Genomic DNA, 72,089 nt, shown 5'->3' with positions numbered 1-72,089 from the left:
ACACGAACACAAACGAATAGTTGATATCATGAACAACGTATGATTCTGTCCGGTAAGATCAACCAAGACAGAGCCTGGGTAACAAATTTGTTCGGCAAACCGCTCACAAAATATGGGTCAGTTGGGTAACCTAGTGGCCCAGTGGTGTCATCGTCCGAGATATTGCTGTAATATTGATGTAAGCGGCGTAAAACTAAATCCACTCATTCATTCACTTTACAACAGTTATGTCTAATTACAACTCTGACATGAAAACCCACGGCTACACGCAGCTGTAAATAACTGGAGCGGTAGGTTAGTGGTTAAAGCGTCCACTCGTCATGCCGAAGACCCAGGCATGATTCCCACATGGGTACGATGTGTGAAGCTCATTGCTGGTTAACCCCTACCGTGATATTGCTGGAATATTGCTAAAGCAGTGTAAAATCCAACTCACTCACTCAAGCACTGTAACTAACTGGATCCTTTGAACCCCAACACCGACCTTGAAGCTGTGCACGCAGCCAGAGCTCCTCGAGCACGTTTTCAATATGAAGTAGATGTGTCCCTCCATCGTCACAGGCTGTTGTGGCGGAATCCAACGTCATGGCGTCGTTAAGGGCGTAGTAGCAACGCCTGCCGGCAAGGTCGAGGATTGCCGTCGAGATGCCGTGATGACGGGTACACAGAGATTGTTCAACGTAGGCTGGAGAAGACCAAAACGTCAGGGAAAGGATCAGGCATCATAAGGTGAAAACATCGCCCCCATGACATCAATTGAGATTTACGTTATTGATTACCACGACACCAATCAAATGACATCCGTTGTATCTCTGCCGCTGAAGTTGGCTCTTTATAGTTCTTACATCCAATACCTGTGTTTACAACATATGTTTGAAAAACGATTTAAACGTAACTATAATGTACTGTTGGAAACAAAACAAACAAAATACTATTAAAACAATAAATTAGAAAAAAACAACATAAAAAACCCAACTGTTTTCAGGCTGCTACTCTGTATCACTAAAATGTAGACAACTGAAAATAGCATCGATCGAAATAACCAACATCGGCCAAACTGGGCGTTCAGTGGGATAGACTGGACTACAGGCGGACCGTCGATTCACCTGGCATGAAAAGTATGTGCTGCCTATAGACACAAGGGGTGGGGGGCATATCAAAGATATTTCATGCTTTTTCATGTGTGTTGAATATGTCTCATCTATTGATTACGTTTATGTTGAGATACGTAAAAGAGTATGATACCCGTAGAAAAGATTAATGAGCTATCGTATTAACTGTTTTAAATATACAGGTGGCATAACCACCCAATGATCAACAGGACTGAATATTATTTGTAAATTGTCGTAAAGTGACATGCCGTTTACTTTCCAAATTTAATTCTAATAAAGGGTTATCTTATCTTGTGATAATCTCAATCCCCTGCCCGACCCAACCACCGTCTACGACACCCCTCCTGATTTTGCTCTTGAGACGACCCTTTCTACCCGTTTCTTTCATAGTGATAGATGCTCCATAGTTTCAGTATTAATGTTATTATTTTTACGCCAGCTATAGTTTGTAATGAAGCTAAGTCTAATTTCAAAAAAGGTATTTTAAAACCTGTCCTTTTAAATACTATGTCACTGCACATTAGTTTGCATAAAGACATAGTCTGTTCCAAATAAGTCGCTTTGGGAAAGAAACGCCGTGCTCATTTCAGAACTTCTCCTAAGTAATGTAAACAGTTTGTTTCTATTACCGGAAGCCCTTTAGGATGTCAGGATTTTTGGGTTAATTTTCTCACCTAAAACTGTGTTCCACAGGAGATATCGCTAGTCTGAGATCAGACGATATCTCCTAGGATATATCATTTTGACAGAAAATTTTGTACAATGCCCTGACAATGCTATGAACTTGATGACGTCACAATGCTATGACATCGCTGCACTGCAAGTCTAATGTCAGTGCTGTGTTCAGAGATGAAATTTTCTATTGAAAACTAATGAAGAATTGTTTTGGATGATAAATAGAATCTCACCCTCGTGTCTACTGATATTACTTATATCAACGTTCCTTGATAAAGTTACACATAACCTCAGCATGCCTCAGATATTTGTTACTTTATCAACGTGTGTTGATATACATGATATCAGTAGACACTTAGGTGAGATTCTCTGTATCCCCGGTATGGTGTGATACAACTATTCACAGACTAGAAGTTTAATCTTCAGGTGACAATATAAATAAAAAGACATATTTTCGGACAGTTCGTTCATTACGTTGCAGTCTTTCCTGCAAGACTCTGTATCGATCTTTGTCAATATTGTACTTCCCAGATTATTAAAATGCCACTAAAACAAATACTGTATATTCCTGTACATTTAGAAAAAGGCAGTGAACATACTGTAAGTGTCATCACCAGAGGACGTTTCTGATCTAAAATATTGGCGAATAGGCAGTGATCATATATACCGGCTTAAAGTGAGATTTTACGCCGTTTCTAAAATCTCCGGCAGCGTGAGGAGACGAGAAACTTTGATCCAAGTTACTCAATTTGTTTGGCAGAGGCCATGTGCACGTATATAATGTTGACAATCGAAGGGTCACTGTGGCCCCTCCTCCTCCACTCTCCGAACATCCCTTAAAATTATCATCACACCGCACCCCATATCGCACACGACCCCAATCAAGAATTATGTACGGACTCTCAAAGGCTATGAAGAACACAATCTGAAGGTCTGTGAGGGAAAAGATACCAGCAGAAAGTCCTGTATTTGCCTCCGACGAAAGACTTCCGGTGAAACAACATATTTCGAAAAAGAATTTTGACAAGTATTATTTGAACTTTTCCATAGTTCCGACTTGCTTGTTTGGTGTACATATATCCATCCAAGACTAGCTTAAAACCACTCCATAACTTCCATGGAGGACTTATTACCGGTGTTGTATTAGGATACATATTTATACCTAACGCTACAAACTGAAACCAATCTAATTAGTCTTCTCATTCTAATCAATTAGAAGAATATCTGTCATCTATAATCACAAAATGTAAGTACCTCACGGAATGTGAGACACGTTGACTCTAACAACTCATGCATTTGAAAGCATTGTTTCACAGATCAAAGTTCAATTTGGATATCTAATCTAATCTTATTAATTAATCACAAAGTGTAATATCAAAGACCCGACTAGACATGTTAAATACGTCCTCTTAGTCATCCTTGGCATGTGAGTACTTCATATTTTTATAAGTGTCATTAAAAGATAAAAGATCAGATTATCTATTTAGTAACCCATGTGTAAGTTATCAAAGTTTTTTCGAACATCTTTGACCTTAATGTTGAATAGGCTTTTATTACAACAGGACTCCAGGGTTCTCTTTTCCGGTACTTTTTACCGAGGACTTTCTTACCGACGATCAATCTGAAGGAATTGGTTCTAATCTCAATTTGAGTACTATAAACTGTACTCCTCTTAGAATGTGTAACGTGTGTTATAATAAAAGACATGGTAGAAGCAACCGGGGACTTTCTTTCCGACTATCGATCTGAAGGAGTTGGTTCGAATATCAATAGAAGTACTATACTCATCTTATATTAGAAAGTGCAATCCCATATATAACATGTGTTATGATAAACGACTTGGTATAAGCGTTCGTTAACAACATGTATTATATGACATGGTGCCGTACCCTCGGATAGCTCCTCTTCACAGAGTGTCTGGCTCTGGTGTGTGCTGTCTGTCTCGACCCATTGTGCTCCGTCCTGCAGGGCATAAGCCAAACTTTTCTCCGGACATAATGCAATTTCACAGAAGTCACTTATTTCTGAAGAACTCCCAGCGGGAATGGGAGCTTTATTACTGACCCAGTTCCAAGATCCGTCTGCTTCTCTTTTCAGGCCTAACCAGACGTTGCTGCTGCCACTGACCACTGTTTCAAGAAAGGACAAAAGTGTTCCTGACAAAACGGCAAAATGTGTTGTTTGATGAGTTGGGTTTGGACAATTTTACATTTTGTTTAACGTGGCATCGTTTCTTTTACATTACATTTTTGATGCATAATTAACGTGGACTTGTTTCTTTCACATTATATTTCATTAATAAGGCTGCATAAAAAATTAAATGTTTCTCGGACACATTTTTTTTAAAAGTGACGAGATACTTTACTTTTAATTTTTGATAGTAACAAAAGTGACGAGGGAGGAACACATTTTTATTTTTTCACTCAGAAATACAGCCTGGGAAGTTAATGATTCCGTCACACATGTTCTTACAAACACTCATTCTTATAGTGGACAAATGGATTATCTTTTTGAATTTCAGTAAAACAAATGTCACCCACACAAATAGTGACGCACGAAAATGACGCATCGATGCCCGAGACAAATTTCACTTTGTTTTAGTTAGCCTAAACAATTATGGTGTCGTTGTTTCTTTTACATAACAGTTCATCGATAAACAATCAGCGCCATTGCTACTTTCATATTACATTTCATCAATCAGCATGACATTGTCTCATTCACGTCACCTTTTCAACATTCCACAATTAGCATGCCATTATTTCTTTCATATTACAGTTTTAATACACAGTTAACCTGGAACTGTTTCTTTCATATTACATTTCATCAATCCACATAATTCAATAAATCCAATACATAAACAATAAGCTTTGGCGACACCCTCTGGCTACGTGATATAATTGGATCCAAATCCATTTACTATCACACAAGGTTGAATTCCGTTGTAAAAGGTCTTAATCCTGTTTTTGATGGAATTTCCAACACCGAAAAAGGGGATGCATATGGTTTGCTGTATAAAAAGAAATCGACGGTATCAGAGGCTTTTGTCAAAAATAAATCTGTAATACCAAACCTGGTATTTGATAGTTTTCTGTGTATTCTATATGATCATAAATTGGACGAGTTTTACCCCGATACATGTTCCAGACAAAAACCCTTTTCGTCTTCATTTACATGCATAAGTTTATCTAATACAGTGATAACTGATGAACATGGATGCATTTTTTAAAAGATTGATATATGCGAGATGGAGCGTCAGTGTTGAAGAAATTGATATGGTTTATTACCTTTTGTAATAGGGGTTATGAATTCTCATTGCTGTGAAAGTGAATAGGAAACTCTCTTCGTAAGAGTAATTAACAGATCTGAGGAGCCTTTATCTAAATCAGACAGAAAGAATTTACATATTCATCTGTCAACCCATCTGAGCCTGAACTTTTTCACTGGTATTGTTTTCACTGCAGCAGGAACTTCTCCACCGGTAAATCAACTCTAGTTTATTTCACATATCATCTGTTGATCTTGGCACAGTGTATTGTCCTAAAAGTTTTACCAGGTCAGTTTCACTAATTTCTTGTTTAGCGTACAACTTTTCGCAGTATGATTTTACTTCATTTAGTATAAGGTCATGTTCTTCTGACATCTTTCCTTTACTATTCGTTATACATTTATTTAAGGCATTTCTCATTCCTTTCCAAGAACATATTTTGTTATATTTGTCTGCAATTTCAGAGCATTTTGCATTTGAATGCACGAATATACCCTTAATATTTTCCTCTTCAGATAATATTTTAGTTTTTCTGTCTTAATTCAGTAGATAACAGTGTATAAAATGAACTCGAGTAATAACTGTATAATTTTCGAGAACAGGTACTGATTTCATTGTTATTTTCTTCCAGAATAAAGGGATACAAAAGGAGTACAGAAACCGCATCAATGCGATTTTCACTGAATTCTGGTCCAGACTTCAGTATTTTCAGACGAGATGGATTATTGTTGAGTGCGGAGTAAAACAACAAACCAACCAACCGATCACGGGCGACTGCATTCGTGATACTGTGTGACATTGTGCACCGAGGTACGAACTGGTGCTCGTGATATCAACCACTGGCTTCTCGGCCATTCATTGGTCAGATTTAGAATGACCAACCTTGCAGCTTATCGAAGAGGAGCTGAAGTTCCTCGTCAGTGTCAACATGAATGAGGTGTGTTCCTGACACCTCACATCGGGATCTGGCAGAGGTGAATGTCTCCACGCTGTCAAACGGGTAGTAGCAGCTTCTCGTTGTGGACCTGTACACCGGGACTGGACCCCCGGGGAAGCTTCTACAGAGGAACGGGCCAAGTCTTTCTGAGAAATACAAGTCAAAACGTGTCACAAGAGTCATTCCTCCATTAGCAGGAGGTGGGAGGTGGGAGGTGGGAGGTGGGAGGTGATGTGTTGGTATGCTCATCGAACTACAATACAACATCAAAAGGGACCGGCACTATGATTCTGGCACATGAAACCACATACGCAAATGCATACGTACACGCGAATTAATGTGAACAAAGGGACATAATCATGTGGATGATGTAAAATGCCAAACGCTTCACTTCCTATTCTGTCCCCCTGATATATTGTTGGGTTGCCAACCACTTTCATCACTCTCACAAACAAACACAAACAACTTCGCACGAAAACCAACACACATCCACAGTTTGACCCTTCACTTACCAATGATTTAATGTCATAGCAAATCGCAGATGTGATACAATAGCCGTTATGAGCAATGTTTAGTTTGACTATAAACAAATAACGTTTTATGACCTCTTTAGCTTCATCTGGCACCCCGAATCATCAAACGAATTATTTTTGGGAAATATTGACTGAGTATGGTTTTAGTAACATTCCAACAACACCAGGAAGCGGACACACCCTGAGCGAACGGTTTAACCAAGAGAGTGTCCCTACTGTCCCATGCATCCAAATAAATTCCAGGTGGGGACCTAAGGCACAGGACTCTCCATCGCCATGCTCCCCATGAATTGGTTGAACTGACGTCGTGTAATGCAAAAAGTCAGTCTTGTCCGAACACCTTGTTGTCACTAGATAATGCGATTCTGACATGAAGTAACACATGATATGAAAGAAGGTGATAAGAAGGGTTAATTTTAGGCTTCTGAGTGTATAGCAGGTGATTAAGGGTTGTCTGAAAGAACAATGTGAATAACTACAACGAGAGTTCAGACGCAGTTATCGACCATGAAGCCTAGCTTTCAAACACTTTTCGATAATGTTATTTCATAAAATATTTTATGAGTGTGAAGCTTTCATTGACCGCATTACTGAAATTTGGTTCTATTCCAATATTGCATTAAACATTTGACCCCAAAAGAATTATTTGGTCATAATATTAGTACAAATTTGGTCCTTTATTGAAAAACGCCAATGGCGGCCATTTTGAATTTTTGGTAATGTGAAAAAATCCTAACAACATGCTGTCACTTTAGAAGTAAAGAGGAAACAAAACCAACTTTTTAGTAAATAAAAATGTTTAATTTCAATACTCAAATCACCACCATAAAAATCATACGAACACTAAAATAAGCTGCAAAAACATTATATTATCACTATATGACCATACACAACGACATTTTTTGAGCCCAGGCATCGCTCTAGTAGAGACACGCGTCAAAGAAACCGTATCAATTTTGGTTGTGAATGGAAACTTTCGGTGTGCATTTCAAATTCAAGCGCTAAGAGGGCAAAATAAAACTGCTATTTTGATTCTTCCAAAACAAAACTACGTCAGATTCTACACCATTTAGCAGTATACAGACGTCAAAATGACTGAGAGTAGTAAAACTATCACCGATTAAGTTTGAGGTGTTGTTAGGCAGCAAACCAAATGTAGCGAAAATGCCGACAGACCCCCTCCACAGATAATGCCCCGTAAACAAAAACGATACCCAGATCTGAGAGTATTACAGGCCATTTTGTTTAGCACAAGGCTATGTATACTAACTGAAAATAGTGTCAAAAGAAATCAGTACTGGGGAGGCTACGATTTCAAATCTTAAATTTGCCTCCTACTGAACTATCTGAAACATGCATACAGTATCCGAGGCCAAACCCCATGATATTTCTGGAATATGGCTAAAGACCTCTTACACCTAACTCACTGTGGTAAGACAGACATGGAGTTGTCTGAAGTGGACCGTACCTTCAAAAGCGTCAATCTCACAAAACAGTCGATGACGGGATGTCGGAAGTGCCCGTATGAAAGTACCGTTCGGGCTGAAAATGGCGTTCTGGCCTACCGTTGAACTGTACCCAAGCCAGGGGTATTCGTCCATCGTAACAGGCTCTGTCAGGTGCTTGTCGACCCAGTACCACTGGTCGGCGTTGTATTCATCTTCTTCCATTCCCAGCCATGAAGTTGTTTCGAACGATCTTGCTGGACAAAACAAATCTCATGATTTAGGAGACTGCATATTCTGTCTGTAAATGTTTATTTATAAATATATAAGTTACAATGAATAAATGACATAAAAAGCTTCATGCACTGTAATATCATCCATTGATTACGTATCGTGTACTGTTTTTCGCCGCAGGAAGAATTAAATATGTCAGTTAAATGATGACGAATTAAGAAATTAAAGGAAACGCCACCCGGTCTTTAATATTCAGCTTATGTGACAAACACACTGACATCTGCTTCTATTCTGCCTAAGATACACTATCCGACCTTTATAATTCTTCCTTGATGACAAACACATAAGTAGTTGCATGTGTTCTGTCTATAAAACGCCATCCGGTCTTCAGTCTACTGGAAAAGGTAAATCAAACCAATGGAAATATTTCACAAAAGCAACTGAGCAAGCTATTTAGTGTCGGTTTACATCCGGTTGGAGGTAGGTCTTAGAGTGTACTGCTCCGGTGAAAGCTACGCCTGCGGGTGTGGCACTGTGTAACATGGAAAAATAAGCTCGGGTTGGAACCCAGGAATTTCGGTTTCTATCAGACCAGCTACCTTAGATAGCTGGCGTTCCCCCTTTTACCCTGCACGACACCCCATGTGCCCTTAGAAGAACTACGAACAAAATGTAGTGTTCGTGCTGTGTTTTTTTTTTTTTTTTTTATGTTGCTGATGTGCTATCCCACATTCAGCAGTGTGCTTGCCATAGACAGTGGCATTGAAAAGTCAGCCTTTTATTGACCTTTCTAAATAAAAATCTCGACCTTTCATTGGTAGGAGCATTCACGCCCTCGGGGTTACTCAAGCCACTCGGTCTCTCGTGCAACCACACGTTTCCAGGGACGTCATTTAACGCGGAATCCCAAAAAGTTTTGAACATAAATATTCTATTCATTAATAGTAGCCACTGTTGTTTTTTCTCATGACTATCTGCTCAAAACGGATGGAGATGGACATCCTAAGTGTATATCACGCGATGAAGAGTTCCCCATCAAGGATGTTCTGCTTGAATGTGTGGACTTTTCAACTGCGGGGGACTCCCAGTATGAAGTAATTATTCTGAAATCTGTTTTCCCTCGTGAGCAGGTATTTCTTTGTGAACTACTGAGAGAACGAGCTAAATTATAAATTGTAACTGTAGTGTGTGAGACAAAGTGCTTGTTTTAAAATTCGGAGCAGTGGTATACGCTTTCTGTTGATAATTATAGTGTAATGAAAAAAGCATGCAATATAAGAAACGCATTTAAACTGTGTGCAGAATTTGTTCCATCGCTGTATGGATAAAACAGTACCGATGCGATGTAAAACTTAATCTCATTAAATCATTCATATTTATTCATTTACAGACGTTACCACTCATCTCGTTCACAAAGGTTTCAATCTTCGCTTGCGTCTCAAGGTGAAGGACGTGTCGTCCCCTCAGATGACATAAGTCACGGGCCCTTGTGTAGTTGAACATGGAGGTGTAGAAATAATAACACTGCATCAGAGTCGGGTGGTACAGCACCAGGCTAGCTGACGAGTCGTCCGCGCATCCGACTGAGTAGAGGTCTGAATGATAGAGTGATAGAGTGGGTAATTAGTTGTCGTAGTCAATGGGTACCCGGTAGGTTTAGATGGCACGCTATAATTGACGTCGTCACCATGATTATTGTCATCATTGTAAATGTGTTTAGCAGAAGCAGCTGTAGTAGTAGATAGTTGGACTGGGTTGTTGTTTAACGTCGCACGCAGAGTTTGGACCAGATCGTCCAGTGATCTTCAGCATGAACATCGATCTACGCTACTGGGACACGATGGCATGTGTCAACCAAGGCAGCGAGCCTAATTACCCGATCCCGTTAGTCACCTGCTTCTTTCGACAAGCGCAGTAGTAGTAATATTATTATTATTATTAGTAGTAGTAGTGACAGCAGCAGCAGTAGTAGTAGTACTACTACTAGTAGTAGTAGTAGTGGTAGTAATATCAGAGTTAGTTACATACAAAGTACCTGCTAATTTTACAAAAGTTCACTGCTACTATGTCAATCTAGATCTATTCACGTCTTTATATAAATCTTTCGGTAGATTCTGGAATGATGGCCAGAAGCTTTTCAACAAAATATACTGAATTTCTGACAGACATCCACTTTAATGTATGTCAGCAACCTCGAACATTTTCCTACCGAGAGGCGTCCGGTCTTGGCAGACGAAGCTGCAGTTGTCGCTGACGTTGGCCCTTGTCCAGGTGGCGTTGACTGAAGTGGTAGCTCCCTCCAGCGACGCACTCACAGGGCTTCCCGGCTCCCATCTGACGCCGACCAGAGGATAGAAGTCCTCTTTATACTTCCAGGCCCATTTTGTTGGGGTACTTTGCTTCAGGCCAAGCCATATTTTGGATATATTTTCCGCTGTGATATAAAAACACAAACATACATTGACCATCAAGATTACACATCACTTCACCTTGCTTTGTGTCTGCTCAATTATTTACAGACCGCTCCCATATGGAATATGGGATATTACTGAATAAAACTAAAGACATTCCTTCACTCATATAATTTCGAGTGTTTGTAGCATTCGCGTTAATTGCGGAAGCGACGTTCCTACAGTCTTTCACGACAGTTAAGTTTCAATGTCATTCTTTTACATTTATGGGTTGATTCAAAACGGTTTTCACTTTGACTCCAACGAGTTAACACTGTTTTTCTTTTTCACTTTGTAACATCAACGCAAAGTTTAAGTGAGATATTGCCTGGTTTCTACATACACGTTTCACAGTGACGTCATAATGAATGACAAGCGTCAGTAGAAGAACGACCCTGTTTTCGAATGACCACACCACTGAAAGATTTATTGTGATCCTGGTTCTTTGTCCAGAAGTTGGCCATACCAAACACACTTGGTACATCAGGGACGGGCAGTGCAAGCGGGGATCACGCTGAACAGCAACAAAGTGGTTCATGCAGTGGTGTAATACTCACTCATTCACTCCTAGCGGTAATGAATCAAACTCGATCGTAGTTATCGTAACTGGTAGATCGAACATTCATATCTCGATTAAAATAAGAAATGCATGTAAACAGTCTTATCAGGAAGGAATAAGACGAATGTAGATTTTTTCCATACTCAGAACTGTAAGCATGTATGCACACATCTTGCAAGTTCAAAATATTGCAAACTGTCACATACACAGGTTGTACATAAACAATTGGGTGGCCAACACCTGAAATACCTATAGAATCCCACATTGGACAGTGTCGCGTTATACTCTTCCGGAAACAGGCAAAAAGTGTATAAAACGCGAGAATGCGACAGTGCCTTAAAAACAGTGTCGATGTCGCACTCTGGCCCTTTAAAGCAATTACCATAATGACATTACTGAAAGCATGACAAATTGCCTAAATGTCTTGTGTTGGGCGACAGCGTCCCTTCCAGGATTAGACATATATCAGTAACAATATCGATGCTCATTAGAATGCTGTGTTTGTGTGTTTTTTCTTTGACGTCGAACTCAGCAATATTCCAAATGAAGCTGGACTAGTTGGGACAGTCCATTAATCAAAGCATGAACAGCCATTTTCTCACGACATCAACACCCACTCCACTTGAGAATATGTGGTCGTACCTTTCAAAATGTTCATTATCTGCAGCTGGGGGACTACCTTCGGGAAGAAGACGAGGTTGGTATGGGCGCCCTCACACACGGCGAAGGCCTCGGAGTTGTTCCGTGGGGTGGCATACACATAGTAACAAGCATTGCTGTACAGAAACGCGAAGTCAGACGAAGGGTGCTTCCTGCATAGGGGATGGTGTGTGCTCTGAACTGCAAATACATCAAAATTATCAGCAGCATCATCATCATCGTCGTCGTCGTCGTCGTCGTTATCGTCATCGCTGTTATCATTGTTGTAGTAAGCGTCATCATCATGATCATAATCATCTACACCGAATGCGGTATCATTTCTGTGATCAACAGGATAAGAAATGAATTTGAATCTGAACGTGTTTCACCGACATACTAGTAATATAACGCTAACTACATCTCTTAACAGCTAGACCTTCACACTTCATGAGAATTATAAATATACAGTTTCGCAGTTATTCTTACGTTTCAGGACATAAATTTCGAAGCACGCAAGAAGTAGGCCAAGGTATAGAACCACGATGAATAACGATTGATATTTATTACATATGCTATAATTGCCTGAAGTCGAAAAGTACAATACATTATGGTACAGAATGGTAACATGCATTTTATTCGCCATGTTAACTCAAGCGTCCAGCAACAAATCCCTATCAGTGCTAACACTACTGGAATAATGGAAACATAGCAGACGACAATCTCAGAACCAATATCTTCTTACAGAATGCGACTTTCGATCAGAAACAAAACTAAGGAGACCAAAACTTAGCTATCTTGTGAAGACAGATCCCAGCCAGGAATATTTTCCTTAAGAAATACTCACAAAAGCTGTCATAAAATCTCAGTCTAAAAGTCCATGTAAAGTACGGACGATACTTCAAAACCAAGAATTGTGTAAATTCACTGTTCAAGGTTGTTTCCAGAACGGATGAGTTTGAATTCCATTGAACTTCCAGTAAACGTATATTGAAAAAGAAATGTCCCCTCTTCAGTATAACAACAACAACTGTAATGTAAAACTTACCCTGGTAAAGTTGAGTTACGAGCGTTGTAAGTGAAACGATAAGTGAGAGTTTAGCCATTATCTCTTGGAAGATACAAAATTCGTCAATGAACCAGACCACTACTGACGTGCGGGCGAAATACACGGCTACATCAACCAAGCTATATCAGGTGCTACATCAGTGAAATAATACGCCATTAAGCACCAGCGCAATTAACAGGTGATGTGTTGTATACGCAGCGGAACATTTGTTAAAGCGTGATAGCCTTGACTAAACGCAGCCATAGACCATAAGCATTAAATCATACTCAATAATCAGGAACACTAGCCTTGTTTGTTTTGTTAAATTGCTTCTTTTGTAGTGGTTTCAATTGCAGTTTATGCAGTGGGTAATTCCTTTCGATTCCTGTGACAGAGGAGTTAATGAACTCGGAGTAAAACAGAAATAACTGACCACGAACAAAGGTTGAAACTGTATTGTAAAGGATTAAACACGGTCATTTAATGCAACCTGGTTTTATGCCTTGATGTGTGTATTCTTCACAACAATGTTCCCATTAACAGATGTTCATGTGTATGGATAATACATCAGCTAAGGCACTTTTGATGGTAAGTGCTTGTTTCTTTAAACAAAATAGATTAACATTATCACGAGCAAATGTATTTGGTGTTTTAGTATGGGTTGATAGTCACTTTACATTGCAAAGATGCGAAGTAATGGCAACATTGTCGATTTTTTCTTTGGAATTTTGGGTTATACGGGGCCAATGTCATTGGGGTTCTTTTCCTATACCATCATGCATCCTGGCCTTTACGCTGAAATGAAACACGGCTCTCAAGTGGCGTGCATAATGTATCATGAATACATTAATGGTGTCATGAAATTTAAGTGGATCCAAGAATCATTTGAAAACAACAAAAGAAATCTGCCTGAAATAGTACAGCATTGTGTGCAGACTCTTTCCGTATCGTCACAACCCCTAGTGTACAGAAGACGAGAATCCTTTGGTTTATGACCAGATGATGGTCACATGAATACGGGCAAACACCTAGTTGTGGTACAGCACAGTAATCTTGGACATGTACTGTGACTGTGTGTCCTAACTGCGAATGGGTACCTCGTTAGGGTGAGAATGCTACAATGAACTCGGTGCGTCTAAAGGCAGCACTACTCCCTAGAAAGTTTGTCACATCGGCAATATTTCAGCCATATCGCAACGAGAACATTTAGCACTGAAATATATGTGTATTATGAAAAAAACCACGTCGACAAGGGACAGTAAAACAACTAGAATAACACAATTTGCATGAAAACTAGCGTGTTGAAACTAATATCATCATATCGACAATACAGTATAAGAAGCAGGCTATAGATCGCCAACAACTGAAGGTAGAACACCATAATTGGGACAATGGGGACTTTCAGTACCTTTGCTACTTGCATGGACCCTAGCTGAATTTACACCCTCCCCTCTCCCATCTGTATATATAGCTGCTTATTGCTTATGATGGAGAATTCAACACAGGATATGCTTGGCCGTGACTCTCTCATCACAAAGGATACACCTTTTAACAGGTATGCATGAGTATATCTAGAATGACCAATACGACATCGCCGTAAAATGACCTCTTCACATCTGGACTGACAGCCCAAGTAGGTGTAGCCAATATAGGGTTTTATTTCATGTAATTTATTTATACCTATTTGGGTGTGCCACTTCAGGTGTAACAAACTGAACTTCATTTGTTTTTCATCCATGTTAACTCTGTTTGGCAATGTATCGACGATGTTACTTTTGAGATGTTTTCAGAATGAGTTCTGACGACTGAGGCATATGATTCAGTTGGCGCTTTAGATTCAGTAATTTTCTTTGGCATCACCAAAGTTAAAGTTCTTGGTAAATTTAACTTCAGAGGTTTCCATTTGGTTTTTCCAGATTGAACAGTCTTTGGAGAAGGAAGAATGATTTCCCGATCAATTTGTACACTTTTTTAAGGTCACCGATACAGTACAAGTATTAACACCATGCCCAAACACCTGACATCTAAAACATCTCAAGGGATTTGGGATGTAGGTGCCAACTGAAACATTATAGTAACCAGCTTTGACAGACTTTGACAGAGATGCGAAGGAGAATAGATAAGTATTTGTTGGGATTGTTTCATTGTTTCTGCGGGTTGTGAATCTTTTAATGTTTGTCACTCTCTGATCTTTCATCTCAGAAATATTATCTAGTTCTGACATATCAGCAAACAGTCGATCTCTGTCTCTGATTATGTCTATACTAGTGTGAAGAGTAATGTGGGGAGTGACAGAAACTGGAATTCCAACAAATAATTCTGTGGATATCAGGTTGGTGAGTTGCTGCTTGCTACTGCATTCAGCCAACAGAGAGCCTGAACGCAAGCGCAGTGTTTGTAACCTCTCTTGAAATGCCATGCATGCCTTTGGAAATTGCAAAAGTGTTCAGCTTCAGTGGTGTTTTGTCTATAGTCTCGCTAACTAAAAATCGTGGTCAATATTCGATTGAGTTGGTCGTCATCATCATTATCAAGCTGACGTTTGTTCCGTTTTGCAGGGTTTGGTATTCCATAGTTGAAACATAACATGTTTCGTAGTCCATGTTAAGTGTATAGTCGTTCATCATCCGAGCTCCCCACCCACCACGGAGTATCGCGAGGACAATGCTAAAAACAAGTGGGTCTCCAACTTGCAGCACCAAGGATACTTAGATGATAAACTTCAGCGGAAGAATTATACATACCGAATCCACTAGATTGGCCCATGAGCCATCGCCTTCTGGGCATGAGGTTCTAGGCCAAGTTCATAAAATATTTCAAAATCCAAAACGTTTTAGATTAACAATAGTACCAATACCGAATTTCAAACAATTCCAAATCAAATTTGTGCAATGACATATATACAGTCCATGCACATGGCTTGGCATGAGCAGCCGATTGGCCGAGCCAATTCACCCACCCGCCTAGGTGAATTCAGGGCCAAAATGGTGTATTGAGCAGCAGGAACTTGGTTGCAGGCTCCTATTGCCCTCATCCACCAGGATCCCTTCCTCCACCGACACAGGGCCGCAAACTCACGGGAAACGGGTTGGTGGACCAAACATCCACTACATTTTCCACTAGGCTTGACAACGGAACAAGAATCTGTGAGTGAGTGAGTTTAGTTTAGTTTTACGCCAAAATCAGCAATATATCCACCATATTTTACACTAGGCTTGACAACGGAACATGAATCTGTGAGTGAGTGAGTGAGTTTAGTTTAGTTTTACGCCAACATCAGCAATATTCCGCCTATATGGCAGAGGTTTGTAAATAGTCGAGTCTGTATCAGACAAACCAGTGACCAATAGCATGAGCATCGATCTGTGCAGTTGAGATATGTGAATGAAGTCAACCTAGTCCCGTTAGTCGTCTCTTACCACAAACATAGTCGCCTTTTATGGCAAGCATAATGAATTGAAAAGATGAATGAAGTAGTTCCGGCACATTGGTTTTAACCATTGAAATTTAACAGATTTGGGAGCATCAATGAGAGTTCCTACATTACCTAAGGAAGTACAGGGAAGTACTACACATCGCGTCATACACATCCAGGGTATAGATAGTTGAGTTTGTGAGCTGATCAGGTGACCTTTTAACACCCCTACATGCCCACTCTCTCCTATTCCACCCTCCATCCACCCATCTCTCTCTCTCTCTCTCTCTCACACACACGCACACATGCTCGCAAGCACGCACACACATATACATGTACACACTAACATACATATCACTGTATATTTGTTGCATAGGGGCAAGTTTGTTACGGTTGAAAATGGCATCACAAAGTTTATTTTTAATTTTAAACATACGGTAATTAACATCCCCTCACGGGATAGGAAGATGCCGAAACCTTAGAGTGGGCAATGTACTCTTGTTCGGCATATAAAACACGACATATAATCCGGATATATTTATTTTTTATCATTATTACATTTACAAGTTTCTTTGGAAATAAAAAGACAATTAATACACAAAACAGTATGCCATTTCTACATCCTCGTGTTTATAGAAAAAACGTTAAGTGCAGACCATCAAAATACTGTACATGTGAAATTAATGTGTTAGTCAGGACCAATTATTTACACGTCACGGTGTATGCAGTATGTGACAAGCCTAATCCTGGTCATGGTCATGGCCTGATATGAATGGTATTCGCACTACTTACATGCGTTACACATGCTAAAACCGACTAAAAGCATGAAAACCATGGCCAAGTTTACACACCTGTGAAACCCATGGTGAGTGATTATTTTCACCCCTTTGAACGTGCGTAAATCTGACAGCCAGATGATACGTAGATTTCAAAGGTCGTTGAAATGGCCGCCGGATGAACCGTTCATTAGCTAAGGTTAGTACATCCGGTGGTGGAGAGCGGAAGGTAAGTGGGTGGATTAATAAACGCATAACACGCATATACACAGACATGTTTATACACAAACACGCATGCACACACGAACATGCACATTTTAGAGTTAAACAAATTTCGTCTCTTCTCTACATTTTAGTGTCCACCGTTCAACTGATGCGTACTATTTTCAGAAGGTATTGAAATACATAGTTTACAAATCTGGGCCTTGACTCAAGACATTGTGACCTTCGATTTTTTCAATATAAGAATATTACTCTAACGTACAATTTAAAGTTGAAAATAAAAACAACAGTGTTCTGTCTATCTAAGGTTACACATGAAACGGATATTACATGAATTATTATGAAAACTACCCTGAAAACCACCCACAGATTGTTTTCCAGATATTTTTGAAGAAATTGGCCACTTTTTCCCAGAAGGATTTTGGCAAGTGTTCAATGTCCTCTCCAAGTTTCATAATAAATCTTTCAGCATCTATGCGAGTTTCGTGGCTGCTGTATCGATAATCGTCCATAACGGTACTTTCATATTTGTCCACCGTGTCACACAACACTGACACAGCAGTACTAGACGTTGATACAAAACCGCAGACAAGATCGACTAAGGCACAAAAGTCGCCACAGGAATCGAGATCCGTCGTACATTTCCTCACAGCAGTGAAGGCCCCACAGCCCACTTCCTTGACAGCAGTTAAAGCAAAACGTTTCACTCGGGAGTGTTCTGCGCCTGAAAATACAAAAATACATAATACAATGAATTTAACATGTATTACATGAAGTTTGGATCTGATTTCTTTTGTTTTTATTGTTTTTTTCATTTACGCCGCATTCAGAAATATGTCAGCTATGCGGCGGCGGTCTGTACACACTCGAGTCTGGATCAGACAATGATCAACATCATAAGCATCGATCTACGCAGTTAGGAAGAATCTGTGAGTGAGTTTAGCTTTACTCCAAACTCAGCAATATTCCACCTATATGGCGGAGGTCTGTAAATAATTGTGTCTGAACCAGACAACCCAGTGATGAACAGTATGAGCATCGATCTACGCAACTGGGAACCGATGACATGTGTCAACCAAGTCAGCGAGCCTGACCACCCGATCTCAATTGTCACCTCTTATGTCAAGCATGGGTTACTGGAAACTAATTGTGTCTCTTGGGTCCTTCCTTCTTTGTATGCTACATGTACCTTATTCTCATAAACGTTCAATAGTGCATTCATGAATCTTTGAAGTATGACACCGTGCCAGATCTGTGAGACGTAAGCTTGAAGGAATGCTGGTCTTACAGAGTTTGTGAGTGAGTGAGTGAGTGAGTGGATAAGCGGGTGGATGAGGGACTCAGTGGGAGGGTGGGTGAGTGAGTGAGGTGGTGGGTGTGCGGCGAGGGAGGAGTTTGCGGGTGTTCAGGCGCCCGAGTGAGTGAGTGAGTGGGTGAGTGAGTGACTGTCTGACTGTATACAGTGAATGTTTTGTGAAAGAGTCGTAACTGTACGTACGTCCTTCTCCGTCGTCAGCGTCCTTGACAAGGGGCGCTCCGATCGAGACAGGTGTCACCACGCCCAGCAGCACCAGAACAAACACCATGGGTCTCATGTTCTTTATCTGTTGAAAATTAAATATGTTATCTTTGAATCGTAAAAATGATATCGCATTGTTATTCCATTTGTAAGGAACTCATATAGCGCGCGATACGCTCTTGGCACTACCAAAGCATCCAGTCACATACATTAATAACGTGGGTTGGTTGCAATAGTTCAGCAACCAGGCAAGTCTCATAAATATGATAACGACGCTCTCATACCTCCAATCGGCACTAGCTAGGATAATGACGAGGCCATTTAAAGATTTGCCGACGCTTGTAGTTTACGACACGATGTAAAACTGCTTTCGACAACGTGTAAATACATCACCGCTAGTGACAAAGAAACGCCCAGTTCTAATATCCGTCCTTGTTTTCTGTGACAGATAATTCGTTGTACGACAGCGTTGTTTCTATATTTAGTGCAAACTCAAGGACATACATGAACAGATACATCTATAAGCACTGGGCTTAATGACAACACCCTCATACGTCTAACTACAACTGCTTGTGATGCTGAAAACTCCTAATAATGCTACCTACAACTATCGCTATCTGTGATATTAATAACATTCCCATATCTTCAACTACCACTACATATGACAATGATAACACTTCCTCCCACACCTTCAACTATCACTTTCTGTGATAATGATAACACTCCCTTCCATACCTTCAACTACCACTACCTGTGATACCGATGACGCTCCCACACCTTCAACTACCAATACCTGTGATACTGATAACTCTCACATATCTTCAAGTACCACTACCTGTGATAAAGATAACTCTCCCATACCTTCCACTACCACTACTTGTGATAATGATAACATTACCTTTAACTTCAACTACCACTCCCTGTGATACTGATAACACTCCCACACCTTCCTGTGATACTGATAACACTCCCATACCTTCAACTACCACTACCTGTGATAATGATGACACTACCATACCCTCAACTACCACTACCAATGATAATGATATCACTACCATATGTTCAACTACCACTACCTGTGATAATGATAACACTCCCATACCCTCAACTACCACTACCTGTGATAATGATAACTCTCCCATACCTTCAACTGCCTCTACCTGTGATAATGATAACACTCCCATACCCTCAACTACCACTACCTGTGATACTGATAACACTACCACAGCTTCAAATACCACTACCTATGATAATGATATCACTACCATACCTTCAACTACCACTACCTGTGATAATGATAACTCTCCCATACCTTCAACTACCACTACCTGTAATACTGATAACACTCCCATACCCTCAACTACTACTACCTATGATAATGATATCACTACCATACCTTCAACTACCACTACCTGTGATAATGATAACTCTCCCATACCTTCAACTACCACTACCTGTAATACTGATAACACTCCCATACCCTCAACTACCTCTACCTATGATAATGATATCACTACCATACCTTCAACTACCACTACCTGTGATAGCGATAACTCTCCTATACCTTCAACTACCACTATTAATGATAATGATAACAATAAAATATTATTCCATTATCACCAACGAAGTTCCCAATGCAACTTACACATTAAGGATAATGACGAGTTTGCAAAGGCCATTTTGAACAGTTGCCTACGCGTCAATTTTAGGATATGATGTAACACTGCTTTCAACAACGTATACATGCATGCCCGCATTTAGTGACAACTCAAGACAAGACATGAAAAGATACATGTACGTCACCTAGGGTAAACCAGCATACTGTACTTGTGTGCATCATTTATAACTACACAGATACACACATGCAACAGGTCCAACAATCGTGGATCACATCCCTCTAAATATATACGTTGGTTACAAAGAGCAGAATATTGAGAGAGTAAGCAAAGGAGAGTCACCACATAGACGTTTCTGCCTCCAGAACTTACATACCAGAGTGGAATTACCCTTCTACTTACTATTAGAACGTTTGATGGTAGACTACACTTACTTCTTTTCTCTGATACCAACACATTTTACAGAGGAAATGGTTTCTATGTTATGTTCTTAACATATAATAAAAAGGAGTCCATAGACTTTCGACATTTTCTAAAACTGTTGTAATTTGAACATGTAACATATTCTAGACTTAAATGGGCTGTATTTGTTATATATGTGTCAACCAGTCAACCAAACCACCAAGCCTGACCACCCGTATACTGTTCATGATTTGGCGAATCAAGTATATTTTTCAAGATTTGTGAGATAACTATGAATACAATACCAACTACAGAGTCAAACGGATCAAGTACACTGTTTAAGATTTGTGGCTCAACTATGGAGACAATACATCAGGGCTAACGACACCAAAATGATTCTCCATGGGAATGTAATATTCCAGAAACATATGCTGGACCAGGAGAGGTGACAAAATCTATCAGGCAGTCAAAATTGATTATGTAGTTGATTCCATGTCATCATCCAAGGTTCGACTGATTTAATCACTGGATTGTTTATTCCACAGGGGCCTGTAACGCTAAAAATTGCCATAAAGGTTTATACTGTCTCTGATGGGGTATTAGTCCTTTTACTAATACCCATTCAGAGTTAGTATCTACCTTGATGGCAGTTTTTAGCATTACAGGCCCCTGTTGTCTGTTCCAGATGTATTAATTTACAGACCGACGCCACACAGGTAGAATATGGATTAGAATGTGTTTACCACACGACAGATACGTTATAACCGCACAGTCTATGCGTGTCTTAATAACAGATTGAACGTCAAATTCAGTTATTGCTACTGCAATACATACCTACTTGTGCAGCGACCGAACTGATGCAGAATGAAAAGCGAAAGTGCTTCGTATTTCATGGAATTACGCAACTTTGTTAGGCATTGCTAAAATTAGAACTTGGGCCAGTCCGAAATGACGTCATGAATTTTCTTTCATAACGGTTGCTGGGTAACGCATGCAAGACAAGACTGCCTAAGTGCATCTGTGTATACACACATGGGGAAGTGGGAAGGGGAGAATGAGGGTAGGGATATGGTTTGCAGGGGAATGAAGGAGACTGAGAGAGGTGACAGAAATGTCTGAATACGCTAAATATCTACACATAAGCGAGTAAGAAATGAAACAACATGGAATGATATATTTTACAGGTTGTTCTGACCTGCGCTGCTCTACATATGCATGACCCGGGAGGTTAAACGGCACAAACGGCTGGTCGAGTTAATTAAATAGGGGAGCTCGCTGCCAAAACAGCCGGAACAGAAAACATTAATCCATCTGCAGCTACTTGTTTAAAGAAAGTTGGGACATTGCTAACGATTTCTCGGCAGTGAGATTTCAAACGGCCAAACTGAACAACCTGTAAATTTCGGTCTTGCATTCATTGTATGATTGTAAAAATAGCACGTGGGTAATAGCTAGTTTGTGACGTTGTAGTGAACGAGTGAATTGTGTTTTACGCCGCACTCAGCAATATTCAAGCTATATAGCGGAGGTCTGTACATAATCGAGTCTGGACCAGACAATCCAGTGATCAACAACATGAGCATCGATCTGAGAAAACGATGACGTGTAAATCAAGTCAGCCAGTCTGACCACCCGATCCCGTAAGTCGCCTCTTACGACAAGCATAGTCGCTTTCTATGGCAAGCATGGGTTGCTGAAGGTCTATTCCACCTCGAACCTTCACGGATCTCTGAAGTTATGTGTCACAATACTCATCACATGTGTGTCATAGTACACACCACCATGTGTGTGTCATAGTGCCCATCAACATGTGTATCATAGTACACACCACCATGTGTGTGTCACAGTACCCATCACGATGTGTGTATCATAGTACCCATCAACATGTATGTCATAGTGCCCTTCACCATGGGTGTGTCATAGTGCCCATCATCATTTTTGTGTGTTATAGTACCAATCACCATGATCGTCATAGTGCCCATCATCATGTGTGTCATGGTACCCATTATCATGTGTATGTGTCGCAGTACCCATCACCACGAGGGTCATACTTCCTATTACCATGTGTGTCATGGTACCCATTATCACGTGTGTGTCATGGTACCCATCACCTTAAGTGTCATACTTCCCATCACCATGTGTCATAGTACCCATCACCATGTCTGTCATAGTACCCATCACCATGTGTGTCATAGTACCCATCATCATGAGTGTCATAGTACCCATCATCATGTGTCACAGTACCCATCATCATGAGTGTCATAGTGTCCATCACCATGTGCGTCATAGTGTCCATCACCATGTGGGTCATAGCACCCATCACCATGTGTGTCATAGTACCCATCATCATGAGTGTCATAGTACCCATCATCATGTGTCACAGTACCCATCATCATGAGTGTCATAGTGACCATCACCATGAGTGTCATAGTGCACATCACCATGTGTGTCACAGTACCCATCACATGTGTGTCATAGAATCCATTAAGATGTGTGTCATAGTACCCATCACCATGTGTGCCATAATGCCCATCACCATGTGTGTCATAGTGCCTATCTCCATGAGTGTCATAGTGCCCATCACCATGAGTGTCATAGTACCCATCTCCATGTGTGTCATAGTACCCATCACCATGTGTGTCATAGTACCCATCACCATGAGTGTCATAGTACCCATCTCCATGAGTCTGATAGTACCCATCACCATGAGTGTCATAGTACCCATATCCATGAGCGTCATAGCACCCATCTCCATGAGCGTCGTAGTACCCATCTCCATGAGTCTGATAGTATCCATCTCCATGAGCGTCATAGTACCCATCACCATGAATGTCATAGTACCCATCACCATGAGTGTCATAGTACCCATCTCCATGAGAGTCATAGTACCCATCTCCATGAGCGTCATAGTACCCATCACCATGTGTGTCACAGTACCCATCACCATGAGTGTCATAGTACCCATCTCCATGAGTCTGATAGTACCCATCACCATGAGCGTCATAGTACCCATAACCATGAGTGTCATAGTACCCATCATCATGTGAACCACAGTATCCATCATCATGAGTGTCATAGTACCCATCACCATGAGCGTCATAGTACCCATCACCATGAGTGTCATAGTACCCATCTCCATGAGTCTGATAGTACCCATCTCCATGAGCGTCATAGTACCCATCACCATGTGTGTCATAGTACCTATCATCAAGAGTGTCATAGTACCCGTCACCATGAGTGTCATAGTACCCATCTCCATGAGTGTCATAGTACCCATCACCATGAGCGTCATAGAACCCATCACGATGAGTGTCATAGTGGCTATCATCATGAGTATCACAGTACTCATGACCATGAGTGTCATAGTGCCCATCTCCATGAGTCTGATAGTACCCATCACCATGAGCGTCATAGTACCCATCACCATGAGTGTCATAGTACCCATCTCCATGAGTCTGATAGTACCCATCTCCATGAGCGTCATAGTACCCATCTCCATGAGTGTCATAGTACCCATCTCCATGAGTCTGATAGTACCCATCTCCATGAGCGTCATAGTACCCATCACCATGAGCGTCATAGTACCCATCACCATGATTGTCATAGTACCCATCACCATGAGAGTCATAGTGCCCATCTCCATGAGCGTCATAGTACCCATCACCATGTGTGTCACAGTACCCATCACCATGAGTGTCATAGTACCCATCTCCATGAGTCTGATAGTACCCATCACCATGAGCGTCATAGTACCCATAACCATGAGTGTCATAGTACCCATCATCATGTGAACCACAGTATCCATCATCATGAGTGTCACAGTACCCATCACCATGAGCGTCATAGTACCCATCACCATGAGTGTCATAGTACCCATCTCCATGAGTCTGATAGTACCCATCTCCATGAGCGTCATAGTACCCATCACCATGTGTGTCATAGTACCTATCATCATGAGTGTCATAGTACCCATCACCATGAGCGTCATAGTACCCATCACGATGAGTGTCATAGTGGCTATCATCATGAGTATCACAGTACTCATGACCATGAGTGTCAAAGTGCCCATCTCCATGAGTCTGATAGTACCCATCTCCATGAGCGTCATAGTACCCATCACCATGAGTGTCATAGTACCCATCACCATGAGTGTCATAGTACCCATCTCCATGAGTCTGATAGTACCCATCTCCATGCGCGTGACAGTACCCATCACCATGAGTGTCATAGTACCCATCTCCATGAGTCTGATAGTACCCATCTCCATGAGCGTCATAGTACCCATCACCATGAGTGTCATAGTACCCATCACCATGAGTGTCATAGTACCCATCACCATGAGTGTCATAGTACCCATCTGCATGAGTGTCATAGTACCCATCACCATGAGTGTCATAGTACCCATCTCCATGAGTCTGATAGTACCCGTCACCGTGAGTGTCATAGTACCCATCACCATGAGCGTCATAGTACCCATCACCATGAGTGTCATAGTACCCATCTCCATGAGAGTCATAGTACCCATCTCCATGAGCGTCATAGTACCCATCACCATGTGTGTCACAGTACCCATCACCATGAGTGTCATAGTACCCATCTCCATGAGTCTGATAGTACCCATCACCATGAGCGTCATAGTACCCATAACCATGAGTGTCATAGTACCCATCATCATGTGAACCACAGTATCCTTCATCATGAGTGTCATAGTACCCATCACCATGAGCGTCATAGTACCCATCACCATGAGTGTCATAGTACCCATCTCCATGAGTCTGATAGTACCCATCTCCATGAGTCTGATAGTACCCATCACCATGAGCGTCATAGTACCCATCACCATGAGTGTCATAGTACCCATCACCATGAGAGTCATAGTACCCATCTCCATGAGTGTCATAGTACCCATCTCCATGAGTCTGATAGTACCCATCTCCATGAGCGTCATAGTACCCATCTCCATGAGTCTGATAGTACCCATCACCATGAGCGTCACAGTACCCATCACCATGAGTGTCATAGTACCCATCTCCATGAGTCTGATAGTACCCATCTCCATGAGCGTCATAGTACCCATCACCATGAGTGTCATAGTACCCATCACCATGAGTGTCATAGTACCCATCACCATGAGTGTCATAGTACCCATCTCCATGAGTCTGATAGTACCCATCACCATGAGTGTCATAGTACCCATCTCCATGAGTCTGATAGTACCCATCATCATGAGTGTCATAGTACCCATCTCCATGAGCGTCATAGCACCCATCTCCATGAGCGTCATAGTACCCATCTCCATGAGTCTGATAGTACCCATCTCCATGAGCGTCATAGTACCCATCACCATGAGCGTCATAGTACCCATCACCATGAGTGTCATAGTACCCATCTCCATGAGAGTCATAGTACCCATCTCCATGAGCGTCATAGTACCCATCACCATGTGTGTCACAGTACCCATCACCATGAGTGTCATAGTACCCATCTCCATGAGTCTGATAGTACCCATCACCATGAGCGTCATAGTACCCATAACCATGAGTGTCATAGTACCCATCATCATGTGAACCACAGTATCCATCATCATGAGTGTCATAGTACCCATCACCATGAGCGTCATAGTACCCATCACCATGAGCGTCATAGTACCCATCTCCATGAGAGTCATAGTACCCATCTCCATGAGCGTCATAGTACCCATCACCATGTGTGTCACAGTACCCATCACCATGAGTTTCATAGTACCCATCTCCATGAGTCTGATAGTACCCATCTCCATGAGCGTCATAGTACCCATCACCATGAGCGTCATAGTACCCATCTCCATGAGTCTGATAGTACCCATCTCCATGAGCGTCATAGTACCCATCACCATGAGCGTCATAGTACCCATCACCATGAGAGTCATAGTACCCATCTCCATGAGCGTCATAGTACCCATCACCATGTGTGTCACAGTACCCATCACCATGAGTGTCATAGTACCCATCTCCATGAGTCTGATAGTACCCATCACCATGAGCGTCATAGTACCCATAACCATGAGTGTCATAGTACCCATCATCATGTGAACCACAGTATCCATCATCATGAGCGTCATAGTACCCATCACCATGAGCGTCATAGTACCCATCACCATGAGTGTCATAGTACCCATCTCCATGAGTCTGATAGTACCCATCTCCATGAGCGTCATAGTACCCATCACCATGTGTGTCATAGTACCTATCATCATGAGTGTCATAGTACCCATCACCATGAGCGTCATAGTACCCATCACGATGAGTGTCATAGTGGCTATCATCATGAGTATCACAGTACTCATGACCATGAGTGTCATAGTGCCCATCTCCATGAGTCTGATAGTACCCATCTCCATGAGCGTCATAGTACCCATCACCATGTGTGTCATAGTACCCATCACCATGAGTGTCATAGTACCCATCTCCATGAGTCTGATAGTACCCATCTCCATGAGCGTCACAGTACCCATCACCATGAGTGTCATAGTACCCATCTCCATGAGTCTGATAGTACCCATCTCCATGAGCGTCATAGTACCCATCACCATGAGCGTCATAGTACCCATCTCCATTAGTCTGATAGTACCCATCTCCATGAGCGTCATAGTACCCATCACCATGAGTGTCATAGTACCCATCACCATGAGTGTCATAGTACCCATCTCCATGAGTGTCATAGTACCCATCACCATGAGTGTCATAGTACACGGTAGCACTGGTCTTCCACAACCCATACAAGTCGTGAGAGGGAACTAACGAGAAAGGGTAGTAATGCTCGTATATTTGGTACAGAGCCATCGTATCTCAATTGTCTGAACAGATGTCCATGCTGTTGATGACTGGTATGAGTGAACCAATCTTGATTATTTACAGACCGCCGCCATGTAACTGGAATACAACAGACAAAACTTCACCAAAACTTGGATCCTTGTCGACACGTAATGTTTTAATGTTTGTATTCTGCCTAGTGTTGTTTCAGGTCAAGCAAGATATGACTCGTCACTTAGCTTGGGTGCACAGTTGCTAAGCGGCCTTCGCGGTGGTTCAGAGACGTCACCAGCGGGTGGATCTTGTGGATGGTTTCTCTTCACATCGAATAATCGAGACCAGTTTATGATCAGATCCGGAATAATTTCTTTAGTGAATTGTGGTCAGCACTGAAGTCATGACACCCTCATTGTGGCTCTTCACCATAGGACTTTATTCAGTCGGTACGTTATCTATTTCTCGACCATGACCTGTGTGGCATTCGTCATATCCAATTGTTCATTTTCGATTATGATGATATTCGATTTCTTTGTTGATTTTTGTAATGTCCCTAATTGTTTCATTGTCAACGTTCACACGCATGATTTTGATCAAGTCGTTAATACCCCTGGCGGGTCACTGCGATGAAGACATTTTTAAAAGTCTGATCCTTCCTTACAAGGGAGTATTATGACTGTTAAGATACAGCTAATGACCCGTTGTTACTCACTGACAGTGTAGAGCCTTTGTGGCCCCTTCACATTTATTTCGAATTGACTAGAATAATGGCGAATCAGTCAGAAAATTTTTTTTTCCAAAATTCGAACCGCATTCGAAAGAGAATGTCAAGCTTTATAGGAATGTGAGTCCTAAATGCTGTCAGTCGTTTCAATGATAGGACACTGTCTTGCGCTATTCGATGGCGTTCAGATGACATGATGGGTCATTTGAAGATCATTCGGGATGTTCTGACTGTATTCCAGGTGTATTCCAGGTGTATGTGAGGTACATTCGAGCTGCATTCCAACTGCAATCGAATTACTTCCGATACATCTCAAGAAGCCTATTCCACCTGAAATCCTATCGAGATACATTCGCACTCATTCGAGGCGCATTCGAGGACATTCTGACAGGATTTGGAAGAGGCTTGTCTTTTGTATTCTTCCTCGAATGTATTCAGAATGATTAGAGTGCAGCAAGAATACTTAAAAATGCAGTAAGGGTGCGTAGAATGCAGTTTGTATGCACCTCATTTGCCGTTCGAGATATTTTCACTTCAAATGTACCTTAAAGGTTTTGAACATGTTCAAAACCTTCTGGCATGTTACAAGGGTTGACCCGAATAGATGGAATGCATTCGGAGTGCAGTAAGAAGTTTTAGTACTCAGTTCGAATTTCCAGGAATCTCCAGACATTAGTATCTCCAACGTGGGACTTAGTATCTCTTACGTTGGACTTACTCCAACATGGTAGACACCTTGTGTTTGGAAAATACTCTACAAAAACAACAACAAAGTAGAATCTTTTGTCGCGTTGTCCTTATGCCCAAGGTGTCGAATGCCAACAAGTCTTACTGGTGTTATCTTATCATGGAAGCAAAGATGTATCACCTAACTCAACACCAGTAGATGGATGGGTTAAATCTGGTAGTGTGCGGTCCTGTGTATAAGCTCAAGTCACAAATGAGTTGAAGTTGACCAGCGTTGATCACGGAGAGGACTTGGATGGGTGGCAGTGTTTGGGTATTTGGCAGTTATATATAGACCCATCAGAGTTTCTAGGACTTCAGTCCTGTCCCACAACGAAACACAGGTGACACATATGGTCAACTGAATTTGTTCAGAAATGCTTCTGTTCATTCAGTATTTAGTATATTATGATTATTGTTAAATGTAATCACATTAACAGCATAATTTTGGAGAAAGTCACACGTAAAGAGAGATGGTTCTACTGTTACAAATCTATACTGAACAGCTAAAGAAACGCAAGTTTCTAAAAAATGAAATCCAACTGAAATAAGCGCTCTGTTTACAAATTGATAGCGTTTCTTTTGCTGTTCAGTATATACAGTCTGGGCATTTAAGTGGTCGATATAAAAGCAGGTCGATTGTCACTATGATGAATGTTCAGGTGTGTACAAGACGTCATGTCACAGACGTTTTCTTTTCAGGTGTTTCGCATGTGTGTGGATTAACATTAATAACAACTGATAGGAAGGCAACTAAAGGACCCCACCCTGTGGATGTTCAATGTGAATATGTCTTGGCATCAGGAGAAACGTTGTTTTCAATAACCATGAGTAGGAAGAGGGCTCCAGACACAGGTTTCACAGACATTGCAGTGTTTAGATTCAATCCATATTCATCACTCTATGGTCAAGGTGTCACACAGAATTTTAAAGATCGAACAACTATCATGATAGTTGGTGCTTCCACATTCGTGCGCTTTGATCGTGTCGAGTGTGAGGATGAGGCAGCTTACAAGTGTACGGCTTCTTACCAAACAGTTGGCAACACGCTTGGTCAGGAGGAAGCGGTGATGAACCTTCATTTGCTGGGTAAAAGGTGTTGATTTCCGTTTAACGCCACAGGCGCGTTTACATGACTAGAATACCATCTAGATTCGTTGTACAAGCCACCCGTGAAACGTCTCCAGTAACCCGCACTTGCCGTTAGAAGCGACGAACGGGATGGGGTGCTCAGGCTCGGTGACTTGGTTGATACAGTCATTGTATCCCATTTGTGTAGAACCATGCTCATGCTGTTGATCATCGGATTGCCTGGCCTAGACTTGATTATTTACAGACCGCAGTCATATGCCTGGCATATTGCTGACTGCTCGTTCCTAACGTGACAAGCACGTGAGACGAGCATCCGACAGCGTATAATTGAGTTTAAAACAATATCAGAACAACTTTTAATCTGGTTTGCATCACTGAAATGTACAGCAACTCAAACATGTTTCATGATAACACGTTGTAAATGGAATTATCATTTTGAAACCCATAAACAATCATGTAACTTGATTGAAAAGTATCAAGCGAAAATAAAATGTGTTTTACAGTCATATAGTTAACAAGAACATCGGGATCTTTGTAAAATGCTGCCTTTGTTTCTTTGCAGCTGAGCCCTTGACACCCACCATAACACTGTCTCCTCCAACTAGCACTGGCTACACGGAAGGACAGCAGGTTGAGTTCCTGTGCCAGGGAGCGGTTGGGAAACCTGCCGGAGACTTCCTGTGGTTCCGTTACCGTGACAACACACCAGTGGACGTCACCAGTCTGGCCAGACTAAATCCTCCTTACCCAAGTACAGGAACTTGCACCTCTGAGCGAATAAGTCAGCTCGCACTGAATATGAGCAGGCTAGATAATGGAATGACCATCCGATGTGCTGCAAACCACACCATACTCACAAAGCCGACAGGCTTCGAGAGATGCAACTCTACATGTCGGCAAACTGACACCATCACAGTTTTCTGTAAGTAAATAAATCAAGGATGTATATTATACTTCACCAAATAATACACTAGCTCAAAGTCTTTTAACTCTTTTGAAACCTACCAGCTGCCGTGCTTTTGAAGAGACTTCGCACTGTAAATGTTAAAGATTCCAGACCCTTCTAGCTAAAACTATGCCATGATACTACTCCATAATCATACAACGACCTTATAGAAAACACTGGAATGAATGCCACAGTCTAGCAACGGAGTATACCATCAACAAAGGGCTACTAACCTACTGCCGTTTTAGTGAATAAGTATGTCATGTTTCAGAAATGGAAATCGGTTTTAAGGTTTTTATGCTTATTCGATATGGGTATTTATCTATTCAAATTAAAATCAATAGCCTTGTCGTTTCTTTTATTTAAATTGAACGATTCCCTTTGAAATTGCAATGTAGTTACATATGATTGTTTATTAAATCAAGGCAATGTGATGGGCGCAAATAGGCCTCTTACTGGCCCATGTCGCCTAAAATCTGTAAAACCAACCAACCAACCAACGTTAGCGTACTCTTAACAGCTGAAAGAGTGAGTGAGTAGAATGTAAGGCAATATTTCAGCCATATCGTGACTAAAACAATATATAGATTAACAATAATAAAAGACAGGTGATGCAATCTTGTGAACGAATGACAGTAAAATAGCTAGATATATATGTAAAACTAGTAATTAGATCTATAAAAAAAATAACTATAAGGGACAACACAATATGAAAAATGGCTATAGATCGCCTATAGATGTACCTTCGCTACCTGCATGGACCCTAGCTGAATTTACACCATCCCCTCAACCGCTGGCGATTGTAAGAAAGTTTAGCCAAAGTTAAGATAACAAAAATACTACGTTTAAAACTCCTGGTAAGTTTAAATGTACTTCAGAATTTTGGGACTTACGTACCCTCCCACGCAGAAAAATAATCGCCTTCGTGCCAGTGATTCCTGGGAGGGTACGTAAGTCCCAAAACTTTTGAATTATATTTAAAATTATCGGGATTTTGGTTCATGCGCACGAAGGCGATTTTTGCTGCTTGCTTAAACATTGAGCGATTTTTGTTTTCGCCTTCATGTGAATGGTGGTCCTTTCCCAATTAACAAGAACAAACGGGGGACTGGGGTTTGGTTAAGCTCCGTCGATGAGGGCGAAGGGATAAATCGAACAGGTTAAAAACCAAACTACTATTAGATTAAGATTTTTTATTCAAGGTTGTTCACATATTGTACAAATTAATACATAGACAAGCACACACTCACAGAACGCCATTTTCATATTTTGATATATTTGATATTTATTTTGTTACATTGATTAGAAAATGGGCAAAATATTCTTCCTTATAGATGACTCGATTATCTGTATAGACAGGAAATACTAAATGGACAATATTAGCGTGCGCACGATTTAACAAAGCGTGCGCACGATATAGCATATTGTGCGCTCGATTTAGCAAATCTTGCAACACTGACATGGTTTCAAATGGCTTTGACACGACACGAGGCATCAGTATTTCGTGCGCACAATTTAGTATATCGTGCGCACGCTATAGTATCTCGTGCGCACGAAATATATATTAAAAAATTCTCATACTCATGTCCCTTCAGCGCTTCCGTAGGGTTACGCTTGATCTTCAGCAACTTATGTTTTGTTGAAAGAGGTGACAAACGGGATCGGGTGGTCAGGCATTTTTTCCCGATGACACATTAAGGCACGGGTTACGCTTGATCTTGAACTTATGTTTTGTGTCGTGTCCAGATTGACAGCCGTGGTTACTGTACTGTGAGTGCCTTGATGAGAGAAACTTGTTTGGAGGTTCAGTGATGGGTGGCAACATAACTGTAAACATTGTCTCAGCCAAGGCTTCACCACCACCGAAACGCAGGCGTCTTGCAATCATTGACTCGGACAGCAACCAAGAAAATCTCTAATGAACTGTTTGACACTTTGTGCGCTTGCAAAAATGCCTCGCGAACATTATATTTGTTGTTCAAAGGTTTAACTGAAATTTTCCCAAATTCCAGACGTGTTTTTTTTGTCATTTTTCAAACTAAGTTAATACTTTTTTACAACAATACGCTCTTTAACATGAAAGCTGACTGGGAACTTCATAACGTAACGTGGTCAAATGAGTGATTAGTACAAAACTGCGTCACCGAGCTTGTGATGTCACGTATTACTGCGCACATATTTGTGACGTCATAATTCTGCGGACACATCTCAGGATGTTTACTTTCATGATCTGTGGCAAATGAGATCACATTTTTTAAAATTTTAAAGTAAGAATGACATTGTATTATAAATAGGTTATCACACTCGTCTGTTTTGGGATGGTTAATATCCTGTATTGGGAATAAACATTGTATTTAGCGAGCCTAAATACATAGCGTTTATTCCTAATGCAGGATATTAACCATCCCAAAAGACAATCGCGTGATAACCCATATTTATTCTTTTGTCTGGATCAGATTCAGTTATATGCAGACCATATATCTTGAAAAATGATAACTCTGGCATAAGCAAACACGAAATTTAAGCTCCATGCATCGATGTCATTTATGTCTGCGTGGTTTAAGTTTTACTTAGCAGTATCAAAATGCTAACACTGGGGTTTCAGAAGTGTTGAGAGAGTTAATGCTTTCAGATTCGTTCAGTGGCAGAGACCCTGATGTCAGCAAGAGCCCATTTGGAGGCACACATACGGGCGACACCGTCACCCTGAAGTGTAACGCTGTTACCAACCCACCAGCGACCTACACCTGGCGAAAAGATGGAAGTGTTAATTCCACATCATCTGGCGATAAACTAATACTTTCTAATCTCCAAATTGAAGATTCGGGAACATACACATGTTTGGCCACCAATGTTGTTGGTGGTATGACATACAGTGTATCCAAGTCCCTCAACATCAATGTTGGTGAGTACGGACGATTGGTTTCCTTATATATTTGATGATATCTGATCTGCAGCAATACCTAAGGAACCTTTTCGAAGATCCTGATTGTTCTGACTAAAACGTGATACCCCTTCTAGTTCGGCAGACAAATGTACCTACGCTGGAGAGGATTGTAAAACTTTCAGTATATATGATAGAAACAGTTTTAAGAGGTTTGTTTCCACAGTATTGTAGACGTCTTAAACTTTATATCGAGGTACGTATGCTGAATACTGTTGTGTATCTTGCTTGTATTGTGGTCAGTAGTAATAGTGAAACATGTTGGACTTTTAAGTTCCTTTCAGTCAGATTCAGCTTCACGATGCAATATGTTGCTTATGTTATTTCAGTTTTCATGACATTTTCTTTCAATCATCCCATCCAACAGTTCAAATTTCCACTTCATAAACATATTTTCAATCACCATCTCTCACCCAGTCTCCCATTCTGGACAGTGTTACGAGAATGTATTTTCTGTAAATTGTATTATTAATTAAGTAATAATTATCATTGGGTCACAACGTTTATTGTTATGAATGATCATTATTATGGGTTACATTCCGTATCATAAATGTTCAGTGGTATTAGTATTTTATTGGCAGGCTTTGAAGGTAGTTCTCTAGAGTTACCTCCCTTTCAAAAAGGTAAACACGAGACTACTACTGTTCTAGAGCATTCCACTTTAATGGCGATGGTCGTATGTGCTTGAAATGACTGAATGTATATATAAAGGATATTTGCCGTAATGTCGACACGGAAATACACACAGACTACAGGAGTATATATCTGCCTGTCCGTCAACGCTTGATCTTCATAACCGCTGCCTGACATCGCGCTGTGTTACATTCTGCGTAACTGTTTCTCACTCTCACATCAAGACTTCGTTGAGTTGACATTATATTGTGACCCATTACTTTAGATTTGACTCAGTTGCATTGCACATGAAGCCTCTCTTGTGAATGTTTTGCCTTTGTTTTGGTCAATATAAAGAATTATTGAAAATATAAAACTTCTCAGTGTTGCCAGTTCTGAGGGGATTTCTGACCCATTTTGTCACGTTTGTGTTTTCTTCTACAGTAGTTCACTGTAAACGGTGTATTTCACGGTTGTATGACCGCCTCTAGTTCTTAGTAACGAGCTATCAAAAGTTCAAACAGTCATAGTTACATGATGATGAGATCGCGCTAGTCATAGGTTAATGTTAGTGTGTGGCACTGACGAGTATCTTACTGCTAAGGCAGCTTAGAAAAACCTAGGCCACATTCGAGGAAAGCCTTTCATTAGATATTATAATAAATACAGTTCATACAGCTTTTGTTTATTAGTTGTTTCTTTATTTTGTTATTTATCAAATAGAGTGTGTAAACATGAACCGTTATTTCGCAGAAGAGAGGCCCTTTACAACGTTGCAACGTAGGGCGATTGTCCCGCATGAATATGGAGTCGTAAAGAACGACACCACACGAGCAACGTGTACTTCTCCGTCTACAGGTACGTATCTCCCATTACTGTAAGTGCATAGAACCCTATAGTTCTACCAGAAACTACTGACAAAGCTGTTTCGACAAATATCTAGTACGTGTATATCAATCATAGATGTTTCACGTACATGAATATGATTGGTTACAGTTTAAGCCTCTGTTTTGTGAAACTTGCAATACGTGCCTGAATGTGTCTTACGTGTCATAATAACAATCACAATGAGTGTGTCACAATCCTCATCATCATGTGTGTGTGTCGTAATATCTCTCAGAATGTGTGTAACATAGTACCCATCACCATGTGTGTATCATAGTACCCATCACCATGTCTGTGTCACAGTACCCACCAGCATGTGTGTGTCATGGTATCCCTCACAGTGTGTGCACCATAGTACCCATCACCATGTGTGTGTCATAATACCAAACACCATGTGTGTGTCATAGTACCAATCAGCATGTGTGTCAGAGTACCCATCACCATGTGTGTGTCATGGTATCCCTCCCAATGTGTGCGTCATAGTACCCATCAGTATGTGTGTCACAGTACCCACCAACATGTGTGTGTCATGGTATCCCTCACAATGTGTGTATCATAGTGCCCATCACCATGTGTGTGTCACAGCACCCATCACCACGTGTGCGTCATAGTACCCATCAGCACGTGTGTCACAGTACCCATAACCATGTGTGTGTCATGGTATCCCTCCCAATTTGTGTGCCATAGTACCCATCACCATGTCTGTGTCATAGTACCCATCACATGTGTGTGTCATAGTATCCATCACCATGTGTGTGTCATAATACCAATCAGCATTTGTGTGTCATAGTACCCATCAGCATGTATGTCACAGTACCCATCACCATGTGTGTGTCATGGTATCCCTCCCAATGTGTGTATCATAGTACCCAGCGTGGAGACCCCTGGTTTGATGTGAGCCTGAATATACCATGTGTGTGTCATAATCTGTCTGACATGATTTGTTTCATATGTTTCCACTACCCATATATTTCTTGTTTTTGTTGTTTAACGCCACTCAGTATTCGAGATGTATAGCGCCGGGCTTTACGTAGCAGAGAGAGTCCAGTGATCAACTCTGCGTTGGCTGGAAACTGCATGTGCTGCGACATTTTTCCCATGGGTATAGTGCCAGCATCCCACCTGACAAAGCGGGTAGAGAATGCATCTCTCTTCCTGTCGGCTTTTCCTGTGACCCGCGAAGATCCGGGTAGCACAGGTCTTCAACAACCCCTACCTGCCGTGAGAGGCGACCAACGAGATCGGGTAGTAACACTGGTATATTTGGTCGAGAGTCATCATATCCCAATTGCCTGAATCGATGCCCATTCTGTTGATGCTCGTATGAGTGATCCACACTTGATTATTTACAGTCAGCCGCCATGTAACTGCAATATTACTAAATGCGGCGTCAAACAACACACAAACCTTGATGGATCTTTGTCAACACGTACTGTTTGCCGACACGTTTATATCCTGTCTAGTGTTGTTGCAGGTCAATCAAGATATAAGCCGTTCGTGCTTGGGTGCACAGTCGCTAGACGGCCTTCACAGTGGTTCAGACACGTCACCAGCGGGTGGATCTTGTGACTCGTTTCCTTTTACAACGAATAATCGAGACCAGTTTATGATCAGATCCTCAATAATCTCTGAAGTCATGACAGGGACGGTGACACTCATCTCATGGTGGCTCTTCACCGGTAGGTTATTTGTTATGGCACAAGAATGAGTTGCGACCATGCAGGTCACTGCAATGAAGACATTTCTACAAGGAAGTATGTCGACTGCTGAGATATAGCTAACGCCCTGCTGTTAATACTGACAGTGTAGAGGGTAAACAGCTAGGTCATGATTTGTAATAAATTGTAATAGTATACAGATTTGAATGTTTGGTTGCTACGAATGTTTGCGTAAACTGAGTGCGAGCTTTTGGTCGGACACAGCTTTTCATTTGTACATGTATACTGAGTTTTCTTGACCCAGTTGTCCCGCTCTGAAACAGTTATGAATTATAGTTACAATGTATAGCATGTAGGTGATATATATCGAGTCAGTGAAGAAAAGCAAACAATATCTCAGCTAAGGAATGTGTGTAGGTAAATGATCTGTTGACTGTATTAGCCACTAAACTTATGTACATGAAACCAGAAAGGTAGACACCTGATGTTTGGAGAATATTCTACAAAAACAACAACAAAGTAGAATCTTTTGTCCCAAGGTGTCGAATGTCAACAACTCTTACTGGTGTTATCTTATTATGGAAGCAAAGATGTATCACCTAACTCAACACCAGTAGATGGATGGGTTAAATCTGGTAGTGTGTGATCCTGACAAAGTTGCGTTTCTTTTGCTGTTCAGTATATACAAAATGTACCTCCCTTGTCTGGGCATTGCACTATGTCGATTGTCACTATGATGAATGCTCAGGTGTTTATAAGAAGTTATATCATAGACGTTTTCTTTCCAGGTGTTTCATATGTGTGTGGATTAACATTAATAACAAATGATAGGACGGCAACTAAAGGACCCCACTCTGTGGATCTTCAATGTGAATATGTCTTGGCAAGAGGAGAAACACTGTTTTCAATAACCATGAGTAGGAAGAGAGCTGCAGTCCAAAGTTTCACAGACATTGCAGTGTTTAGACCAAATTCAGATTCATCACTCTATGCTCAAGGTGTCACACAGGATTTTAAAGATCGAACAACTATCATGATAGTTGGTGCTTCCACAGTCCTGCGCTTTGATCGTGTCGAGTGTGAGGATGAGGCAGCTTACAAGTGTACGGCTTCTTACCAAACAGTTGGCAGCACGCTTGAGGAAGCGGAGATGAACCTTCATTTGCTGGGTAAAAGGTGTTGATTTCCGTTTAACGCCACAGGCGCGTTTACATGACTAGAATGCCATCTAGATTCGTTGTTACTTAGCAGTTTCTGCCACGAATAGTCGGGAGGAAGAGATGAACCTTCATTTGCTGGGTAAAAGGTGATGATTTCATTTAACACCACAGGCGCGTTCACATGACTAGTATGGTATGTGGATTCGAACATGTTGTAAATGGAATCATCATTTTGAAAATCATAAACAGTCATGTAACTTGATTTAAAAGTATCAAGCGAAAATAAAATATGGTTTACAGTAAAACGCTGCCTTTGTGTCTTTGCAGCTGAACCCTTGACACCCACCATAACACTGTCTCCTCCAACTAGCACTGGCTACACGGAAGGACAGCAGGTTGAGTTCCTGTGCCAGGGAGCGGTTGGGAAACCTGCCGGACACTTCCTGTGGTTCCGTTACCGTGACAACACACCAGTGGACATCACCAGTCTGGCCAGACTAAATCCTCCTTACCCAAGTACAGGAACTTGCACCTCTGAACGAATAAGTCAGCTCATATTGAATATGGGCAGGCTAGATAATGGAATGACCATCCGATGTGCTGCAAACCACACCACACTCACAAAGCCCACAGGATTCGAGAGATGCAACTCTACATGTCGGCAAACTGACACCATCACAGTTTTCTGTAAGTAAACATACTTCACCAAATAATACACATGGGTGTAAGAATCGTGTTCTCCAGACGAGCTCAATGCCTTTTAACTGTTGCTTTGAAACCAACCAGCTGTCGTAATTTTGATGAGACTTCCCACTGTAAATGTTAATGAAAGAACGATTGTGTTACGGTTTCGAAATTGACGTGATAAGAGAATAAAACACAGACGAGTCTAAAATATTTAATAGAGCGGTGTTCGGTATTACCGAACAGCTAACACCACATCCAGCCTAATTCCTACCCTGATTTGTCACACATTACAATAATTTATACATACAACGAACCTCTCAATGTGCATCATATTCACGTGTGAAGACGAGTTAATCCCGCCTAGTAAACCTGTTTCAGGCAAATATTTGTCAGATTTTACAGTCTCTTTGCTCTGCCGAGCAGTGACGTCGGGCTTTTCCGAACACTCGTCGGGCTTTTCCGAACACTCGTGTTGGTCTATTCCGGGCTATCGTTCGGGCTGAAGACCTCTGTGACGAGTGTCGGTCATTTCGTTCATATTACATACTTTTAAGTCCATATTTTACTGGAATTTGTATAATTTAGTCCGTTCCAATAAAAAGCTGGAATAATGTTGAGTTTGGTGTTGAACATCAAACCAACCAATCAATGATTGAAACGTGCAGCTAGATCCTCCGCGATATTTTTTCACTGGACACTGTGGGTGAAAGGAATCTGTGTAGATTTGCTTTCAGTTTCAGGAAGAGTTTGTTCCGAATAAACGTCATTATGCTGTAATTTTAGAAAAAATGGAAAATAAAAAGACGACGTACTGTGTATAGTGGTGTGGTCTCACCATAATATTCAAAAGTATACTCAGTATACTGATATACCAGGTACACGTCCAATAACGGTATAGTGTAATAGTGTGACTATAACTCACATATTACACATGTATTAGAGTATACATATCGATGTAAACAAGGTCGGATATGTTATTGTTTAATGTGTTATATCAACATCCAGTTAATGATGATAACATTCTCCCGTACCCATTCAGGTAAAACAAGTCACGTATGTACCATTCAAATACAGGTAAAACACGTCAAGTATGTACCTTTTCAAATACTGCCATGAACGCATCATATGAAGTAATGTTGCCGGTATATGCACGCAATTTACGCATATGAGGATGAGTAAAACACACTTCACGTGATACAAAAAGGTACTGAGTAGGTGTGGTACTGAGTAACTACAGACCAGATAACAACTCTTTCATAGGTGCGTACAAAGTAGGGGTTTTCTTTTTCTCCATGGAACAAAGTTGTCATGGACGATTCTTCACATCACAGTGCCATGTACAACTTTAAAAGACACTAGTTATGGCCACCCCAACCAAAGTTAGGCCACGACGCTGGGGATTATGGGGACTTACGGACACCAGTTATTGATAAATACAAAACTCCTTTCAGTATTGATCTTAACCACCTGGTTGGAAATTTCTTGATTGGCATTAATGACTGTACTATATTGAACCGTGAAAAATACTAGTATGTGATAGAGCAATGTGAAAGAACTACAAACTATGCATCAGACAATATCGAGTCTGCTGAAAGAATTGTGGTCAGTCAAGCTAGGTAAACGGGTAGCATGTTAACAAACCCCCGCCCATAAAAACAAAAACAAAACAAACAAAAGAAAAACAAAAAAAAACAAACACAAACCAAAAACAAAAACAACAACAACAAACAAACAAACAAAAAACCCGAAAAAACAACACATCTGATTCAACTTACGTGTAACTCAACGATGTCAGTTAAATAATTTGATAAACTGTAGGCCCAAACAATGAAATGAAATGTTCCTTCATTTTTGTTCAGAATGTTGCAGTTTGTAGGTAAGCAGTCACTCTTCGAAACTTCAGCAGAAAAAAACTCGAAAGGAAAGTCCTTAAAATTGTGTGTTGCATTAAATTTTGACACTATCACTTGATTTTTTTTGTTGGAAATGCAGTTCTTGTATTCACTTGTAAATCATATAAGTGCCAGGCATCAAACAGGTACTCCTGAACAGTATCTCAACACTGTGCATCTGTTAATCAGGTTTTTCAAATGTAGATCACTTATAGTATCTTTATTTAATGATCTTTATTTTTATTGAGTTGGAATATATATCTGGTCGCTTTCTTATTGAAAGATTATTTCAGTGAATGTGTTGTGGCGAAAACTGAACTGTTCTGAATGCAAAGCAACTTGATCGCATATAGGCATATTATCATACAGCGTCAGTGACATTTCTATTATTTCACGTCTGGATGCAAAAACAAAAAACAAAACAAACATGGGGCATAGGAAAGATGAGTTTGCAGGAAAAATTATCTACAAGAAACCTTACTTTTAAATAGATGGTTGGGAAATATGGGAGACACAATTAACTGGCCATAGAAAGTACATGTAATGGAATTACGTGTTTCACCAGGGACAAGGGTGAAAATAATTAAATGCTCGTTGCCCGTTGCCCACAGTCAGTAATGGAGCAAAGTCTAAGGGAAACCACTCTCGTCAAAGTCGAGAAATTAACTGTCCTTGACATTCCAATGAGGTCACGGTCGAATATCTCAAACTTTTATCGACATGTTTCAACAGGCATGTTCCTGATGTAAAAGTAAGTTGTTCCGTGGACTAATTTTGGAGTTAATGTCTGATTTTTAAAAACTGGTTTGGAGACCGCAATATCTTGTACAAGAAAACCGATTCCTTTATGAAAATCGTCGTGTTTTTTTCATCAGGTTACGTTTCCGATTATTTACATACACGGGGCTGCACAATCGTGGATTCGTGTTGATCGGGCGGTACAGTCCATATATATGGCTAACAGAACGTTGAATTATGGTTTGGAATTGTGTAAACCACATAAGTAGACACGGTGTTATATTTACAATGGGGTCTTCCAGTATTGACAAAGACTGTGTTTTTTTGTTAACATGCTACCTGTTTACCTAGCTTAGTTACTCAAGCAGAGTTACCGTTTATGGCAAGCATGGGTTGCTGAAGACCTGTTCTATCCCGGACATTCACGGGTCAAATATGAATATAAAGTCTATAGTTATCGGAGTCTTGTCGATGCACTGATAACTGTGTACAAAATGCTGACACTGACAGTCAATGTAGACGAGGCCTCGGGAGCTTTGGGTCTTGGAGCGTCGATGTTAGCAGACAGACAGACGTAAATCGAAAAAAGCCCGCAGAGCTGTACATCTGAATAAACATCCCTTCTATGCCTGTCACACAGTTCCAGACCTTTCTAGCTAAAACTACGCCATAATACTACCACACAATCACACAACAACATTATAGAAAACACTGGTGTGAATCCCACAGTCTAACAACGGAGCATACCATCAACAAAGGGCAGGTAACTTTAGGCGTAGCTCCTTAATTAGCTACTAACCTACTGCTTTTTTAATGAATACGTATCGCATGTTTCAGAAATGGAAGTGGTTACTTAATGTTTTTAGTCAGCAACACAAAGAAGAGGATATTCGATGTGTGTCTTTATCCATCCAAATTAATATTAATAGCGTTGTCGTTTTTTTCCAAAATTTTAATTAAACGATTCCCTTTGGAACTGCAATGGACTTATATATGATCTTACTGGCCCATGTCGCCCTAAGACTGTAAAACCAAGCAATCAAGCAACCAACCTCAGCTTATGCTGAACAGGTGAATTACATAGCCCATGTTCAAGATGTAAGTTCAAGTCCACTCTCAGAGCTTTAAACGTTTGATATCCATAGTAAGAAAAAGTCTAATATATTAATGAGACATTTTAATTAACAAAACCACAACCACATAGCACATCCTCATAAATGTCACCGGGATACGTTTACCTAATGGATACTGTTTTCGGCGCGGTAAAACAGTCTGATAATTTGGTATCATTGGTCGATTAATTTGTGGTGAGATCAACTAGCTAAAACTGGTCTTCCGCACACGATGCTTGTCTCAAAAGGCGAGGTCTTGAGGCGGGTGGTCAGGCATTTTTCCTCTATGACACATTAAGATCCATGTTACGATTGATATTCAGCAACTCATGTTTTGTCAAAAGAAGGAGACAAACGGGATCATATGATCAGGTTCACTAACCTGCTTGATTTTGTTGTTGCATCCCAAATGTTTAGAGTTATGTTTATTCATTTAATCAGTAGATCGTCTGGTCCATATGCAGACCATATGATTATCTTGAATAATGCCAGCTGTGGCACTGGCAAACAAAACATTTAAGCTCCATGCATCGATGTCATTTATGTCTGCTTGGTTGAAGTTTAACTTATCAAAACATATCAAAATAATAACAATGGGGTTTCAGAACTGTTGAGAGAGTTTATGCTTTCAGATACATTCCGTGACAGTGACCCTGATGTTAGCTCCAACCCATCTGGAGGCACACACACCGTGGGCGACACTGTCACCCTGAAGTGTAACGCTGTTACCAACCCACCAGCGACCTACACCTGGCGAAAAGATGGAACTGTTAATTCCACATCGTCTGGCGATGAATTAATACTTTCTTATCTCCAAATTGAAGATTCGGGAACATACACATGTTTGGCCACCAATGTTGTTGGTGGTGTGACATACAATGTATCCAAGTCCCTCAACATCAATGTTGGTGAGTACGGACGATTGGATGAATATGCGACGGTAGCTTTAAGTCCAAACATGTCATGGATCATATTTTGATGTTTATTACTTGTTGAATTAACTTAGTTATTTATTTACAAATGCACATGAAATTGTAGCAGCCACTCAGTGTTAGAACCGAGGCTTTAATATACTAAACAGCAAGATAAATAGAATAGATATATCTAAAGTTGTTGTAGGAATGACTTGTATCTATATCTTTGCACAAGCATGATCATCTAAGTGTGACTGAACTAATGCATGTATTCTTCTCTGTCTGTCTCTCTCTTCACCAACACCGGCAGTTCCTACAACCACATCCCCTCCCACTACAACTGCTACAAGTGCACAAAGGCCTTCTCCTGAAAGTACTGGCGCTGTTAAACCAGGTATGTTGACCTGTTAACGGTAGTCATGTGTCAGTCACGTGACTGTCATGTCTCTTCATGTTATATCTGTCATGTGATGAGCTGTGACCTTTCACATGACACTAGTATGTGATGCACTTTGACTATACAACTGTGACCATGATTCTGTCATGTGATGTGCTGTAACTACACCTGTGCCATGTTGTGGGCAGTGCACAAAACAATCGTTAATTAGAAGTTTTACATCTTTGCACAAGCATGATCATATTTGGGTATATTAGGTCATTTATGCTTTATGCTTTATGTTTATGTGTTGAACTTACTATCCAAAGAAAAATGCTGGACTTTTATGTTCCTTTCAGTCAGCTTCAGCTTCATGATGCAACACATTGCTTATGTTGTTTATATATTATTTACAGGAAAATATGTCCACTTCACTAATATATTTTCAATCGCCATCTCTCACCCTGTCTCCCATTCTGGACAGTGAGAATGTAAATCCAACATCGTCACAGTCGTAACCTCTTGACACCAAGATTTTCGTATTACCTTGCATATTCTGTGACCGATTATTATTATGTTTTCCAGATTAAGATAGAAATGCAACAGAGAGGGTTCGGGTGATCCTGGCACAGTCAGGCTGGTGAAGCTCATCATCAGCTCAGGGCCCTCGCCCCCACTACACGCAGCCCAGACAGCGAATGGCATTTCTCTCAGGAAACACTGCTAAGTCGAACCCACCGAGAACTTTTCGGAGAATATGAAGGCTCCCCAACACTGCAGCCTTCTGCATTGCCCAGATTGTCAGAAGGGCTGTGCTCCCGGTGGAGAACCCGTGCACTCTCCTGATCTGCGCCAAGAGACCAGGAGGTACCAAACCAAGGGCACCGAGAACAATGGGGAGCCTGATGACAGTGTACTTGGGATGCAAGCGAGACATTTCAAAGGCGAGATCCTGAAAATTAAATGATATATACATAATGTCATTGGCTTTGTAAAAAAGAACAAGATCAGGTTTGTTGGTTGGAATTCGTCTTAGACTGTATATTGGCCTATTCCGGAGAAGTTTAAAAGCATCATTTTCCAGGACGCCCTGGACATGTTCAGGGTCGTACCATGGATGGATCTCGGGGTCAAAGCCACAGGCATAGCTGAGACGATAATGAAAGCAGCGAGCCATGCCATCATGTCTTTAAAGATATGCTCTTTGTGCCAAGGAAGGGCATCCACTGACGAGGTGTTGGACAGTCTCTGTAAATTCATTGCAAAGACGACATTTCATGTTCACATTTCATGATTAAGAATCACAATCTGGCGATTGCGAGTGGGAAGTGACTGGTCGTGAGCAGCGAAAACGAAGCCCTCAGATAAACATTTGAGACCAGCCGACTTCTCTCAGGCGAAGGAGTCGGTTGGATTGCTATTCACGATGCAATGGCTTCTCAGACAGCCTCTCCACAAAGGACCGACTCTAGGCAGACTTGGTAAAGGACGTCACCTGGTTTACTCCCATCGCTGTACCGTCCAGCAGCAACCTTGGCACGCTTAAAATAGCTGTGGAATTCCTTGCTGTCATCGTGAGTCTTGACGTGCATCACCAGAGGATCATCCGATAAATAAATATGTTCAAAAGTACACGATAAAATTCTGTCATGAAGAGCTTCCACATTAATCGAACCCCGACCTCCAGAATTGATTGGCATATATAAACGATTAAGAGAGGAACGAGGGTGGTGTGCTCTGTTATCATACATGATCCTTCAGGTCAGCCGGTCAAGACTCTGGATGTCTTGTTTGGTCCAATCAACTACTCCAAAGGAATAGGAGAGGACTGGCACAGCGAAAGTATTGGTAGCTTTGACCTTGTTTCGAGCATTTAACTCTGAACTCCAGATTTTCTTTAAACGAGATTTATACTCGGCCCGAAGTTTATGTTGAATCCGGGCATTCTGGAGCTTGTCTCGAACTTGCATTCCAAGATAGGTGTAGGCCTGATCTTCCACAAGATGCTCAGTAACTCCTCCCCCTTGTAACTTGACCGATCCATCATCAGTTACCTTGCCACGCTTCAAATGAAGAGTAGTACATTTGTCGAGTCCAAACGGTATGCCAATATCATTAGAAAAGGACTCGACAAGGAGAACTTGTTCTTTCAAATTGGTATCTCCTTTGGCAAGGAGCTCGATGTCATCCATGTAGACGAAATGAGTAAGAGGTGTTGGGGATCTGTGCTGAGGAGGCCCGGGATGGTAACCCTCCTCCCTATTGATCAGAAAACTCAAAGGATTTATCGACAAACAAAAATGCAAAGGACTGAAGGAGTTCCCCTGAAATATTCCCCTTCTGATTGGAATAGATTCCGAAGTCTGCACCTGACCTTGCGAGTACATGTCCTCAAATTGACTCGACCAGCAACTCAAAGACTTGAGTAAATCAAGCAGTCGCCCAGGGAGGTCAATACACTTCAGAATCCATTCGTGAGGGACAGAGTCCTATGTCTTGTTGTAGTCTATCCAGCACATGGAGAGGTTGCGGTGATACGTTTTAGCCTCTTCTAAGATCATTTTCTGTACAAGAAGTTGATCCTTGCACCCCCATCCCTTGTGAATATCAGATGTGTTATACACTATCTACTGTTTGTGTTTTCTTTTACAGTAGTTCACTGTAAATGGTGTATGTCATGGTTGTATGATCGCTTCTAGTTCTTTAGTAACAAGCAATTAAAACTTCAAACAGTGATAGTTACATAATGATGAAATCGCGCAGGTCATAAGTTAAAGTTAGAGTGTATGGCACTTACGAGTATTAGGCCCTGCATGTGAGAGACTCAGTTTACTGTAACGCCACACTTTGCTTTTTGCAACATTCCAGGATTGTTTAATATTAGGTGACTCGAAAATATTAAGATTAAAGTTCTATTTTTTCAGACAATACGGTAGTGGTAGTTGTATGTGTCGTCTTTGGTGTGTTGATGATCACTGGAACTGTGATTGGTGTGGTCATATCCATAAAAAGAAGGAACAAGAAGGCCCATGAAGGTACAGTGCAGAACGTATTTCATCATTTCCTTTATCAGGGCATACAACGCATTCCGCACATGAAGTGAAATGAAAGTAGTATAAAGCAACACTTCCAGTACATGTTGAACTTCTCCAAATAGATGCTTACATTTTAACGAAAGGTTTTATGATGATGGCGATGTGTGGCCTTGTGAATATGAGCTGGGTTCCCAAACCTTTGGTAACGTCGATTCCTTGGAAGGGTGATCGTGATTGGCAGATTGACATCGGAGACTTTCCGGGGCTGTTGCCCAGCCCTACAACGTAGGGCACTAACACGAAACGCGTCTCTGAGGTGAATTTGTTGATAAACTGTCTCTGCTCAAACCACCATTGAATGGGTACTCGGTTGGACAAGTCATGTCTGTTAGCATTTTGGGGTTCACTGGGGTAGTAATGTCTTAGTGTGTGAACCGTTATTTTGCAGAAGAGAGGCCCTATACAACGTTGCAACATAGGGTGAGTGTCCCGCATGAATATGGAGTCATAATGAGCGACACCACACGAGCAACGTGTACTTCTCCGTCCACAGGTACGTATCTCCTATTACTGTACCCTATAGTTTTACCAGAAATTATTGACAAAGTTGTTTCGTCAAACATCTAATACATCTACATACTATAGAATTTTTACTTACAAGAATATGTTGAGATATGATTGTCTTACAGTCTAAGTGTCATTTTTGTACTTTGTGAAACTCCCTTGTCCTGCAATACATGACTGAATGTGCCTAGGTAAGCTGCCGATCAAAGCGTGTAAGAGGTCGTATGACAGCGAATCAGGATATTCGACCACTTTTTTCCTCACATCCTAAATATTCCAGAGTCCTTTCTTGTTTATTCTGTCCTTTACTAGTCCCCACATTTTATCAATAGGGTTACAAGAAGACACAGTCATCAATATCCCCCGTAACGGTAAAATACTCCTCTAGACCAATCTATGAGTTTGGTAAAGAAATAGTGAACGGGTTTAGCGTTCTGCTCCGGAAAAGAGCATCACCTCCAATTTCAGTCTAAGTCACATTTTTTTGTCATAGAAAGGCAAAAAATATTTTATTAGGAATACCCAAACTACCAAAAGACACTAACGCACCACCAGATCTATGTATGTGCCAAGTCTGGTGAAGATATATTGAACGGTTTTAATGGTCTGCTCCGGAAAAGGTAAATGGGCAAGGACGGGCGGGGTACAAAAACGTGTTCCGGGGGAAGGAAAATCGGGCTGTGATGAGCCCAGTATAAAACCTGAACATTTTCTTTGGAAGGAGTTGATCATTCAAGATGTCATCATTTCGTTTCTTCGTCAGACCTCCAGGGAAAATACACAACGGCATCACTCCACGTGATGGCGTCCCATCCCACATGTGAATTTTCGGGCTACAGAATATCATTACACATGGACACACCTATGATTTAAATGTTTGCAAGAGGTATGCACTAAATATCTATACAATGAAGTGAGGCTGCAGAAGATGATATAATGTCTAAAAATACGGTACTGTAAGGAACATACAATCTCTACACTTTTTAAATGGAACATCTGAGAAGCACTCAAGTACACTTCCAAGCACGAAAGACATAAGGACATCATCATCATTAGGGCACCAGTCAACAAACGTATTCATATCAATGACAACACATAGACTGTCAAACTGATCCATTCTTTCATTCATCGTGAAAAGGCAGAACATAAGGATGTGTTTGCCAATGTCATTTGCTACTCTTCCACACTCACATTCGCCAGATTTGACTTTGTTTTGCAACTGGTGATAAGTCTCTAATTCTGTCGTGAATAGCATGAATAGCTAGTTTCCATATGTTCAGTGCTCCATTTTGTCTGATCAAGGTATATCTATTTCAATCATTTCTGACAAATATTTGTCTTTGTAGTGACTTATTCTCCACTTACATTATTGTCTCAGTGATGAAGTTTTGATGGTATGACAATGATTAATGTAGTTCTGCAGCAAGTCATGCATCTCATACTTACAGAACACAAGTACAGAACATGTTCAGCACTGCCAGGTCTCTGATTTCTTTGATTGTCTCTTTGGTGTTAAACAAGGGCGTCATATGTCGCCATTATTGTTTTCGTTGTATGCAGACGACATTATTGATTTCCTCAGAAATAGTGTAATAGATCTATTGAAAGAGGTATTTCGCAAATGACGCCATTCATGTTAGCATTTGCAGATGATATGGTGATAACGAAGAGCTCGTCCATTGGGTTGCAGAGGAGGTTAGTTAAAATAGGTGAATACTCTCATACAAGGCAACTTAAGGTTAATGTAGACAAAACTAAAATTATGGTTTTCAGGAAGCTGGAAAATTGATTAAATATGAGAAATTTTATTCTAACGGATCAGTTTTAGATGTCTCCAGCTATTAGTATCTCGGTGTTCATGTCTCCAGCAGGGATACCTGGTCGGCCGTTCTGCAGACATTTTCTCAGCAAGCCCAGCAAGTCCTTCGAACCGTAAGGTCTGGTGTTCATAACGTTGCTGATCTGCCATATAATGTTCTCTTTCACATTTTAAGACAGTGCCAATCCACCCATCACCATGCATATCACGTGTTCATGAAATGTTTTGTAAAGAGGTCTTTCTCCTTGGAAGATCCACTCCAATCTTGTGGCAAGAGGTGATCATCAGGTCGTCATTTATTAAAAGTTCATCAGTTTGCTAAAATTATCAAGTTTTGGGTTCGTGCGCCGAACCAGGTGAATAATGAATGCTTGTGACTATCAGTATCCTCTTGCTCAGAAGGGACGTAACTGTTGGAAGTCCAAGTCAAAGAAATTTATTCAACTATGATTTTGGTTACGTGTGGATCAATGAGAACGTTACATGTAACCAGGAAATTATACCACTGTTCAAAGAATGATGCATAGCTATTGATCCACAGGGAAGGATTGAACAGGTCGGACTTTATCCTAGACTTGAATTATATTCAAAAATTATGTTTTAAATTCTAAGAATACTTATCTCCTGTTAAGGTGCCTGTATACCGTATAGCAATATGAAAATTTCGTTGTTCTAACAGTGTAATACTTGAAGAAGGACGAAAGTTTAACATCCCTCGCCTAAAAAGATTATGTTCATTATGTATCAAACCTTAAACCTTATGTTTAATCCGCTTTGTATAGTTTGTCATTTTAATGGTTCTCTGAAAAACTCTATTTTACCAGTATACTCCACTTCCTATCCATCATTGGACATGTATATCACCTATTACCATCTACAAAAATCGATGTCATTAACATTCTTGCACGACTTGTATTTTTGGCATGGAAAAACGGTTTTTAAAAAAGTGTAACATGTAACAATCTTGTCGCTCCATGTCAGTACAATTGGTCTGTCTGGTTTGCATATTGGACCCGCGGTCCCCTTACAGAAATAAACATCTCCCTCGCTCTTAATAAATCGAAGCACGTTGTAGAGTGGGAATTCTTACATTTAGTTTTGTCAGAGTCATCACTTTGATATTGGTCAAGACAGTATGTTTTATCTGAAATCCAAGTCCATGAGCATCATCAGATTCGTTAACGCATAAATCTGACATGGGCGGATTCTCAAAATGGTGAATGGTGGGTGTCTCTGTGTTCCGAACGCCCTGAACCTGACACCTCCGGTCTCCTGGATCCGCCAATAGTTTCGAAACATTGAACAGATGTCCTGTAGTATTCTTCCTAAATGTCAACTTTGACGGTCTTTGAAATATCAGTTAGTTTGTCGTCGTTTCGGAATATTCGCTTTGCCTCTCTGTGTTTGACATAATGTTCATCACTGGGAACGTGCGACTTTCCAGATTTCGCACTGCTGTCGTCGACATTGTCCCATCTGCGTGTGTAGAGGGTTAAGACTGTCCAGTATGGTTTCAGTATGGTGTCCGTATGATACTTCGATACTGGGATACTGAGTGGATGAAGTGACTGTAATATTGAATGAGTTGATATACCCCTCAAGAGATCCATAATGAGATCTGTCGAGAGTAGTGTTCCTGAAGTATTTCTCGGTTTCATACAAGTTTATCATCAGATCCACCTCGCTGGCTTTCCTTCACTGCAGTTTATCACCGTGGAAGCGCTTATCTGGGTTGTCAGAGTTTTAACCGTTATAGTTAAGACTAATGTCTATTATGTATCCCATCACATTTGATACACACTCTATGTTCATGAGTACATAGTCAGTCATGAGTACATAGTCAGTCATGAGTACATAGTCAGTCATGAGTACATAGTCAGTCATGAGTACATAGTCAATCACGGTGCTTGGTGACATTTAGTGGTGACAACGTAGAGATATTGGTCGTCAGTAGTAACAGATAGAAGATGTCATTCTTGTAGATATCTTTTAAGGTATTTGGCACGTCTCTTCCGATTATTGACACAGGGTCTGATATCAGCATTAAAGTCTCCCAACAGAATAGTATTACCATCACTTGAATGCTTGTCACAGAGAGTCATAGAATAGCCATTGCGTCTTAGCATTCAGCATCTAGTGCATTTGGTGAGAGTAAGTAATTTCCAAAAAGGGTGTGTCCAGAGGCTTAATGTTATACGAGTGTTATTTCATAATAAACATAGCTAAATTTCCCGTTCCTCTTGAGTTAACTTCGAATTGCGAACTTTCGTAATCAACATCAGAGTTAAAGTCCATATCAGTTCGTTATATCAGTTGAGAGATAACTTCTAAAGGCCATGTCTCACATACAATGAACTTTCTTTCACATGTATCTTTGTCACATTCCAAAGGCATTTCACCGCGTTCAGTAAGAATAGCATAGTCAGCCTGATCAGGGGTTTGCGTTGGATAGATGTGCTTAGATGAGGCCATTTCAAAAGCACTTTACTCCGTTAAACTAGATTCACAAAGTCCAGATGTATTTTTTCTTTGCGAAATAAGCACTTCATATTCATACATGTGTGAGAATGCACTTTGTTAGAAATAAAATTAATAATAAATACATTCAACTTTTTGTTTATTTATTGTTTGTTTATTTTGGTATTTATCAAATATTATGTGTCATTATGAACCGTTATTTTGCAGAAGAGAGGCCCTATACAACACTGCAACATGAAGCGAGTGTCCCTCATGAATATGGAATCATAAGGAAAGACACCACACAGGCAACGTGTACTTCCCCGTCAACAGGTACGTATCTCCTATTATTGTAAGTGCATAGCATCCTATAGTTTTACCAGAAATTATTGGGAAACTTGTTTCGACAAATATCTAATACGTGTATATAAACTATAGAAGTTTTACTTACATGAATGTGTTGATATATGATTTGGTACAGTCTAAGCGTCATTGTTGTTTGTTGTGAAACTTGCAGTACGTGCTTGAATGTGCCTAGGCAAGCTACTGATCAAAGTTTGTAGGAATTTGTGTGACAGTGTATCCCGACATTCGACTACTTCTTTCTTCTTATCGTAAATATTTTACACTTCTCTTTGGTACATTCTGTCCTCCATTAGTCCCTACACTTTATCAGCATGGTTGAGATGAGGGCTGTGATTGGTCAAGTATAAAACCAGAACAAGTTCGTCCGATAACCACCGTTTTGTGTAGTCCTCAGTAAGTTATGGGTCGTTATCATGCTGGGAAATTCAATTATCTTCATACAATGTTCCGGTGATCATTTAAGATGTCAACACACCGTTCCTCTGTCACACTTCCAGTGAAAATACACAACGGCGTCACTTTACGTGATAGTGTCCCACCCCACATGTGAATTTTCGGGCCATGTTTTGGGCGTTGGTAGATAGCTATATTTTGTTCAGATTTGAAAACAGTTCGGAAAGAGCCATAAAGAACATTGATCAGAAAAGAAAATCTTATCCCAATCTTGGTTTTCGTCCATTAATTGCGCAGAAATTCCGCTTTTTACACCCAGTATTTACAAGTCTTCGTAAATCGTGTTTTAGGGTTTCATTCCTCCACTAATCAGCCCATTTCTCTCATATTCTCAACTCCCAACACATGACCCTTATACCAACTCCTAACTGAATATCCTTCAAAGTTCTGTATACTGTAGACAGTGGATTGTCATGTCTACGAGCCCTCTTTTGCATTAGTCACATTCAGCTTTTGAAATAAACGCCGGCCCGGAGGCCCATGGCCAGCGCCAGTTGATAGTGTGTCGGGGCGGCAGTTTAAAAAATGTGCAGGCCTTTATGACCTTCAGTCAATTATGGGTCAATTTTTCATCTGGAATGTTTCGCCTTTTTGGTTTATTAACGTTCGAGAATCATCCACGATCCATCATGCTACGATGATTTACACTCTGGCGTAGGAATGCCAACACCAGTTTAACAAATAAAAACTCCTCTGTGTGCTATAGGCTTCGCTTCATCTTGTGGAGTCAGTGTGAAATTGTGTACAATGTACTCTACTTTGTTTTTTTTGTTTGTTTGTGTTTAACCAAATGGGGCTGCAGATTTCATTCAGGGCAGGTAGATCTTAAAGCCTGACCTGGCCTGGACTGACATAGCAACAGGCCCTGATAGCCAGCTGGTAAATTAAAGTATTGCGAACACTGGTCACATCCCTTTCAAAATCATATGGAACTAGCTTCTTTTCACTTCATTTGTTAAACCTGTCATGTCCTCGTCGAAAGCAGACTGCTTTTTCAGGGGAGATAACTGTTGATGTAGTAAGGCTTATTTGAAAGCCATCAGCAACATTCCAGAAATGTGGCGGCGGTACATACATACATGTACATCATGCATGTACATCATACATGTACATCACATATACATTGCATTCTAAAAGACGATTCCCCTTTCTTTCAGATGGACCAATTTATGACGGCTGACTCACAAACTAAAACCATTGATACACTGGAACTTTAATATGTCCTTTCTATGTACCTACTACGGCAACGAAGTGTGTAGATGATATTTTGAAGATTTGTTTTGTAAACTTGTCAGCTTCCGGTATGGATTTGGTGACAGTAGAGAAACATTCAGTAAATGTTCATGAAGATAGGAGTACATACATGTTCGGTTAGCAGACTAACTCATTTTTACTACTGCTGTATCATGTGTTTCATGGGGACTTAAATAGCTTTGCTACCTGCATCGACACACTTAACAGATTGAAGTAAACTATACACAAGTATGTGCGGTAAAAGCCCTTGATATTGTAGTTACCTGTAGTCTACGTTAGAATGCAGATGATAACAGGTCCAAAATATTTCGGGAGGTTAGTGCCTGTGTTACTTTAGCGTAAATGCTTAAACGAAAGGGCAGTATGACAAAAGTCTGAGAAAATGATATATGAGCATCAAAATCTTTGATAAGATATTTGATATAGACCGTAAAGAACCAGACAGAGATAACACAGCCCTGTCCAACTCCTTGCTTCACTGAAACAGTTCTGATTGACATGCTGAGTGTGAGACGTAGGACTGCATAGACGAGTACATATGACGTAACAGACGCCTGATGTAACGAGATCGTGTAACTTAGCAAACATTCCATTTCATATAATTCTGGTAAAGGCTTTCGTGTTATCCAGGAAGGCAGGGAGGACAGATTTTCTGTCTGTGTAGGAGGCAAGATTGTCCAAAAGACTAAAGCATGGTGTCTCAGCTCCAAAACGGTTTCGTGCTAACCCATGTTTCGATTCTGTTAAGCAGGAGGCGTTCAAAAGGTTTGCATAGTACTGGCGTCAGGGTTGAGCGTCCTGTAATTAAGCGGGTCCGTTTTAGTTTTGCTCTGGCCTTCGTGTTTTGGTTGGGTTTTACCGATATGATAGGACGAGGCTACACAATCGAATTTTATCATGTCATTAAACATGATTGACAGAGGTGAATAAAGAGTGATCTACCTGCATGATTGAAATGTTCTTTGGTAATTTCATTTTGTCCGGGGGAGATTTTACCTGTATGTCGTGAATTTACAGCAGTCCATATCTCACTACTTGTCACTAGATTCGTTAGCGCATAAATCTGACATGGGTAAATTCTCAAAATGGTGGAATGGTGGGTGTCTATGTGTTCCGACACCTCCGGTCTCCTGGATCCGCCAATAGTTTCCAAACATTGAACAGATGTCCTGTAGTATTCTTCCTAAATGTCAGCTTTGACGGTCTTTGAATAATCAGTTAGTTTGTCGTCGTTTCGGAATATTCGCTTTGCCTCTCTGTGTTTGACATAATGTTCATCACTGGGAACGTGCAACTTTCCAGATTTCGCACTGCTGTCGTCGACATTGTCTCATCTGCGTGTGTAGAGGGTTAAGACTGTCCAGTAGTGTTTCAGTATGGTGTCCGTATGATACTTCGATGCTGGGATACTGAGTGGATGAAGTGACTGTAATATTGAAGGAGTTGATGTACCCCTCAAGAGATCCATAATGAGATCTGTCGAGAGTAGTGTTCCTGAAGTATTTCTCGGTTTCATACAAGTTTATCATCAGATCCACCTCGCTGGCTTTCCTTCACTGCAGTTTATCACCGTGGAAGCGCTTATCTGGGTTGTCAGAGTTGTTAACGTTATAGTTAAGACTAATGTCTATTATGTATCCCATCACATTTGATACACACTCTATGTTCATGAGTACATAGTCAGTCATGAGTACATAGTCAGTCATGAGTACATAGTCAATCACGGTGCTTGGTGACATTTAGTGGTGACAACGTAGAGATATTGGTCGTCAGTAGTAACAGAGAGAAGATGTCATTCTTGTAGATATCTTTTAAGGTATTTGGCACGTCTCTTCCGATTATTGACACAGGGTCTGATATCAGCATTAAAGTCTCCCAACAGAATAGTATTACCATCACTTGAATGCTTGTCACAGAGAGTCATAGAATAGGCCATTGCGTCTTAGCATTCAGCATCTAGTGCATTAGGTGAGGGTAAGTAATTTCCAAAAAAGGTGTGTCCAGAGGCTTAATGTTATACGAGTGTTATTTCATAATAAACATAGCTAAATTTCCCGTTCCTCTTGAGTTAACTTCGAATTGCGAACTTTCGTAATCAACATCGGAGTTAAAGTTCATATCAGTTAGTTATATCAGTTGAGAGATAACTTCTAAAGGCCATGTCTCACATACAATGAACTTTTTTCACATGTATCTTTGCCACATTCCAAAGGCATTTCACCGCGTTCAGTAAGAATAGCATAGTCAGCCTGATCAGGGGTTTGCGTTGGATAGATGTGCTTAGATGAGGCCATTTCAAAAGCACTTTACTCCGTTAAACGAGATTCACAAAGTCTAGATGTATTTTTTCTTTGCGAAATAAGCACCTCATATTCATACATGTGTGAGAATGCACTTTGTTAGAAATAAAATTAATAATAAATACATTCAACTTTTTGTTTATTTATTGTTTGTTTATTTTGGTATTTATCAAATATTATGTGTCATTATGAACCGTTATTTTGCAGAAGAGAGGCCCTATACAACATTGCAACATGAAGCGAGTGTCCCTCATGAATATGGAGTCATAAGGAAAGACACCACACAGGCAACGTGTACTTCCCCGTCAACAGGTACGTATCTCCTATTATTGTAAGTGCATAGCATCCTATAGTTTTACCAGAAATTATTGGGAAACTTGTTTCGACAAATATCTAATACGTGTATATAAACTATAGAAGTTTTACTTACATGAATGTGTTGATATATGATTTGGTACAGTCTAAGCGTCATTGTTGTTTGTTGTGAAACTTGCAGTACGTGCTTGATTGTGCCTAGGCAAGCTACTGATCAAAGTTTGTAGGAATTTGTGTGACAGTGTATCCCGACATTCGACTACTTCTTTCTTCTTATCGTAAATATTTTACACTTCTCTTTGGTACATTCTGTCCTCCATTAGTCCCTACACTTTATCAGCATGGTTGAGATGAGGGCTGTGATTGGTCAAGTATAAAACCAGAACATTTTCGTCCGATAACCACCGTTTTGTGTAGTCCTCAGTAAGTTATGGGTCGTTATCATGCTGGGAAATTCAATTATCTTCATACAATGTTCCGGTGATCATTTAAGATGTCAACACACCGTTCCTCTGTCAAACTTCCAGTGAAAATACACAACGGCGTCACTTTACGTGATAGTGTCCCACCCCACATGTGAATTTTCGGGCCACGTTTTGGGCGTTGGTAGATAGCTATATTTTGTTCAGATTTGAAAACAGTTCGGAAAGAGCCATAAAGAACATTGATCAGAAAAGAAAATCTTATCCCAATCTTGGTTTTCGTTCATTAATTGCGCAGAAATTCCGCTTTTTACACCCAGTATTTACAAGTCTTCGTAAATCGTGTTTTAGGGTTTCATTCCCATTTCTCTCATATTCTCAACTCCCAACACATGACCCTTATACCAACTCCTAACTGAATATCCTTCAAAGTTCTGTATACTGTAGACAGTGGATTGTCATGTCTACGAGCCCTCTTTTGCATTAGTCACATTCAACTTTCGAAATAAACGCCGGCCCGGAGGCCCATTGCCAGCGCCAGTTGATAGTGTGTCGGGGCGGCAGTTTAAAAAATGTGCAGGCCTTTATGACCTTCAGTCAATTATCGGTCAATTTTTCATCTGGAATGTTTCGCCTTTTTTGTTTATTAACGTTCGAGAATCATCCACGATCCATCATGCTACGATGATTTACACTCTGGCGTAGGAATGCCAACACCAGTTTAACAAATAAAAACTCCTCTGTGTGCTATAGGCTTCGCTTCATCTTGTGGAGTCAGTGTGAAATTGTGTACAATGTACTCTACTTTGGTTTTTTTGTTTGTTTGTGTTTAACCAAATGGGGCTGCAGATTTCATTCAGGGCAGGTAGATCTTAAAGCCTGGCCTGGCCTGGACTGACATAGCAACAGGTCCTGATAGCCAGCTGGTAAATTAAAGTATTGCGAACACTGGTCACATTCCTTTCAAAATCATATGGAACTAGCTTCTTTTCACTTCATTTGTTAAACCTGTCATGTCCTCGTCGAAAGCGACCCGTGAAGGTCCCGGGGTAGAATAGGCCTTCAGCAACCCATGCTTGCCATAACAGGTGACTATGCTTGTCGTAAGAGGCGACTAACGGGATCGGGTGGTCAGACTAGCTGACTTGGTTGACACATGTCATCGGTTCCCAATTGCGCAGATCGATGCTCATGTTGTTGATCACTGGATTGTCTGGTCCAGACTCGATTATTTACAGACCGTCGCCATATAGCTGGAATATTGCTAAGTGCGACGTAAAACTAAACTCACTCACTCACTCACTCGTCGAAAGCAGACTGCTTTTTCATGGGAGATAACTGTTGATGTAGTAAGGCTTATTTGAAAGCCATCAGCAACATTCCAGAAATGTGGCGGCGGTACATACATACATGTACATCATGCATGTACATCATACATGTACATCACATATACATTGCATTCTAAAAGACGATTCCCCTTTCTTTCAGATGGACCAATTTATGACGGCTGACTCACAAACTAAAACCATTGATACACTGGAACTTTAATATGTCCTTTCTATGTACCTACTACGGCAACGAAGTGTGTAGATGATATTTTGAAGATTTGTTTTGTAAACTTGTCAGCTTCCGGTATGGATTTGGTGACAGTAGAGAAACATTCAGTAAATGTACATGAAGATAGGAGTACATACATGTTCGGTTAGCAGACTAACACATTTTACTGCTGTATCATGTGTTTCATGGGGACTTAAATAGCTTTGCTACCTGCATCGACACACTTAACAGATTGAAGTAAACTATACACAAAGATGTTGACTTGATATTGTAGTTACCTATAGTCTACGTTAGAGTGCAGATGATAACAGGTCCCATATATTTCCGTAGGTTAGTGCCTGTGTTACTTTAGCGTAAATGCTTAAACGAAAGGGCAGTATGACAAAAGTCTGAGAAAATTATATATCAACGGCTTTGGTTTGATACATTTCGTTGCACAAAAACATTTTGAATTTTACACCATCAAATTAATGTTTTTTTCGGCGTTTCGTGGGAAATGTACGCACAACAAAGGGTTTATTTCACATGAATCGCAGCAAGACTACAATTATTGCGATTAATCGACAATTTCTATGACACGTTTTGAAAAGCTAGAAACCCACACATCTCCACACTCTCCTAGCAGAATAATATGCAATATGCAAAAATTACCTTGATTTATTGTGTTCCTATAATGTAATATTACTAATCAGATTATCCATAATCAGTTTGTGATTACTGTACACTTCTATGGTGATTGTGACTTGAATGTGTGTGTGTGTGTGTGTATGTGTGTGTGTGTGTGTGTGTGTTCAAAATAAAAAAAATATATAAAAGAAACGAACGAAATTTCAAAATTTGCACATATCCCTAACTATGTTTGTCCATTATAACATGTTATGTGCACGAATATAATAATTCTGTTTGTTTCCGAAGTCTTTAAATTGAGGAAAATAAACCCAAATCTACTTCAAACATGGGCTGACTACCCGCCTTCACCGCATGTAGAATGCAACGTCACAGAAGAACCGTGACGTCATGGCATTGTTGACGACACGTCACCATGACAAAGTGATATTTTGCTCTAGGGCATCGTTTAAAAAATATGAACCCCGCTATGTAGGTATTACTACACTGGTACATATATAACGGTGTAGTCTATACTGTATGCATGCTCAAAGCACTTCTTTGTTTTTCACTTGATCATTGGATATCAGTCTCAGAGATACAACATATCACCAGTGTCCACTCCCTGGGGATCATCCAACTCTTGCAGCCATTAGGCACAATAAACTTTCAGACAGACAGTTTATTCAGTATTTTAGGCCAAACGTCCCATAGTACGGTTAATTGTTTTTCAAAATTTACATATTTACCACGTTTTACATCTAAAACAGTAGACAGTTTTCAGAAAACGAGCAACAGAGATAATAACATCTTCTTTCTTGGAAGTTAAAAGATTTAACATAAAATATTGATTCTTATATCCGTAAGTTTCGAAGATACTTATTTCGCAGGTCTCGGTAGTGCTTGCACACAAATAACACATGATATTCATCCTCGAGCTGATTTTACACATAAAACTGCACATGGATTTAAGTTTCCACATTTACGATCTTATCTTTGCAGTGCGAATTTCATTTCAGTACAAGGTCTCCAGCGATACATACAGTCAACAGTTTGGTGAATATGTTTTCCTAACATGCACATAAACCTCAGACCGAATATCGGGATTGATATTGTTGAATGGAGGACGGAAATTGGATGTTTCAGTCCACGAGACATGTCATGCATCCCTTTGAAAACAATACCATACGGGACATGTTTGTGGTTGCGTCTGATTCTTCTTCCTATGACAGTGCAGCCACTCCTACTTGTTGCTGGAGATCTTGGGGCAAATCCGGGGCCTCCTAGATCAGCATCAGACAGGATTCAAAGGCGTTTATCAGTTCAAAATATGTCTGAGCAGTGTATAACCTCTGATCCCAATATCACAACGCTGAGTGACCTTGCTGTAACGCTGACCTCAATACAGCATCAGATCACTCAACTGAATGACATGTTTGACATGTTTGCCCAGGACTAAAATATAAAAAAATATCTGTACTCCAAGAGGAAAACATGTCATTGAAAACCAAACTCTATCCCCAAACTCTCCCTGACCAAACTCAGACGGATAAACTCGAGGTGCAGTGTCGTAGGTCAAACTTAAAATTCCATGGTTTATCTGATAAACGAGGAGAGAAGTGAAGTGAGAGTGAAAAGTGTATTAGAGATTTTATGGAATTTTCACTTCATTTAGATAATGCCACATCACTTTCCATTTATCGACCTCATAGGCTCCATTCAAAGTCTAGAAGTCGGCCTGTCATTGTCAGATTTACTTTCTATGAAGATAAATGTGCTGTTCTGGATGCTGCCAAAATACCCCAAAGGTACCAAATACTTCAGAATCTCAGAAGACTTTACTAAGAGAGTGCGTGGAGCTAGCTCACAACTCTTCCCCTTCATGAAGGCTGCACGCAATGATGGTAAAGTGTCTCACATGAACTATGACAAGCCAGTAATAGGTGGTGCTGTCTATGTGTTCGACTATGAGATGAACGACATTAGACCTAGGCCCGAGACGTGGATGGGTTTCTCAAAAAGAAACAAACTTTCCTGTCCTAACGAGGTAACCATTCATAGTTAGGTAGACTGGGACACGTAGGCACAGTACTTTGTTGAAGTTTCACTGCACGTCGCCGTACCCGCAAATGGGTATTTGCAAGTATTCATGCAGCTACTATCCAGCACAGTTTGTCTTCTGTACATTAGGGGTTGGGGCAACACTTAAAGAGTCACAAAGTTGCCGCCAAGATTTTTACACCCGGTCACAGGTGCACTCGCTCTCGGCATCTCAAATTCGCTGAATCACTAGCCCGGCGCCCTAGACAGCTTGCCCACCACGTCCTCATGTATAGATATGTATTATAGTTCATATACAATGAGTACAATATTTGTTCTTTACCTGTACACAGCGGAATCTCTGTGCGCCTAAACGAAATTGTCACTTAAAAATTAGTAACTGGAAACTCCGGTCAATCGAACACTTCACAGTCTGATTTGCTTAGGATCGGCCGCTACAAGGCATCATTATCCTGAGCTCCAAGCCATTTCTTCTTGGATGACTATTCCTTTCTGATCACGATATATATAAACTTCACATCATCCTTGAATATTTCGGGGTTCATCCTTGACATACGTTTCTCCACGTCGTCGTACAGACCATCAACTATCTGTTCCTTCTCCTCCAGTGATCGGGAGTCCGAGAGACCATTCATGAAGGTGCTGTTGCTCCAGTTCCTGTGAGCAGATATGTACTTCCTGGCAAAGTCATCCCTATCATCGATTCCCTCATTGTCTTTCTTCTCTCTCCAATCGTTGTAAAATACATCAGGGTTAACTACAGCTTCAGCTGACAAGAGATTTAATCCTGACCTTGAAACGGGTGACCATCTTTCATCAAATGGTTTTCTCACCTCCTCCATGGTGCGACAACAGGTGGACATATTTGTATTGATGAATTCCTCTCTGGAGATTTTCCCAGATTCACTGTATTCCTTCCATACCTCATTCAGTAGTCCAACAAAGGAATAAAGAGTGTATCTTTTCTCTCCAGTGTTTCTGTCCTGAAACTCAGCGCAAACACCTACGACAAGTAAGCCTCCCCGTTTCAGTTCTGTACTCCTACTTAGTAAAAATGTCTCCCAGTCCAACTCGGCCTGCTTGTGTAGTGCAGTCGTCTCCTCAGCACTACTCATGTCACCTTTGTAAATTGAGTCTTTAAAGATGGGAGTCTTCGACAGCCAATGGACAGATGCCAGTGACATCATAAAATGGATTGAGTTTGAAGGTACACACTGCTTGTAGAAGTTTGTCCCTGAGGCAAGAACATAGACATTGTCCATTTCTAGGAGGTAGGACGGCGGATCAGGGATGATTCCTGACATGCGTTTGAAGAGGGAATTGAAATCATTCATTTCCGAGTCTTCATAGATCACCTGGAACTGAGTATCGGGACCATGATGATCTTTCAATGTTGCCAACAACTCACCGAAAATGGCCATGGCAGTGGAACCATCAGCTGCACCATAGTCGGCAATGTTGAAGGCCGAGTCTTTGTCCGTGAAAGGAATGGTTTGGGCCAATCTGAGAATCCTTTCCCGTACAGGCAAGACAGATCCAACATTTTGTTTTCCGAGTGTTGATCCATAACTTCCGTCACCGGTTTTTCCATATGGGCGATAGATCTGTTGAGCATCTGCATTGTATCTCACTGGGACAGCTGTAAGTCCCTTGTGCAACAAGTGGCATCTTCGTATCGATGGGTAGAGTATCCGGAAAGACATAGTTCATGCAATGGATATCATTTAAAACGATGATTCGTATGCAGTCCTCTTGTGGTATTATTACCTGTAAACAAAAACCAAACAAACAAATTATATATTCACCTAGAGACTTTACTATTATTGATGATAATATTGAGGTTAATCAGAAACATCATATGAACTGATAAGATTTCGGAATGAAAATGTGTATAGGGGCACTGTCTGATCAAAATATTCATTTTGAAACATTAAACTGATAAACAGCATCATAGTCAGAACTGCATTTCCACCATCACAAGACAGTTTGAAAATACACAAGCACAAGACTTGGTTCAGACTTAGTTAACTGTTTAAACTACATGTGAACTGTCAACAAACGTGGCTACTGGAATATGATAACATCTGAACAAGGAGCCGTCTACGTCACTATCAACACAGTGTTAACTCCCTTACGCAACTGACACTACTGCGGGTCTATTTAAACATGTCAGCTTCCATAAACCAAGCAGTTTGGTTTCAGTCAGTATAGGTACCGTAAATAATGTGGACGGCATGAAGATTTCAATCTCTCTAAAAGCTGTTGCCCCTAATAGCGGAAATCATTCGCCCAAACGCAACGTAGGGAAATCTATGTTGGAAGAGTGCATTACATTGTGAAGGGGTGAGCTCTTGAAAACGAATATACGAAATTTTTGAAAGCATTAAACTTTAAAAACACCAATATAAGGTCCAAAGTAAATAATGCGAAATCCTTGATTTAACAAATTAATCAGCCGTATAACTCGCCGCACACGTAAAACATTCCCCCGAGCCCTTGGTGCCTCGGGTGTATTGGCCAAATCGATCAATCGGCCTCAGGTTCATACTTACTACATCCAAACACAATATTTTTTAAAGCTCAAACCTTTGCGTACAGTTCCTATCCAACTTAATATTGCCTGTAAGACTATCAGTTTAGAAACAATATCAATGATATACAATGAGACGGAACTTACATTCACCAGACGATATTTATGTGCATGTAGCAGTTCGTCACCAGCTCAACGAGTACCAGTCACGTGATATATAGCACTTGCTATCAGTTTGGGCCTGTTCGATTATTGCGACGCTGGTTTGGGTTTCTGAAACAGGTTTCTCCTGTTATAGGCGAGTGTCGGATACATGACTGGCGCCTCGGGTATATTGATTACTGGTTATATCGCTCCGGTCTCGGGTTAATATTTACCACATACAACAAATAAAGCTCAAGCCTTCACATTCCGTCCCCATCCAAATTCCTATCACCTGTAAGACGGTCATTTTAGAAAGGTAATAAATAGTATACAATAAAAAATAAACTAAAATACACTCACCGGACGATATTTCTTCGTATGTAAAAGTTGATAGCATACGGTATCAGTCACGGAGTTGGTGTGTGTGTCACAATAAGCCCGTATCGCATGTCCTCTCGGCCATTCAACTTCTCAAAGTGTTTGACAAAGCCTCGAGAAACATCTTCGCTTTGGAATATCTGAATCAGTTTATGAATATTTGTGACTGCTGTCATGGTATTTATGAATGAGCATGGTCACATGGCTGCCTTTTCACAGGAGTGCTCAAACGATACCACAAACGTGCTAAGGATCATACAACTGATGTTGGTCCTTGTTCAGGTATTCATAGGCACTGACCCATCTTGGTAAATCAGTGGACTAATTGGCACAGTAAATTGTTGTGTCACTACCAATGCTTCCCTGTCCATTAACCACTTAATGCACCATATAACTTCATGTTCCAGTATCGTGGTTAAATCGTTCGCTCGTCACTCCGTAGACGCGGGTTCGATCTCCCCACAAGGTTTCAGTGTGTGAAGTCCATTTCTGGTATCCACCACTTTATGGTATTATTGCCTAAGCGGCGTAAATCTAAACCCACTCACTCTAATGAATCATAAGCGCTGTACTAATCTGTTCTACTGCTTCTTTCATTCCCAGCGTTTCCCATGTAGTCTTGAAGGATATTTTTTTCTCAGGATCAATACCACGTTCCCAAGTGCCTATCTGTGATGAACACCGGCCTGAATGGGACAATCTTGACAGGTAATCAAGCTATAGTGATTGATGGGTTTTAAAATTTATAGTTTTTCCTGTCCGGTCAGTTGTGAGAAAAAAATGTGAAAACTTGCTACAGTTGTCTGTCGCATCACAGACAAGGATATCTCATTTATACATTCCATATATGTTGGGAACACACCCTAGTGTTTATGTACGTAGTCAAGACGGAAGCGTGCTGCGGGGACATTTTAATCAGAGAAGAGACTTCCGTTTTCTTCCACTAGCGGATGCATTGTTATCATTTTATTCCCGCGCATCGATTCAATCGCAGGCAGAATGTTTGTCCTTCGTTAGAACACATCCTCACTATAACATCGTAATACCCACTATACTACAGCTTTTGACATATTTTTTTATCTCATCAAGCCAAATTTGTACAGTATAGTCAACTATGTTTTAGAAAACTACTTTCTAATGATCACATGAGCATGCAGATTGAATAGGAAAATAGAGTAGACAAATGCTTGCCCTGTTTACATAAGAGGGTCACGTTACTGTTTTATCTTAATTTATACATTTCCCGTCACCTATATCTATGAAATACTCATGTATTATGCTACTGTAACTCTATATTTCAATACATACAAACATACTCATATTAACATCGGCTACAGTAGATTCCTAATAGTCTAGTATGACCGTATCACATACTTCAAAGATAATATAACATCTCTCAGTACGTTACATGTTACTATGAAATATTTATTGAAATAAATTATCACTATATGTTTTTTGGTTGTTGTTGTTTTTAAAATTGGGTCTAAATGAGGGAGTGTAGATGTTTGGGAAACTAATGAAGTAGGAGGGGTGCTATTCTGAAATAGATCAATTATGGTCAAGCAAACAATCTTTATTTTCTTAGTAATGAAGGCCATAGGCCCAGGCTACATTTCAGGATTTCAGAGCGGTACGAGTGCATATGTGCATCTATAGTTCAAAAGACAATGGGTCTGTATAAAATGTACAAAAGGAAATCTGATACTACATACTGACACGACATAGGAGTGAATCTCATTGCACTGTGTATATAAATATCTATGTCTTTACAACATCTGGATTACCAACTGCATATTAGATAGACTGTAAGTGGTAAGTAGAAACATCTCGTGATCAGATTTTGATAGTATTTACACACGGAAATAAAACAAAACTCAATAAACTTTCAATAAAGTTATCTTTACATACAAAACATAATCTTTTCCATCTGGGTTGGTTAATATATCGACCGGTTTCAATTTGGATGTGTGAAAAAACCTCATCTTTTTTTATATGTACCGAAATTAAAGAATGTTAAAGTTAATATTGTTTTGCTTGTAATTTGAGTGAGTTGCGCTATGTTCATTCAGTTATAACATTACATTGCAGGCAGACATATATTTTGTTAACGTCTCACTAAGTATTTACAATATATATATATATATTTCTAGACAAGACAAAATCACATATTATCATTTACGAGCCACCCATTAATGTTTACGAGAGACTGATATATAATGTAAAATACTAAATAATTAATAAATGGTATGAAAAGCAATAATGGCTAAGCATACACTACACATTCTGAAAAAAGACTATCCATCATGATGAATGATCATGATACCTTGCCGTTTTTCCTGTTAAAGTTTGCAGGTTTGGCCTGCTAAATAGAACATCTCAGCATCCGATATGGCAAAATGTAACTTAAAATCAAAATAATGTGGACATTGAAATAAAAACATGACATTCATCCTCAAGGCAATCGTTACACTTAAAACACACACGAATCTTTCAGGGATAAGTCCACAGAGTACTGCAAAATGCACTTCATCTTCTGTCATCTGTTTATTACAAGGCTGACAGAGTCTATGTTCTAGGGGAGTCATAGGCTTGTAATATCTGCCACTCACTATATCGAGGGGAAATTTTCCACAGTGCAGTGATGCTACTAAAGGTTCTTTGTTGTTCTTGGAAGATACAATTTCGCATTTTGAGATGTGTGAATGTTCTGCTTATATATGCTATATGTTCTCAGTTTGTTTCCATTCTGGTTTCCATTGACAAATTCAACACGGTTAGTTATGGAATACTGTAAGGGACATTCTCGCGATCTCGCATTCTCGCGATCTCGACCTTTGGAAGCAAGCCTAAAAAGCCAAAAGTGCGAGAATGCGAGATCGCGAGAACGCGAGATTTGGCCAAAATCTCGCGTTCTCGCGATCTCGCATTCTCGTGTTTTTGGTACAGAGCACGTTTCTGTCAAATGTCGATAACACGAGAATGCGACATTTGTACATGCTGTCAAATCTCGCAATCTCGCAAACTCGACTTGTCAAACAAGGCCACAAAAACACGAAATCGCGAGAACACGAGAATGCGACATTTCCTTTTCTCGCGTTCTCGCGATCTCGCGATCTCGAGTTTTAGACGTTGACGTTGCACATGCACATTATCCCGAGGTCAAGGCGCATGCGCATGTTAGTAGCGTTGTGGTCATGCTTCATTGACGCTTCTCACTGCCCTAGCAGCATTTAACAAATTTATGACAATGCTTGAACATCCTTTGTAGTCTATGTAAGCCCGCTCCTGTTGTTATAATTTCTTAGTACTTCAAAATCCTGAACATGTTCGATATAATTTAATAAACGAAATGGTGATCATGGATGTCTAATATAAGCGGAAACACTAAAGTGTGCAGAAGCTGGAAAAAGGTTAACGTCAGTGAGTGATAAACTATTGTTTAAAGTCGCATTATTTCACGACTATTCGCAGCTACACTGTCAGCTATAGAAATAATTACTGGCCTGCGAGTTTCTACGTGATGTAATTTCATGTAAAGCTAGCATTAGTCTGTCTCATAGTCCCTAAACACAATATTGTCCCTACTGCCTAACCCTCTGTGCAATGCTTAAGCCCTAAGTGAAGCAAGTATAGATTTCATCAGGTCAGGTTCAGGACTGGTCTCCCTTGACCTCCTTTTCATTTTATACCAATCTATTTGTCACAATCAAAATTATATATTCACAGACAAAGCCTTAGTTTAGGCTAGTAGTGTGTAGCATGCTGCTAAAATGTGCTTGTCTGGTGTTTATTCGACACCATAGTTACTACTTTCGGCCCCAAATACTAATTTGTCTTCCGCTCCCACCTGACTACAAAACATCCTGACTTACATAATTCGTTGTCTCCTGGCTCCCAGAAATAGAAATACATTTGTGTCGCTAATATTTGTGTTCCTGTAGCGGCCATGACACAGTAAGTCCAATGTTTTATTAACGCAGACTAAGGGTTATGAGTGACTTAACTGTTCCATACCGGGGTGGAAGAAGGCTCTCTGTTATAACACAATATACACAATATGCATAACATAGCATCACATCTAATGAACTTGTCGTCATGATCATCATCATCGTAAATGCATAATCATAATGCATAAAGGTGCACGTACAGTGATTAAGCGCCGCAATATAGCACAGATGACTTACGTTATTACAGGTTTACAGTGATATACAAAACGAGAGGTAGCATAAATATTTATAATAATACATAGTATAATAATGAAATGGACTAGAGATACTGTGTACAGAACTTGGGGGTAACACGAAAGATATTGTGCAAAGAAACCTATAACGTGTGAGTGACACGAGACTGGGTCTGCATATCCAGCAACATCACAGTCAACGCATGCATTAAACGCATATATGTACAACACACTGATCAAATGTAATCTGTGTCAAGTACATAAAATATACATGATAGGTGAGATATATAAATCTTTGAAGATACAGACACTAGATAGCAAACAAGAACTACTAGCCAGCATATTGACTAAACAGAAAACAACTTAACCATAAATGATTCAAAATGATTCATACAAGTTAAATGGTATACTGTATATTGACTTTCGTTTTGTTTACCATAAGCATATTTGTACCTACTTTGTGTATTGATTAATGTTAGGGTTAAATTGACTATGTGTGTCACAATTAAAATGCCTAGCAACTAACCTTTGACTCTGACCTAACTGTGACACATAATTGTAAACGAAACTAAAAGAAAAGAGGCAGCTGACAACTATTTGCAGCTGAAATACATAATTTAAAAAGCATTCGTGCTCTACGAGACCATTATATTCTGATATAAGACAATATATGCCTATTATTTATTTATTTGTGCACACAATATTCAACCACTTAATTCATCCCTATTACAGCATACTTTCTTTGTTGGGTGAAATACTCCACAAACGTAGCGCTATCGAAGATGCACGATGTATGTGAACCGAATCGTACGACAGCAAACCTTCCGGATGACTGAACATGCTGAAAATAACTCCAAATTCCCCGTTCGCGGCTTTGCATAGCTCTTTTACTGTTTTCATGTGGTCGCAAAATTCGCCAATCCATATTCCAAGATATTTATACAATAATCAATGCCAACATTTCAGATGAATATCGCATCTGAGTGTTGAGGCTGTTCTGCTGAGCATGATATTGGTTTTGTCACTGTAAGCTAGCTTCCTCTTGTGAGGCCAGACCACTGATGTAGACAGATACAAAAGGAATGCAGTGGAAGGTGTCAGCATCGCCATAACATCTCAGTCCCGCTCGTGACTTGTACATAAATAATCAGCTCTACAATCCGGCACACTGTCCAAACTAGATTATTTACTCAGTCCCCATGAGTGCTTCGATAGCTTCCATTATATTCAGAGACTCAATGTCTATTCCACAATGAAGTTCGCTTATTGCAGCTGTTTTGCAGGTCATTAATATACATAGAAAAATAGGGTGGGTGACAGATGCATCGAACCAGTCAGTTTTGTAGGTATTTATTTTGACAGAACATTGCACATCTTGATACGACTGAATTGCTTCCAAATTATATCCTCAGGCTTTCATTCCACATATATGTTGTAGTTTATAGAGTAACCTATTTCTTTGTATGTAGTAAACTGTCTTAATCATGTCCACAAAACAAACATAAGTAGATAGGTTTGACATCTTCCGGTTGTATAACAGTGGTAAATGTGGCCAAGTGATCCTGGCACGATCTTCCTTTGCATGTTCGCCCCCTCTACACGCAGCCCAGACAGCGAATGGGACTTCTCCCAGGAAACATTGCCTAGTCGAACCCACCAAGACCTTTCCGGAGAATATGGAGGCTTCCCAACACTGCAGCCTTCTGCATTACCCAGATTGTCAGAAGGGCTGTGCTCTCCTGATCTTTCACATGATATGTGTATACAAAATTATTATTAGAGTGTGATATCATTATACACAGTGACAAAGCCGGATGGGAAACTGCATGGGGAAATCTGAAAGACTGCATTCCATCGCCTTCCACACCCAACCACAGGAAAGTGACATATTCTTACAACTTTGCTGCCAACGAGTTTTATGCTGTTCTTCACAAAGTTTCAAGCATAATGCTGACGATGAACTGGATGTGGTTGTTTGTAAACATTTGACTGAGAGGACATATGCACGTTATCTTTCTCTTATGGGTGATGTTAAACAAGATACTTCAGCCTTCGGAGACGTACTGTTTTCTGGGGCCAATAAACATGGTTTGACAAGAGTTCAAGTTGTGTCTCTGCTCTTGCCTACCGCGAAGACATTCATGCTATCAGTGGTGACATTCCACATGAGTCAACAATACGTTCCACTTATTGCTGCCTTCTGGTTCAGTCAAAGAGGAGGTGCAAACACTGTGACCTGTATAGAAATACCCTGCGGAAGAAAGAATCATGTCAAAGAGACCATAGTGTATCAACATTTTCCCTGAAGAAAACACCCCACAATATAATGAAGAGACTTCAGCTTGTTAAAAAAATTAATATTCTAAGAAATGAGAAGAGATCAATTCACGCAAAGCTTGACGGACTTAAAACACGGGCGCTTGATGTCATCAAAACTACTAAATACTTATGTCTTGTATTTACCATAAGTTAGTATGGAGCGAGGCTCCTTACTATTAATATTCCATGTCAATAAGGCAATGTTTTCTGTCATTAATTTTTATGGGGATTTGGTTAATTTAGATTGTGTAGACTTATTTAAGATTTGTGTAACTGTATGACAACTAAACTATGCTATGACTAAAAACAATGAGGCACTTGTCACTGCAATGCCCTGAAATCTACCCAAAGTAAATTGTAAAATTGTATTTATGTTCGAAAATCTACTATTTACAATATGGTTGTATGTGAATGTGGAAGGGTACCTTTGCAAATTGCATATATATGGCTGAGGTGAATAAATAATGGTGTGGAGTGCTATATATGCCTGATAATGGCTTACCAAAACAGTGTGTTGTTTTCATCTTATTGTGACACAAGGTTAATTGACAACAAGGATAGAAATTATTACATTTCATAATGGATCTGTCTTTGTTTGGAATAGTCAAGAACTATGGCATCAGAAAGCTTCCTTTAATGATATGTAAGCAGTTAAATATTGTATGATAATTCATTTCAATCCCAGTATTCGCCTCTTCATTTAACCCATGAAAACTTTTATGAAAGCAAATTCAAATCTGTTTTCAGACCCGTGAAGGTCCCGGGGTAGAATAGGCCTTCAGCAACCCATGCTTGCCATAAAAGGCGACTCAGCTTGTCGGAAGAGGCGACTAACGGGATCGGGTGGTCAGGCTCGCTGACTTGGTTGACACATGTCATCGGTTCCCAATTGCGCAGATCGATGCTCATGTTGTTGATCACTGGATTGTCTGGTCCAGACTCGATTATTTACAGACCGCCGCCATATAGCTGTAATATTGCTGAGTGCGGCGTAAAACTAAACTCACTCACTCACTCAAATCTGTTTCAGATGTTGTAAGTTTAGGTTAGAGGTTGAAGAAGGTATACAGGAACACGTTATTTTGGAAGTGAGGTATTGCAAATCATTTAACTGCAAAGGTATATGCCTCAAGTGGTAGATGAATGACATGTATTTTATGCAACATATTATGTGTACATTAAGAAATATTTTAGTATTTATCACACCAATATTAATTTTGCTGCAGTGATT

The 72,089-nt window shown here is 40.4% G+C and overlaps 4 protein-coding genes across 8 annotated transcripts; 2 read left to right on the top strand and 2 right to left on the bottom strand.

Annotated features, from left to right (window-relative positions):
- Window positions 1-16,833: 16,833 nt before the first annotated feature.
- On the bottom strand, window positions 16,834-21,747 carry LOC137291467 (uncharacterized). Its single transcript, XM_067822823.1, has 3 exons — window positions 21,679-21,747; window positions 18,806-18,911; window positions 16,834-18,031 (listed from the first exon to the last, which is right to left on the bottom strand). Exons 2-3 carry the CDS (start codon window positions 18,900-18,902, stop codon window positions 17,655-17,657), a joined length of 474 nt encoding a protein of 157 aa, XP_067678924.1. The 5' UTR covers window positions 18,903-18,911; window positions 21,679-21,747; the 3' UTR covers window positions 16,834-17,654.
- Window positions 21,748-29,729: 7,982 nt separating this feature from the next.
- On the top strand, window positions 29,730-34,060 carry LOC137272614 (cell adhesion molecule 1-like). Its single transcript, XM_067805010.1, has 3 exons — window positions 29,730-30,171; window positions 30,737-31,096; window positions 33,753-34,060. The coding sequence occupies exons 1-3, from the start codon at window positions 29,730-29,732 to the stop codon at window positions 34,058-34,060; spliced, it is 1,110 nt and encodes a 369-aa protein (XP_067661111.1).
- Window positions 34,061-36,750: 2,690 nt separating this feature from the next.
- On the top strand, window positions 36,751-59,729 carry LOC137278890 (cell adhesion molecule 2-like). Of its 4 annotated transcripts, none has more exons than XM_067811390.1 (10): window positions 36,751-37,240; window positions 38,008-38,388; window positions 38,707-39,066; window positions 43,441-43,716; window positions 44,033-44,116; window positions 47,023-47,133; window positions 47,582-47,686; window positions 52,202-52,306; window positions 56,554-56,658; window positions 58,572-59,729. In XM_067811390.1, the coding sequence occupies exons 1-10, from the start codon at window positions 36,973-36,975 to the stop codon at window positions 58,592-58,594; spliced, it is 1,818 nt and encodes a 605-aa protein (XP_067667491.1). In that variant the 5' UTR covers window positions 36,751-36,972; the 3' UTR covers window positions 58,595-59,729. The 4 variants fall into 4 exon arrangements, with proteins under 4 accessions (XP_067667491.1, XP_067667493.1, XP_067667500.1 ...); XM_067811399.1 differs by lacking the exons at window positions 56,554-56,658; window positions 58,572-59,729 and adding exons at window positions 49,347-49,392; window positions 49,566-49,634 and having other exon boundaries at window positions 37,097-37,240; window positions 52,202-52,295; XM_067811392.1 differs by lacking the exons at window positions 56,554-56,658; window positions 58,572-59,729 and adding an exon at window positions 53,950-54,149.
- Window positions 59,730-60,871: 1,142 nt separating this feature from the next.
- On the bottom strand, window positions 60,872-64,499 carry LOC137291452 (uncharacterized). Of its 2 annotated transcripts, none has more exons than XM_067822811.1 (2): window positions 64,342-64,499; window positions 60,872-63,074 (listed from the first exon to the last, which is right to left on the bottom strand). In XM_067822811.1, the coding sequence occupies exon 2, from the start codon at window positions 63,008-63,010 to the stop codon at window positions 61,790-61,792; it is 1,221 nt and encodes a 406-aa protein (XP_067678912.1). In that variant the 5' UTR covers window positions 63,011-63,074; window positions 64,342-64,499; the 3' UTR covers window positions 60,872-61,789. The 2 variants fall into 2 exon arrangements, with proteins under 2 accessions (XP_067678912.1, XP_067678904.1); XM_067822803.1 differs by lacking the exon at window positions 64,342-64,499 and adding an exon at window positions 63,985-64,041.
- Window positions 64,500-72,089: the final 7,590 nt, after the last annotated feature.

This window comes from Haliotis asinina, chromosome 1 (assembly GCF_037392515.1).
Source record: "Haliotis asinina isolate JCU_RB_2024 chromosome 1, JCU_Hal_asi_v2, whole genome shotgun sequence".
Classification (NCBI taxonomy): domain Eukaryota; kingdom Metazoa; phylum Mollusca; class Gastropoda; order Lepetellida; family Haliotidae; genus Haliotis; species Haliotis asinina.
This window is presented reverse-complemented; position numbering and strand designations above follow the sequence as displayed.

Coding starts and splice junctions, on each gene's coding strand:
- LOC137291467 (XM_067822823.1), bottom strand. CDS start 18,902: ATGAGACCCATGGTGTTTGTTCTGGTGCTGCTGGGCGTGGTGACACCT. Junction 18,032..18,805: donor CGCTGACGACGGAGAAGGAC/GTACGTACAGTT, acceptor TTGTATTTTCAG/GCGCAGAACACTCCCGAGTG.
- LOC137272614 (XM_067805010.1), top strand. CDS start 29,730: ATGATGAATGTTCAGGTGTGTACAAGACGTCATGTCACAGACGTTTTC. Junction 30,172..30,736: donor GATGAACCTTCATTTGCTGG/GTAAAAGGTGTT, acceptor GTTTCTTTGCAG/CTGAGCCCTTGACACCCACC. Junction 31,097..33,752: donor TGACACCATCACAGTTTTCT/GTAAGTAAATAA, acceptor TAATGCTTTCAG/ATTCGTTCAGTGGCAGAGAC.
- LOC137278890 (XM_067811390.1), top strand. CDS start 36,973: ATGGATCTTTGTCAACACGTACTGTTTGCCGACACGTTTATATCCTGT. Junction 47,687..52,201: donor GTGTACTTCTCCGTCCACAG/GTACGTATCTCC, acceptor GTTATTTTGCAG/AAGAGAGGCCCTATACAACA. Junction 56,659..58,571: donor GTGTACTTCCCCGTCAACAG/GTACGTATCTCC, acceptor CCTTTCTTTCAG/ATGGACCAATTTATGACGGC.
- LOC137291452 (XM_067822811.1), bottom strand. CDS start 63,010: ATGTCTTTCCGGATACTCTACCCATCGATACGAAGATGCCACTTGTTG.